At 38.2% G+C, this 70,564-nt stretch overlaps 6 protein-coding genes across 10 annotated transcripts; 3 read left to right on the top strand and 3 right to left on the bottom strand.

Annotated features, from left to right (window-relative positions):
- The first annotated feature begins 17,503 nt into the window (after positions 1-17,503).
- LOC121974611 (protein HEAT INTOLERANT 4-like) lies at positions 17,504-23,917 on the top strand. The gene is made up of 14 exons (XM_042525760.1): positions 17,504-17,837; positions 18,040-18,078; positions 18,189-18,242; positions 18,316-18,379; positions 18,691-18,749; positions 19,207-19,331; positions 19,427-19,486; positions 20,258-20,316; positions 21,602-21,675; positions 22,363-22,401; positions 22,725-22,787; positions 23,067-23,114; positions 23,196-23,324; positions 23,495-23,917. The coding sequence occupies exons 1-14, from the start codon at positions 17,646-17,648 to the stop codon at positions 23,540-23,542; spliced, it is 1,053 nt and encodes a 350-aa protein (XP_042381694.1). The 5' UTR covers positions 17,504-17,645; the 3' UTR covers positions 23,543-23,917.
- A 7,188-nt stretch (positions 23,918-31,105) lies between these two features.
- On the bottom strand, positions 31,106-34,509 carry LOC121974587. Of its 4 annotated transcripts, none has more exons than XM_042525733.1 (4): positions 33,866-34,509; positions 33,377-33,485; positions 33,220-33,263; positions 31,106-31,396 (listed from the first exon to the last, which is right to left on the bottom strand). In XM_042525733.1, the coding sequence occupies exon 1, from the start codon at positions 34,448-34,450 to the stop codon at positions 33,872-33,874; it is 579 nt and encodes a 192-aa protein (XP_042381667.1). In that variant the 5' UTR covers positions 34,451-34,509; the 3' UTR covers positions 31,106-31,396; positions 33,220-33,263; positions 33,377-33,485; positions 33,866-33,871. The 4 variants fall into 4 exon arrangements, with proteins under 4 accessions (XP_042381667.1, XP_042381682.1, XP_042381660.1 ...); XM_042525748.1 differs by having other exon boundaries at positions 33,398-33,485; XM_042525726.1 differs by having other exon boundaries at positions 31,106-33,263.
- Positions 34,510-35,427: 918 nt separating this feature from the next.
- LOC121974583 (protein NUCLEAR FUSION DEFECTIVE 4-like) lies at positions 35,428-38,137 on the top strand. Its single transcript, XM_042525713.1, has 3 exons — positions 35,428-35,828; positions 36,370-37,259; positions 37,407-38,137. The coding sequence occupies exons 1-3, from the start codon at positions 35,505-35,507 to the stop codon at positions 37,897-37,899; spliced, it is 1,707 nt and encodes a 568-aa protein (XP_042381647.1). The 5' UTR covers positions 35,428-35,504; the 3' UTR covers positions 37,900-38,137.
- Positions 38,138-38,348: 211 nt separating this feature from the next.
- LOC121974579 (EIN3-binding F-box protein 1-like) lies at positions 38,349-52,448 on the bottom strand. Of its 2 annotated transcripts, none has more exons than XM_042525699.1 (16): positions 52,297-52,448; positions 51,582-51,902; positions 51,358-51,486; positions 50,722-50,929; positions 49,366-49,512; positions 48,732-48,806; positions 44,554-44,625; positions 44,344-44,415; positions 43,618-43,689; positions 42,823-42,894; positions 42,302-42,373; positions 41,959-42,030; positions 41,135-41,278; positions 40,226-40,297; positions 39,107-39,253; positions 38,349-39,023 (listed from the first exon to the last, which is right to left on the bottom strand). In XM_042525699.1, the coding sequence occupies exons 2-16, from the start codon at positions 51,771-51,773 to the stop codon at positions 38,839-38,841; spliced, it is 1,731 nt and encodes a 576-aa protein (XP_042381633.1). In that variant the 5' UTR covers positions 51,774-51,902; positions 52,297-52,448; the 3' UTR covers positions 38,349-38,838. The 2 variants fall into 2 exon arrangements, with proteins under 2 accessions (XP_042381633.1, XP_042381643.1); XM_042525709.1 differs by having other exon boundaries at positions 51,582-51,938; positions 52,297-52,394.
- Positions 52,449-53,288: 840 nt separating this feature from the next.
- LOC121974571 (arogenate dehydrogenase 2, chloroplastic-like) lies at positions 53,289-54,627 on the top strand. Its single transcript, XM_042525688.1, has one exon. It carries the CDS (start codon positions 53,323-53,325, stop codon positions 54,403-54,405), a length of 1,083 nt encoding a protein of 360 aa, XP_042381622.1. The 5' UTR covers positions 53,289-53,322; the 3' UTR covers positions 54,406-54,627.
- Positions 54,628-54,809: 182 nt separating this feature from the next.
- LOC121974561 (pyrophosphate-energized vacuolar membrane proton pump-like) lies at positions 54,810-59,613 on the bottom strand. Its single transcript, XM_042525677.1, has 8 exons — positions 59,285-59,613; positions 57,624-58,198; positions 57,067-57,446; positions 56,903-56,989; positions 56,297-56,627; positions 55,578-55,988; positions 55,443-55,502; positions 54,810-55,270 (listed from the first exon to the last, which is right to left on the bottom strand). Exons 1-8 carry the CDS (start codon positions 59,520-59,522, stop codon positions 55,061-55,063), a joined length of 2,292 nt encoding a protein of 763 aa, XP_042381611.1. The 5' UTR covers positions 59,523-59,613; the 3' UTR covers positions 54,810-55,060.
- Positions 59,614-70,564: the final 10,951 nt, after the last annotated feature.

Genomic DNA, 70,564 nt, shown 5'->3' with positions numbered 1-70,564 from the left:
TTTTATTTTAACTTAAAAATTATCTTTAAAATTATATCAAAAATTATTTTTTTAAAAAAAATATTTTAAAAATTCTTTTAAAATCATCTTAAAGATTATTTCAAAAATCATTTTAAAAATTAACTTAAAAATTATATTATCAAAACTAAAACTAAAATTTAAAATCAACTTAAATAAAAATTAAATTAAATTAATACTGATTAAATTAAATTTAAAATTTACTAAACTAAATTTAACTAATTAAATTATGTTAAACATAAAACTTAAATTAAGTTAAAAATTAAACTTTAAACTTAAAATCTACACTTAAAATAAAAAGTAAATTTAAAATTAAAATTTAAAATTAAATTTTAATTATGTTAAACTTAAACTAAACTCAAACTTAAAATTAAAATTAATTCTAAGTTTATGTTACTTAAATATAATTTGACAACTTGAAATTAACAACTTATTTAATTTACTTAATTCCTAATCTTATTTTTTTAAAAAATTAACAGATTAATTAATCTATTAATTTATTCAACTTCAAATTAATACTGACTACAAACTTAATTAAGACTTAAATTAAATTTAATACAAAAAATAAAATAAATGTTATAACTAAGATTGTCATTAAATTAACTCAATCAATTAATACAAAATTTAAGCTATTTTAAACAAATAAGTATTAAATTAGTAACAAATTATTTTAATATATCTAAATCTAAAATTAATTATCTTTTTGTTTAATAAATGAACAATTATACCAAGTATATAGAGATAATTATGTTGGAAAATATTACTAATCCTAAATCTCCTAGAACACTTAGGTACCCAAACCCCAGTGTTGACTTCAGGAGGAGTGTTGAATTCAGGGGGAGCGTTGACGTCAAGGGAGATGTTCTTGAGAATTATGTTTGTAAAATCTTTTGAAAAATTATTTTTCTAAAAATATTTGAAAAATCTATAAATACGAAAATATTTTGAATAACCTTCTCACACTTTATTTGAAAAATATTCTGAAAATATTTTCAAAACTTTTTTAATCATTTTTGAAAAATATTTTACAAATTTAGTTTATATAAAAAAGCACTCTATGCTTTTCAAAAATCATTACGACTTAACATATTTTGAAAAATTATTGTGTTACTTAGTAAATATTTTAAAACTTAAGTTGACAAGGTCTTCTTAAAAGGTTTTGGTGCACAATCACTTTCAATTTTTTTTTTTGAAAATGTTTTGAAAACTCACCTTCAAACTTTGTGTTCTTTTAATTTGAATCAACCCCCTAGACACATAGGAAGCTTTACTTGTGGTTAACAAGAAGTCCTAAGAATGTGTCAAGTTAAGGGGGAGCCCTGATTGAAAGACTAAAAGTACTCTTTAAAAATTACTTTTGCAAATCTTTGAAACTAAATTTGAAAAATTATTTTCATAATCTTTTACAAAATCTCTCTTTACTTTACAATTTTTTGTGAAAACACATTGAAAAATATTTTTAAAAATATATATATACTTAAACTTTCAAAAGTTATTAAATATAAATAAACGTTGAAAGGTATTTTTACAAACACTTTGAAAAGTCTTTTTCACACATTGTTGGTGCTAAATCTAATAGAAACTAACCTTAAGTTCATATTCTTTTGATGTGTGTCAAAGGGGGAGAGTGATATCTTAAGTTAGAAAAATCTTAAGTTAGAAAAGTTAAAACATTCATAACCTATCTCAAACTTTTTAAAATTTCTCAAATCTTGAGAATTAACCCTTAAAAGACTCAAGTCTAACTTAAGAAAATTGTCAAACATAAAAAAGGGGGAAATTGTTGGTACAATCGACCTCTAGGGTTTCGATATTTGACAATATGACCAAGGGTTGACCCAAACAGGACCTGATGTTTGGGAGAGAGAAGTCTAGTCAGGACTAGATGACTAGCAAAGGTAAGTCTTAACCAAAGGTTAGGCAAAGTGGAAGTCCTGGTGAGTGAAGTCGGGCCCTAGTGAGTGAAGCTAGGTGGTGGAAGTCCCGGTGAGTGAAGTCGGGCCCTAGTGAGTGAAGCTAGGTGGTGGAAGTCCCAGTGAGTGAAGTCGGACCCTAGTGAGTAAAGCTAGGTGGAGGAAGTCCTGGTGAGTGAAGCTAGGTAGAGGAAGTCCTGGTGATGCAGTTGCCGCTATAAAGGGGGAGATTGCCTCCATAACTTAATCAGGCCCAGACTGTGAGAGGTGACAGTTATGGAGGCGGCGACGGCAACCGCTGGAGGCGGCGACGGCAACCACTGGAGGCGGCGATGACAGCCGCTGGAGGTGGCTCTAAGGATGGCGGTAGTGGCCATGAGATGGTGAGGGCGTCAATGGCTGTGAGGACTGCAGCGGTCAACTGAGGAGGCACTTGGTGCCGACGGCAGCACTTTAGAGGGCCCTAGGTGGCTGACGGAAGCCACTGGAGGTGGCACCGGAGGTGGCGGCAGTGCTCCACAGCGGCGTTGGCATGGAGGTGAAGATGGCGTCGACGTGCGTGGCGGTGGTGGCGACGGACCAACCCAGCCAAAGAGAGCCCCCTTCTAGCAGCGTGGTCACGAGAGAGAAGAGCGACGTATGAGGTTTCCGGTGAGATAGCGGTGTGTGCAGAGACGGATTTATGTACGAGTTGTACTGGGCTATAGCCCAGCCCTATTTGAGAACCATCTATACTTCCAAGCCGCCTCTTCTGAGCTTCAGTTTCCTCTGATTTCGCACCCGCTTCCTTCGTCTTCAAGATGACAGCAGCTTCTGTTTCTTCACCCTTCGCCATTGTTTCAAATACGTCATCCGTAACTATTTTCCTCGATCTTCTAGTGAGACACGGCACCGAGCAAGTTAGAGGTCGCTCCAGCGGTGGAAGACTTATCGACCTTGTTAGCAATGTTGCCGAAGGCGAACTTGGTTGCGTCCTCCGCCACTTTAGCGCAGGAGAAAAGCTCAGTTCAGTCCATCTGTTGGTCCCTGTGGCCCGTGGGAGTCGTTAGAGCTCGGCTTGTCGGAGCTGCCGGAAGATAAGGGTGGAAGCTTACGAAGGCCTTTTTCATAGAATATAATTAATACAACCAGATATGGAGACACTACTTTTCTAAGTGGCATCGCTTCATACGCACTGCAACATTATAACTTTAATGTCTAGAGAGAGGACATCTTTCTAAAGTATTTATTTATTTTTCTCCAATTCCTTATGTCAACGACCTAGGTCTGGTATTTAAAATTTTAAATATGTTTAATAATTAAATAAGATCTTGAAAATTCAAGAAGTCTAAAATTAATTAAATATGAATGACAATACTTTTTTTTTATTTATTATAATTTATTATATTTTTACTAATAAAATTATTACATATTAATTTTTTATAATTTTTTTTATTTATCCCAATCCTTTTATATATATAGCCCAGTCTATCTACTTTTTCTAGATCCGTCCTTGGGTGTGTGTCAAAGCCCTCCATGGCGGCGCTGGCAAAACACAAATCCCCCTCCTCCCCTCTCACTGATGAACAGTATCCTCTAAAAATCAAAACCCTCAAGATATAAAAAGATTAAAATACCCTCCTCTTTCTTCTTAATTACTCCTAAGTCCCCCCAAGAATACCTCCGCATCAGGTACATTCAGTATATTGTAAAACAAGGCGATAACCTTTTACTTGGAGACCTCTCCATTACCATACAATTTAGAAGATAGGTACATCACATGATAGTATCTTCAATAAATAATGCAATGCTTAAACCTTCTAATAAAATGGGCATGGGCCTTCCTATTTAGATGTATCTCCATGAATCTTTTTTGATCTATTTTTATTAGCGGATGGAAAATTTTTATAGGCTAAATCAGTATCTCAAAATTAATTAGTTTGAGCCGACGATCGATGCCAATATTTTACCATCATAGTGAGGTTTATTTTTTTTCCATTTATTCAAAATCTAATGATCAGACGGACCAATAATTTAAAAAATAAATATAAATAAAAAATATTAACTAAAATCTAATTTGTTTACATTTAGTGGACTCAATGTTATCCACTAGATCGGAAAGGTCCAATCAAAGGATTTGATTCGATCATACAACTCATTCTATATAGGTGTTATACTACCGTATTGAAAATTTTAAAAATATAATTATATATCCTATTTAAATTTTAATATATTAAATTTTAATATACTAAATTTTTTGATGTGGTTAAATTTTATATATTTATATTTAAAAAATTTAATATGATTAAATTCTATACCATTATATTTCAATATTTTTAGTTTACTAAAATTATAAAAGAAAAATAATATTTATCCAATTACCTATTGATTGATATTTCATTATTTTAGTGGTTGGGATTCAATAAAACTCTCATATTAAAAAAATTTGATAAATATCATAAGTTTAAAAAAATATAGGATATCTTTATTGATATGAGACCTTTTGAGAAGAATTTAAAAGCAAAGTCACAAGAGCCTAAGCCCAAAGTGGATAATATCATGTCATTATGGAGATATATGAATTTCCTTTCGACTCAACAAATGGTATCAGAGTGTCATATGGGTGGCCTCGAACGAAGTTGAGGGTGGACCCGGGGTAATCAAGTTGTCATTGTAGAGATATGTGAACATTCGTTGGACTGAACAAATGATATTAGAGTTATGGTCCAGACTAGATGTCATGTGGGGTGGCCTTGAATGAAATTGAGGGTGGGCTCGGGGTAGGTCAGGTTGAACGGATGCTTGCGGGAAGGCCCCGAAGCAACTCAGGGTGACTGGATACTTATGGAAAGGCCTGGAGCAGGTCAGGGTAGCTGGATATTCACGGGGATGCTCGAAGCAAGTCAAGGCGACTGAATACTCGCGGGGAGGCCCGAAGTAGGTCAAGGTGACTAGATGTGGATGCTTGCGAGGAGCCATAGAGCAAGTCAAGGTGACTGGATGCTCAGGGGAGACTTGGGCCATGAGAGTAATTATAATTCTTCGTTTGAGGGGAGGATTGTTGGAATTCAATCAAAGTCCACATTGGAAAGATTTGGTAAAGATCATGATTTTAAAAGGATGTAGGATATCTCCATTGACATGAAATCTTTTGAGGAGAGCCCAAGAGTAAAATCATGAGGGTCTAGGCCCAAAGTGGACAATATCATACTATTGTGGAGATATGTAAACATCCTTTGGGCACAACAGTAGTTTTTATGGAGTAGGCACGACACTGAACCACAATAATTCTTCTTTCTCTTCTCCTTCTCCTTCTTCGTGTTTGCTCCTTTTGTGTCTTTACCTAGTTGCTCCGCGCGATCTCTTTCTCTCTTCTTCTTCTTCCGCATTAGAGGTTGAGAGGTGTTGCTTCTCTCTTTGCGTAACAAACGATATCAGAGTCATGGTCCAGACTAGATGTCATGTGGGGTGACCTTGAACGAAGTTGAGGGTGGGCTCAGGGTAGGTCAAGTTGATCGAATGCTTGCGAGAAGGCCCCGAAGCAGGTTAGGATGACTGGATGCTTGCAGGAGGCCTAAAGCAGGTCAGGGTAACCAAATACTTGAGGGAAGGTGAGTAGATCAGGTTGACTGGATGCTCGTGGGGAGACCCGAAGCAGGTCAAGGTGACCGAATACTCGCAGGGAGACCCGGAGCAGGTCAAGATAACCGGATGTGGATGCTTACGGGGAGGCCCAAGCAGGTCAGGATGACCGGATGCTCGCAAGGAGGCCCGGACCATGAGAGTAATTGTGGTCCTTAGTTTGAGGGGAGGATTATTGGGATTCAATCAAAGTCCCACATTGAAAAGATTTGGTAAATATCATGAGTTTAAAAGAATGTAGGATATATCCATTGGCATGAGACCTTTTGGGGATAGCTCAAGAGCAAAGTCATGAGGGTCTAGGCCCAAAGTGGACAATATCATGTCATTATGGAAATATATGAATATCCTTTGGGCTCAACATTAGCATATATGAAAACCTAGAAAATATGAAATTTAATGTCATTACTGGTATTAAAAATTTTAATATAGTATTTGATCCTATCCGAAAATCGTAGAGACAGAAAGATGGGGATGTGACTACTACGTTGATTGGATGTAGACCACGTTCTGATCTGCAAGCACAAGAAACGTCAATACCGAGCTAGGGAAGGGGTCCTCGGCGTTGGCCCTTCAACGCTCAAGTCAGCCCCCGGAAAGAGGAAAAAGGTGGAGCAACAGTAGATACAGGCGTGAATCGTGAATAATACGTACCTCCGCCAGTGTACAGACCCCCTTTATATAATACCCTGGTGGGTAACATGTGCGCTTTCCAAGGCATGAGTATGTTCTCTCATTGGTTGCAGACACATTCACCAATTGGTCTTGGACACATGGTCATAGACGTGTTATCCAATTGGTCGTGGACACGTCCTCCGATTTGTCATCATACGATCTGCCTGTTGATCATGCCCCATGTCGGTGGGGTACTATCTCCCAAAAGGATATCCTGAGATAGGTCAGTGATCCCGCTGATCGGCCGAGCGAGATAGCCGCTCGCTCGGTTTAATACCCCTCCGCTTAGCTAAGTACTTCTTTGCTCGGCTGGACTCGGCTACTCTTCCATGCGACGACGAGTCTCGATAGTATGTTCTCGCCCGACAGGAATAACGCTACGGTCATCTCAATGCTCCTCTGCTCCGTGACAAAGTTCTGATGATCTTGGCTAGGGGTGAGCAAAAATTCGGAAAAACCGAATTAACCGAACCGAACCAACCGAATTTAGAAATTCGGTTCGGCTAATTCGGTTTTCGGTGTTTTCTTGAAAATTCGGTTCGGTTTTATATTAATTCGGTTCGGTTTCGATTTTGAATTTTGTAATTCGGTTAAACCGAATAAACCGAATAAGAATATTATTTTAATTAATTTTTATTTTAAAATATAATTAATTAAATAAAATCTTTATTTTTAAAGGTAAAACCGAATAGGATTTTAAAATTCGGTTAATTCGTTTAATTCGGTCAATTCGGTCGAAAATCGAATTAACCGATATTTTATCGGTTCGGTCGGTTCGATTTCATAGGGAAATTCAGTCGGTTCGGTTGGTTGAAAAGAAATTCGGTTTATTCGATTTTCGATTTATTCGGTTCGGTCGGTTCGGTTTTGACCGAATGCTCACCCCTAATCTTGGCTGCACGGGCGCTTCACTTGACCCATCCCTTTGCCGGTTGGGCAAAACATGCCCGATCGGCCCATGATGTAGAGCTCTGCTCGGATACCCTTTGATGGGCTCGTTGGCCCTCTGGCGCTGACCTCCTTGACTTTGACCTCCAAGTCCTCCTTTGACCTACACTTAGTGGGCCCCCTTTATCACCGCATCACAAGCTTTTCCCTCAAGTCTAGTCGAACGAGATTACAAATCTGACTAACTGGACAAGTAGTGCCTTGGGTAACCTCCACCAATCGAGCACTCTTTGTGCTCTAGATGTTAGTCGACTGATATCTATTAATCGCCATTCGGATGTAATGAGCCACAAAGTTTAGTCGCTGATTCGGTGATTTAACTCGCCGACCGACCATTCCTTTTTTGTCTTGAACTTCTGATCGGATCGCATTACTTCGCCGCACTGCTTCATATGTTGGCCTAGGCGTATAGCTGCCGCTCGGATCATACCTCCTAAGTTTGGTGTTGGATCGGCCGCTCGGTCGTACGATAGTTTAATATCTGTGTCAATCGGGATGGTTAATGCCAACACTTAGCGATTTTTTCCATTTCTCTAGACTTTCGCTTGGCCCATCCCTTTGTCGGTTAGGCAAAACATGCCCGATTTGCCCATGATGTAGAGCTCCGCCGGAGCCTTTTCGATGTCGTAGCTTGCACACAAGGTTAAAGCGTAGTAGAGTAGCAGTAGCACAGATGACGAGAAGAGAGTAGATCAAAAAAGTTGACATGGTTCAGACCGCAAGCTATTCTTTTATAAGCCACATTCGGTCGACTGAAAAGATGTTCGGTCGACTTATCTCCCTATCAGTCGATTGAGCACCTGGATTTTCTTCTTCGTTGAGATCCGATCTTCACTGGATTAAGTGCATTAATTGTTTGATCGACTGATCACCTTGTTTGGTCGGTCGATCCTAAGTTTCGGTCAACCAATCATGTTGTGATATCATGTTTACAATCCTGATCTATTTCTCTATTTTTGCCTGCTCGATCGACCAAACGTTTGTTTGATCGATTGATAAAATACCCTGATTGGTCGAATGTACCTCCTGTTTAGTCAACCAAACTCTTGGTCAAATGAAGATTTCTGAGTGCTAGACGTGTGGTCGCTGACAGAGCCTGATTCTAATTTTTGAGTCAAAAGTTATGACCCTTTGAAGTTCAAGAGGTCATATAATTCTGTAACACAAAGTTAGTTTGATATAACAATAATATTCCTGCAAAACAAAGTTAGCATAGTGATAATACATTAGTAGTAATATGTATGAGTATAACAGTTAGGATTGTCTTGATCTCAACTTATAAATCTCTATTGGTTTCTTTAGTTGGATGAGCGACCTAGGGTTTGTCCCTTCACGAGGCACGACCTTTCCGTCACTCCACTCCAGTTACTTACCTCAACCTATTTGCCAAATATCGGGTTCTCCAGACCTGTTTGGATTTTACTGTCTAGCTGCAACTGGGGGTTTTCTAATTAAGTAAATAGTCTGCACACTTAGTCAAATCATCATATCATAACAAGACTTAACTTGAACCTTTGATAACATTAAAACTCAGGTTTGATTCTTGTGCACCTTGCACCAACACGTATATTTCTAAGTTGTGTCCGACTCGGTGTTCTGGACCTCAGTGACAAAATTAGCTAAGGACTAGGCCTTGATCATCGTGTTGGGTTGATATTATATGTCAAACTCACACAGCTCGATTGTCCATTTGATCAGCCGTACGGATGCTTCTAGATTGAGAAGGACTCTTCCCAAGGCGTTGTTGGTCATCACGGCGATCGGATGTGATAAGAAGTATGGACGAAGTCTCTGAGCGGTGAGTACTAGAACGAAAGCCAATTTTTCGAGACTGGTGTAGCAAGATTCTGCATCTTTTAATATATGACTTAGGAAATATACAAGTTATTGCTCATGGCCATTTTACCTTACCAACGTCGAGCTAACAACATATTCGGTGGATGACAAGTAAATCCATAACGGCTCACCGACGATGGACTTGGTCAATACAGGCAAGGAGGTCAGGTATTCCTTGAGCTCTTCTAGCGCCTTGTCGCATTCTGCGTCCCATTGGAACTTAGTCGCTCGGCACAAGATCTTGAAGAATAGATGACTCTAGTTGGATGATTTAGATATGAATCTGGATAGTACAGTAATTCGTCCGGTCAACCATTGAGCCTCCTTCAAGTGGTGGGACGGGGACATGTCTTGTAACGCCTTCACCTTTCTCGGATTCACTTCGATTCCCCATTTGGTGATGATGTATCCGAGGAAGCGGCCACTCCTTGTTCCGAACAGGCACTTGTTCGAGTTCAGCTTTATCCCATACGCCCTCAAAGTATAGCAAGTTTCTTCGATGTTTGCACAAAGGTCAGCAGCTTAGAGGGATTTTATTAATATGTCATCGACATATACCTCCATGTTGTGGTCGATCTGCAATCAGAACACCTTGTTCATCAATCTCTGGTATGTGGCACTGACATTCTTCAATCCGAACGGGCATGACATTATAGTAATAACTTCCGTCGGCAGTGATGAAGTTGATCTTCTCTTGATCCTCCCAGGCAAGTGGTGCTTGGTGGTAACCTTGATATGCATCGAGTATGCAAATCAACTCACAACCGGCCATGGAGTCTACCATCTGGTCTATCTTAAGCAGGGGATAGAAGTTCCTTGGTAAGTCTTGTTCAAATCATGAAAGTCGATGCAAACTCGTCATTTGTTGTCCGGCTTAGAGAGTAGCATGAATTGGCGAGCCAGCTGAGAAACTGAACCTCGCGGATGTGATCGGCTTCAAGAAATTTTTCTATCTCCACCCGGATGATCTGATTCTGCTCTGTACTGAAGTCCCTCTTCTTTTGTTTCACAGGCTAAGCGTCTGATCGGACGTGAAGCTCATGCTGAGCTATACTTGGCAAGATGCTTGGGAGCTCGTGGGTCGACCAGGCGAACACATCATGGTTTCGCCTAAGGCAGGTGACCAGCTCCACCTTCTTCTCCTTTGTTAGGTTGGCAGCTATGAAAGTGGTGGCCTCCGATCGGCTAGGATGAATCTGGACTTCCTCCTTTTTCCTCGTAGACTAGCGCGGGAGGTTTTTCCCTGATGGTGTTCATTTCCAAGCGCGGGGCCTTCCGTGCGGCTCTTGCTTCAGACTTGACTATCTCAACGTAACATTATCGATCGGCCAGCTGATCACCTTTAACTTCACCCACCTTATTGTCCACCAAAAACTTGATCTTCTGATAGAAATTGGACACCACCGCTCGGAACTCGTTAAGAGTCAGTCGGCCCAATATAACATTGTAGGCAGACGGCGCGTTTACCACAATGAAGTTTGTAGTCTTTGTCCTCTTGAGCGGCTCCTCTCCGAGTGATATGGCCAGTCGAGCTTAGTCGATCGGCAATACTTCATTGCCCGTAAACTCGTAGAGTGAGGTCATCATTGGGTGCAATTCACTTCGATCGATTTGTAGTTGATCGAACACCTTCTTGAATATAATATTCATCGAGCTTCCTGTATCAACAAAGGTTTGGTGAATAGTATAATTAACTATTATCGCTCAGATGATCAGTGCGTCGTCGTGAGGGATCTTCACTCCCTCCAGGTCTCGGGGGTCGAAGTTGATCTTAGGCCCCTCAGTCTTTTCCTTGCTACATCCGATAGCATGTATTTCTAGGCACCGGGCATGCGACTTCCTCGCTCGGTTCGAATCACTGCCAGTCGGCCCTCTAGTGATCATTCTGATCTTTCCCCGAGTGGCGTTGCTTCAGTTCTCCTCCTCCTGAGCCGAGGTTCTAGTCCGCTCAACAGAAGTTCGGGTGAGACTTATGTTATTTCTCCTTTGAGGCTGATACTGATGCTACTTAGATGCCACTCGATCGTCATTTCATCGCCCCTCTGATCGGTGGCTCTTATGCCGATTGGGTGATGGTGGCTGACGTCGACATCCTCGAGGATCCGATCGGCTCACAATTGGCGTTAGATCATAGCAATCGCGCGTATTGTGCATTGCCGACTGATGGAACGAGCAAAACATTGGTATCCATACCTTTCCCTTCGCCGCCTTTGGGTGATTAGAAAGGCGATTACTGGGTATGTAACGAATTATGCAGAGGGATGTGAGTGATGTAGATGAGATCTATCCCTCCTATATGACGGGAGTGACATCATCATTCTTGATAGAGTGAGACCACTGAGTGCATGGTCATGCCCAAATAAGTCAATATGAGATATTGAGCTCATTTATTTAGAGTGGGTCTACTTGGAGTTCAAGATATAGATTGATTAGAGGATGACACGGTCTATGCCTCAATTTAATCAATCTAGATGTCAAGGATAGAAGGACATTATCATATATTGTAAGGGTCACAATTAGTAGTCACAAGGTGATGTTGGATCTCAACATTCTTGTAACTTGGGTGGTAATGATGTGTTGCTAGATACCGCTCATTACTTATGCTTCTAAATGGGTTTAGGAGCATTGTCAACGTTACAAGAACCTATAGGGTCACACACAAAAGGCAATTAGATGGAGATTAGGTTCATATGATGAACCAAGATGATTAGGTTCATGTGGTGAACCAAATTGGATTAAGAGTAATCTAAATTAAACTAATTGAGTTGGACTCAATTTGATTCATGTGTCCAATAAGTCTAATTTAGATTATGACTCATTAAATCAATTTAGTTTAATGAATAGAGATTCATTAAATCAAATTGGCTTGAATCAATGGTTATATTTGATCAACCATGGGAGAATTTTAGTTAACTTTGACTTGACTTGAGAGGGAAGATGAAGAGACAACTTTGACTTGACCTTGACTTGACCAAATGTCATATCATTGTGACTTGGCATAGGGTCGGCCAATGATGATGTGCCGCATCATCAAGGCAACTTCATGGGATGCCACCTTATGAGGGAAACCAAGAGCCTTGACTCTTGAGTTTCCATGGAGGTTACAAACCTCATTGAAGTGGCCAGCTACTTTTAGTGATGGAATGAATTGATTTTCATTCAAGGCATCATCTTCTTCCTTCCTCTCTTCTTCTCTTCTCTCCCTCTCCTCCTTGGCCGAGACTCCTTGGGGTGCTAGCACACTCTAAGGTTTTCTCTCCATCTCTTGTTCGTGTGGATACTTCTAGAGGTGTGTACACTTGAACATACTTGAGATCCGACGGACCTTGGACGAGCGAAATTTGCGAAGGGCTTCGCTTCAAAGGTATACTCACTTTCTTGTAGATCTAGTGTAGATCTAGGATAGGAAACATGTACATAAAAAATTTTATATCTTCGCACGGATCCGTGGTAAGACTTCGGGGTTTCCACAACGCAAAAAGTGATTTTGTACGGCTCGAAAAACCCAATATGTTGTTGATTATAGAAGGAAACTGTGTCCTAGTTATCTAGGTTGATGATGTCCCCTTGAGGAGCTCATAAGAATTATCATGTAAACCCTGCAGGTGGACTTAGTCCGACATGATAATAAAGTTGAGTGGTACTACTCTTGGAGCTAGATATTAATTAAGTGGGTTGTCAGTAACTCATTTAATTAATGGGCATTCGATATCTTAAACATAGGGAGACTAATGCACTAATGATAAGAAGAAGCTCATAATGTAATATGAGATTGGTGTGGTAGTTCAATAATGACTCCTTAGTGGTATGAGTTATTATTGATGAACTTGAGTTGGGTGTTCGAGTCGAACACAGGAAGCTCAAGTCCATCAGGAGGCTAAAATCAATTCCTCCTCTAGGTCCCTATTATAGCCTCTTATTAAAAGTTTTTTTAGCCACTCAAAGCCCAGCTTCTTACCCAAGATAGGGTCCGACCACATCTTTGCTTGGTGCCCAAGCAAGGGGTTGACCAAGCCCATCTTGGTGTCCAAGATGTGGCCGGCCAAGCCTTGCTTGGTGACCAAGCAAGGAGTCGGCCACTAAAGAAATAAAAAAAGAGATTTTAATTTTTTTTTTAAATCTTTCCTTTTATAGCAATCTACAAAGGATTAAAAGAGATATTTTAATTTTAAAATCTTTCCTTTTTTAAAGTCATCCACATTATTTTAAAAAAGAGTTTTAAATTTTAAAATCTTTTCTTCTTTATTGCCATCTATAATGGTTTAAAAAGAGAGATTTTAATTTTGATAAAACTTTCTTTTTTTGTAATCATGATTTAGAAGAAAAGTTTAATTTTAAATTCTTTCCTTTTTGTAGACATCTACAATGTTTAAAAGAAAGATATTTTAATTTTTTAAACTTTCCTTTTATAGCCATCACAATAGAAAATTTAAAAGAGAGAGATTTTAATTATTATTAAAATTTCCTTTTATGCCATGACCAAAGATTATAAAAGAGAGACAGAGGGTGCCTTATGGGAATAACGAATAACACATAACACATCTCCATATTTCTCTTGTTCCCTTAGGGTCGAAACCTAAGCTTTCCCTCTTCTCTTTTCCTTGGAGGTCGGCCCTTCTCTCTTTCTCTTCTCCCTTTGTTTTCTTCTCTTAAGGCCGGCGACACATCAAGCTCCATCTTCTTGTGGTCGGTTTGCTTGGAGGGGAAGAAGAAGAGAAGGAAGTTTCCTATTTTGGCATTTCTTGGGTGACCGAAACTTGTAGGCAAAGAAGAAGGTTCGGGTGGATTTCATCTTGGTAGATCGTCGCCCACACGACGTCCAAGAGGAGGAGAGGAATACAACAGAAGATAAAGAGGTCTTTAGCTGCAAAGAAAGGTATAACTAATTATTTGTTTCCACTGCATAATTAGTTCGTGTTCTTTGTATGGATCCTGGAATACCAACACAAGAGGCTAACGATTTTGTGTTTTGATTTTGTGTTTCAATTTTGTGCTTCGATTGAAGTCTCTTTAGTTAAATCTAGGGTTTACTGTGAGGAGTTTAAATATTTAATTTCTTTGAAAGACTTTGTCTAGGAAGTTGTGGATGATCCTATAACCAAGAACGCCGAGTGCCTTGCCAACGACCTGGAAGTCAATCCTTGAAATAGATATTTAATCAACTTCTTTAATATGGTTTAACTTCTGATGAACACATGGGTTGAATTTGGATTAATAATGTTAAGTTTCGTTTGCAAACCAAGTTTAACTTCTGAAGTTCACATGGGATGAACTTGGATTAATAATGTTAAGTTTCTTTTGCAATCCAAGTTTAACTTATGAAAAGCACATGGGTTGATAGGAAAAGTTCTGTGCTTGTATAAATTTTTGTACAGGGGAAACAGAATGGAATTTCGAGTAGCACCCAACATGCTTGGTCGCCGCTCAGGCACTCTTGCGGGCTCGGTCGACGCCTCCTTTCTTCTTGCTGCTTGGGCTTCTTCTACGTTTATGTACTCCGTGACCCTCCTGAGTAAGTGGTCGAAGTCCTTCGGCGAGCTACAGATGAGTGAACGGAAGAACTCTCCTTTGGTGAGCCCTTGGGCGAAGGTATTCACCAATATTTCTAAGGAGATCGATGGAATATCCATGACCACCTAATTTAAGCGCTTGACGTAGGCCCTCAGTGCCTCCTTGGACCCTTATTTCAAGGAAAATAGGTTAACACTCGTCTTCTGATAGCGTCGGTTGCTGATAAAGTGGTGTAAGAATGTTGCTCGGAAGTCTTTGAAACTATGAATCGAGTTGATCGACATTCGTCTGAACCAGCACTGCGTTGATCCAGAAAGTGTAGTGAGGAAGACCCGACACTTCACCCAGTCGGTATACTGATGAAGTGTGGTCGCATTATCAAACTGGGCCAGGTGGTCGTCCAGATCAGTCGTTTCGTTATACTCACCGATCGTCAATGGGGTGTAGTGCTTTGGCAGAGGGTCATCCAAGATTCCTTGAGAAAACTATTGATTGATCCGCTTGGGTGAATAACCATTCCTTGGTGCTTTCCCTTTACGTGTGTCTCGAACGGGTGCGTTGTCCGAGGAGGATCCTCGTTCCTTATCCGCTCAGCCTAACTCCTTTGTTGGAGTGTGGAAGAGTGCTCGATGGAAGGGGAACAGCGCGTGGGAGGGTCTTCGTATGTGCCCGTCGGCTTCTTACTCTGTCCCCCAATGGATACATGATCCTCTCGGTCTCCATGTCTAGTTGAATGACCCGTTGCTGAGGCCACAGGTTCCTGTACATGGCGATCGTCCAGCGCCTGTTGTTGTTGTTGCTCCACTACTTTTGCCGCTCGGGCTTATATCAGCATATTCAACTCCTCCTTTGTTAAAGTAACTGTGGCGAGTCATCCAGCGTCCTCCATCTTTGCGTTTCGGATTCAGGCTATCTTCCCACAAACGACGCCAATATGATCCTGTCTAGAAATCATGGAGACGGAAAGTTGGGGATGTGGCTGTTGCGTTGACATGATGTAGACCATGCCCTGATTTGCAAGCACAAGAAATTTCAGTGCCAAGTTAGGGAAGGGGTCCCCGGCGTTGGCCCTCCGACGCTCAAGTCAGTCACCGGAAAGAGAAAAAAGGTGGAGCAACAGTAGATATAGGCGTGAATCGTGAATAACACGTACTTTTGTCGGTGTACAGACACCCTTTATATAATGCTTTGGTCAGCGACGTGCACGCTTTTCGAGGCATATACACGTTCTCCCATTGGTCACAGACACGTTCTCCAATTGGTCCTGGACACGTAGTCATAGACACATTATCCAATTGGTCGTGGGCACGTCTTTCGATTTATCATCGTACGATCCGTCTGTTGACTATGCCCCATGTCAGCGGCACTATCTTCCAAAAAGATATCCTGAGATAGGTCAGTGATCCTATTGATCGGCCGAGCGAGATAGTCGCTCGGTCCAGTACCCCTCCGCTTAGCCAAGTAATTCTCCACTCGGCCGGACTTGACTACCCTTCCATGCGGCGACGAGTCTCGATAGTATGTTCTCGCCCGATCGAAATAACGCTACAGTCATCTTAATGCTCCTCTGCTCCATAACGAATTTCTAATGATCTTGGTTGCACAGGCGCTTCATTTGGCCCATCCCTTTGTCGGTTGGGTAAAACATGCTCGATCGGCCCATGATGTAGAGCTCCGCTCGGATACCCTTTAATAGGCCCATTGGTCCTCTGGCGTTGACCTCTTTGACTTTGACCTCTATGTCCTCCTTTGACCCACACTTAGTGGACCCCTTTTATCACCGCATCACAAGCCTTCCCCTTAAGTCTAATCGAAGGAGGCTGTAAATTTAACTGACTGGACAAATATGCCTTGCGTAACCTCCGCCGATCAAACACTCTCTGTGCTCTAGATGCTGGTCGACTGATATCTACTAATCACCATTCGGATGTAATGAGCAGCGAAGTTTGGTCGCTGATTTGGCAATTTAACTCGTCGACCAGCCATTCCTTTTTTGTCTTGAACTTCTGATCATATCACATTACTTCGTCGCACTGCTTCATATGTTGGCCTAGTCATGTAGCTACCACTCGGATCATACCTCCTAAGCTTGGTGTTCGATCGACCGCTCAACTGTACCATAGTCGAATATCTGTGCTGATCGGGATGGTTAACGTCAACACTTAGCAAATATTTCTATTTCTCTAAACTTTCGCTTGGCCCATCCCTTTGCTGGTCAGACAAAACATGCCTAATCGACCCATGGTGTAGAGTTCCGCTCGTATACCCTTTGATAGGCCCGTTGTCCCTATGACGTTGACGTTCTTGACTTTGACCTCTACATCCTTCTGTGACTCATACTTAGTGAGTTCTTTTTATCACCACATCAATATTATATTGTATCAAACTTTTTGAAATATAGTTAATATTGATTTTTTTGGTTATGTTAGTAAGTAAATAAATTAAATTTTAGATATTTTTCTCGCCCTTCCAAAATTTCTATTTTTCAAATCTAAATTAGGAATAGAGTCAATAATTTAAGTTGACCGTAAGGATGATCCTTCTACCAAATAATTTAAATATATTAGATTAAAATGTTATCTATTCACTTAAACCCACCTAGGCTTACGGTGGGCTTGGATGGATTAGCCTGGATTGAGAAAAAAATCTTTAAAATTTTAAATTAAAGTGAAAATGTTAGACTTATGAATTTGACCGTATCTAATTCGTAATTCAAATTTAAATTTTTTTATCTTATCTAAATATTTGTTTTTTTAAAAAAAATTAATGGGCTGTTCTACTCCGCAATATAGAATGGAATTTTTGACGGTCGACCCGCTCCATCTCACTAAATGGGCGGCCCTTTATGTGCCGGTTCGCCCCGCTGTCTGACAGTTCTAATTGGAGATGCCGATCTAACGGCTGTCATTCCATCTCCTCCCCCGCTCCCCTTTGTACCCTACGCTATAAATATTTCGGACGCACTCTCTCTAGTTCCTTCAATTTTATCGTTTCGCCTTCAAATTTGGGATTGAGACCGCGTTCGCTCCACGCTCTCAGATCTCTCTTCTTCTCAACTTCGGATCTGCCCTCAAGCCCAAAGCGACACAGTTCCCCGATCTCTCAACACCCTCGACGTCGCGTATGGGGAAGCGCAAGGCGGCGGCGGCAGCGTCAAGAAAGAGGAAGAAGGCTGCTTCTGATGCAGCAAAGCGGGAGGGAGAGGAGGCCACCACGAGCAAATCTCAGGAGGAGGATCCCCAGAAGGATCCGAAGAAGAGACGGGTAAAGGTGCCGGAGACTGAAACCGAGTACTTCGCCGAGAAGAGGAACTTGGTACGGCTCGCTGTTGTTTTGTTTTATTCTAGTAAAAGAAAAGAAAAAACTATTTCGCTTTTTGTGTTAGATTGTGGCAAATTGATGGTTCCATCAGTTCGTAGATGTACTGAATGTTAAGCAGTGCCTGCATTTCTTCTTCCATCAGCTCATTAATCGACTACTAATACTTACTCGTCCTTAATAATGTATCTACTTGCAGGAAGATCTTTGGCAAGCAGCTTTTCCAGTTGGAACTGAGGTTTTCATCTTTGTTTTCTCTATTGACTTATGCTTTAATATGTAAAAAGGCATGTGATTCATCACTTCTTTATGAGAGTTTTTAAAAATTGTTGCATTTGATTTTGACAGTGGGACAACATGGATAAACTTCGTGAGATTAATTGGTGTTTTTCAAATTTAGAGGTGAGTCTTTTCTCAATTCCTGAATGAATAAAGTGTATTGATGATACTTATCTTTGTTGATTTTGGTGCATAGAGTGCCTTTGAGGAGGGTGAGGAGCTTCATGGGAAGACGGTCTACATGTTCGGCAGCACAGAGGGTAAATGACTTGGATATATATTTTTTCTGCTCGGCTCATCTATTCAAAGTATTTTAGCGGCTAGTTAGTTGATGATTTAGATACCATTTTAGATGATGTCAGTTAGTAGTTAGTTGATGATTTAAATTCACCTTAACACTCCCACCATCAATCTTTCACTTGGTATACACCATTACATAATTTCTTGTTCATCTTTAAGGTTCTTTTTTTTTCTTGTTATTTGTTTGCATACAATCACGCACTTAAAAATATTTGGAGGCTCTGGCCTTGTCTATTTGATTGATATGCTTCTGTTTTCTTTCCTTCTGCAGCTCAAATGTTAAATGTGAATGGTCAAGAGAAAGTTGTGCTTGTTCCCATTGTGGTGGCTGTAAGTTGCTTCAGATAACAATTTTTAATCACCCTTGATATTTTGATAGAGAGCAAGTACTTAGAATATTCTGTACACATGGGCAGTGAAATTTATTTACTACATTATATTTGAAATCCTTACACATAGACTTACTTCAGCATATTTCATTGTTTATTGAGTTATCACAATCCTTCTTCTTTTTTTTATTAAATTAGCATGTCTAATGTTATCATTAATCAAAATCAATTATTAGCTATTCCCTTTGAATTGCCTATCACAAGTATGGTAGCTAACAACATACCATGTCTGTAGTTATTCGCTACTGTTTCCCAACCACTAATGGGAAAGAGATGGCATTTAATTCTTAATGATGCACAGAGTGGAAGAGCTTTGTGTGGTTTCATAATAAGGAGAATTTGTTTTTTTTTTTTTTTTGGGAATTGTTTGTTTATCTTCTATATCATATGTCCTCTAGGTGGATTCTCCAATTCCACCATCTGATAAGATTGGTGTAAAATCTGTTCAAAGGGAGAAAGAGGAAGTAATACCCATGAAGACAATGAAAATGGCGTGGGTTCCATACATTCCACTTGACGATCGGTATGTGCTATTTTTACTCTATTTGATACATTGTTAATTTCCAAGCTGATCTTACTTACCATTTGAAGTCAAATATTTGAGATTTTTTTTTCCAGTCTAAGTCAAGTTGATAGATTGAAGTCTCAAATATTTACTATGGCTTGCACTCAAAGAAGGTACTTCAATGATTTTGCTTTCTTGCATTTTTTTTGTTAACTATGGTATTTATCTAGCTGAGCTACTTTGAATTTTTGCGCCACGATTGTCATTCATTTTGTATTCTGATATCTAGGAATGTATTGTTTTGATTGTTCAGTTGTTTTGTTTTTGTCTTTTTCAAACCTCTAGCTTTATGTGTGTCTTCTACAGCAATTAGACCATATATTCTAGGAACCATTTCCAATTTTCTCCTTCTTTCTTTCATATTTAGGTGTGCCTGTATCCTAACCAAATGTTGGACTTGTCACAACTGTGTTAACCTAGGTTTAAATCAATATATAATACCTTCATGGAAGATGTTAAGTAGATCAACTTACAGTTATAGAAAAATGATTTGTTTAATCAAATCATATCAGTGAATTGTTCCTCATTTTATGTTGCATGTATTTTCTAATTATACTAGTACACCAGGATTATTTTGGTTGTGAACATTTGATCATTAGCTGGTGTCTATTTTTCATGAATTTTCCTCCTCGAGCACATTTTTTTTAGTATTTTATCAGCTATACTTTTCTTTTCTATAGGTGGTGAATATGAGTAGAACTCTGTCACACTGTACAAACATTAGACTTGAGTTATTTTACTTTTTTATTACTTCTTCACATGCAATGCAAGCAAATTGAATAGTGCCTTTGCCAAAATGGAATGCATTCTTTCTGTCATTCTTTTCATGCCTTCATATCTAGGAGTCCATTTACCCTTTTTTTTCCTCTCAATATTTTCTGCAGATCTGCATTAAAACATCTAAGGATTGAACGTGTCAAGCAATATGACTATTGCCTTCCTTGTAAGTCTTATATGCCTTTTTTCAGTCCTTGATCCTTGGTTTGTATTGTCTTGAAACTTGTTTGCTTCTATTCAATTAAATATCTCCATACTATTGGGATCCTTTTCTATTCAATTAAATACCTCTGCTTGCTGCTGGAAGCCTTGCTTCTGTACCGATGTTACTTTTGACATCCTCCTTGTCATGGCCCAGAAGATGTATTGTCTGTTACATTAGTGACAGCATTCAGTGTTTTTGTGGATAACTCCATCAGAGAGCTTGATGACTTTAGAAATTCTTTAGCAACAATATGATATAGAATAAACTAAAAATTTGATTTCTCTATGGTCTTGCATGTGCATAATGTCCTACTTGTAAGTTTCCTGCTTAGGACCATCCTTGTTCGATCCTCATTTTGGTGGCGAATAGGAAGAAAATGCTTGTTACAAATGGCCAGTATCACATCCTTGCTTCTTTGAACTCAAGTTTTGTCACATTAGATTTTGGACTGTCGATTTATCTACCTGATAAATATGTTTATGGATTTACAATGGGCAGTAAGACATACAAAACCCGTTGATTATTTGTTTCATTGACAAATTCAGTTCTGTACATAGGACAACAAGTTCTATTAACTAGGGAATCTAAGACATTGAATCTGTGAATTGCACCACAAGATTGAAATATGCTACTGCTTAGTGAGAAATAGGCTCAAATGTGCTTACATACATCGAACTGTGAGTGGCTTGACATGCAGATCTGATGAATTTGATTTAAACTAATAAGATGTTCATCAACAGTTTGCAATTAATTTTGTCTTGTTCGTCTAGTAACGCATTCGCTATTTGACCCCTTTGTTAATTACATGCTTTCATATTTAACATCTTTGATTAGCTTGCTACTTTTATCGTCAGTGTTTTGATATGTAATAGAGATGGACAAACACTTGACCCCTTGACATTATTTCTTTGTATTCCTTGTTGATAAGCTGAAAGACATAAAATGTTTGACATAAACATCTCTTAATTCTTCCCCAAAAGTAATAGTTTACATTTTTTATTCAGATCTTGAGTCATTCATTAGGTGATTTTGCTTGTCAGTGACATAATGAAATGTTACAGCATACAAATTGATCTCTTTGATTAGTGTACCATTTTTAATCCATGGGTTCTCATATATTGTTGACCTGGACCACCTTTGGCCCTTGACATATTTCTTTGCATTCCTTGTGTTGGTTAGCTGAAGAACATGAAAAGCATATATCTAAATTCTTCCCAACAAGTAAATTTTTTTTATTTTTATTCAGATCTTCAACCATTGAAAGCTGATGAAGATGAGGATGATACAGTTGTTAATATAATGTTTCCTTTAGAACCTCCGGTATGCAAATCTTCTCAATGACTTCTTGCTCATGAATTATCTATTAAAACAACTGCATCTTTCTGAAACTGGACTGGCAGGGCAGCTGCCAGCCCTGCTAATTCCTGATTTTTCTTGTTGAACTGGGCTGCAATCCAATTCTCTATTAATCCAACTATACCAGTTTGGTTTCCAGCCCACAGGTTAACCTGGTGAGTGGTGAATCACTCAGACCAGTCTGGACATTTTTTTGAAACATGGCCCAATCCCCTCATTGACTTGCAATAGACTTTTTCCCCCATGTTTATATTACTTCCTGGAATCCTTTGTCATTTTCTAACAATATACTGCAGCTGTCACACTTAAGCCGAATGAGTGAGAATTTAGTTGGGATGATAGGTTCGAGATGCAGTGCCAAGAGGATAAAAAAGCACAAACAAGATTTTGGAATTGCAAAACAAAAAAGTTTTGCCTATATAATTTTTAGATTTAGTTGGGATGGTCAGTTCGAGATGCAACGGCAAGGGTCTTGTAAACACAATATTCTTTCATTTTCAAAACATGAAATCCTTTTTTTGCTCACACACACACTTAATAAAATGCCTAAAAGAAATTTTCTATTTATTTGATCAATTACCATGTTATTTGTTTTTTCATTATATCTTTGTTCCAATTTGTTGGTGATGATGGATAATTTCTATTTTTCAGATTGTCTGTGATTATGATTGGGAAATGGATGAAATTGAGGTACTGATTCTGGTCTTGTATTCTCTACATTGTTTTGACTGGATATTTTGAAAATTTCAGTTTGGTTAGTGAAAATTTAAATTTTTAAAAAATACGATTTGAAAATTGAGCATTTATTTTTTTAACATCCTTTAATTTAATACAGGCAAACAGTAGATAAATAGTTTTTTCCTTTCAATTTTGTTTTTTGAGATAAAAAAGAGAATTTACACAAACCAAACAGATAACTTTTCAGATTCTCTCTCTCTCTCTCTCTCTCTCTAAATATATATGTAACTGTTTCTGACTATCTTTTTCTCCACTTGGGCAATCAAATTTTCAAGGAGTTCACTGACAATCTTATTGAGGAGGAGACGCTACCAGAGGACAAGAAAGATGAGTTTAAGGTAATTTAGGAAATAATTAGCATTTCTTTGTTATGACTTTGAAGAAAGTAACCGGTATTCTTCGTGGAATGGAATAGCTATTTCTAGTGAATTGAATTGACAGTATAAAAAATCTATATGGTTCATGGGATCAATTTTATTTGTTAGACCCGTCTGATTTACTTGATTTGCCCTTCCTAGGTGTCCTTTACACCCGAGACGCCTACTAACCCAACACATCATTAGATTAGTTTGCTAGATCTTAGTCACCGACTAAAATTGTACTCTTAATATTGCAAGGAATATGTGAAGGAACAGGTCAGAGAAAGAAGAAAAGAACAGCGGCAGGTATTAAAAAAACATTGTTTACTAGTTTTTTGATAAATAGCCGTCTTGTATTTTTATATCTTGATATCTGTGTGCCTGCAGGCAAAGGAAGCTAGAAAAAAGGTGATAGAAGACATGGACCCAAAGACAAGGGAAGCCATGGAAAACATGAAATTTTACAAATTTTATCCTGTTCAGACGTCGGATACACCTGACATCAGCCATGTAAAGGTACTCACCTATTTGTATAATTGACTCTCATTTCTCTTGTGAATTGCAATGTTTATTTGATGTTACTTCATTACCTATATATATCTGAAAAGATTTGGGTTTCAGGTCAGAGTTTAGTAGATTTAACTTATTTGTCATTGATAACTAATTAGCACCCCATTGATATGCAGGTACCATACATAAATAGGTACTATGGTAAAGCTCATTTCTTGAGGTAGCCATTCTTCAGTCACGGGAAACAATAAACTCAAATTTCAGATCTCATGAAGCCCCAGAGGGGAAAACAATGTCAATCTAAGACTTGTTCTCTTGAATTTTTCATCTCACTCATCAGTGGCTGTACAGTTGAGGCAAAGATTATTTTTGCGGCCCTGACGCCTAGCCAAATTATGATTCATTCAGTCCTGAACTTCTAGTTCTACAGCCCTCCAGAGTGATGATGTGTTGTAAGCTTAGGATCTTAGTGGAAGTTCTGTTCTGTTATATTTTGAGTCCCGATGGATTGTTTCACAAAGGTAATTGTATCATTATTTGATTTCTAAAGCGGTAGGTGCTATTTCTCATTCCGTAATGAACTGAGAAATCTTTATATTTGTGTTCCGTTTGTTTTTTGGTTAACATGTGGCTGATGTAGTTTAGCGTCTCTGTGGAAGAAGGTTGAAAGGGAACTCATGGGCACAAGTGCATGATGAGGCGAAGAAGAGAAGGGTAAGTAAAAGATGCAACTTTGAAGTGATGGAAAGGCACTTTATGGTAACTTTGGTTTTAAATCTGGCATCTGTCCTTTTTAGCCATGTTGTTTCACTTTTTTCTAAAGGTTTTGGACCCAGGCTTCATATTTTTCCGGTAAAGTTAATGTGGGCACTAATTTACACCAAGCCTACAAACAATGAAAATTTATCAAGGTAAAATAACACTAGAATTTGTAATATTAGGATATAAAATTTAGTTCAAAGCTAATGTGATGAGATTCTAAAGTTCTTAGTTTATTTAGCTGTTAGTTAACTACGTTTTGACCTGGATATTTTCATATCGGCAACAGGACTGCTGTGGCGGCCTATAAAGCGATAGCTGGCTGATTGGCTATCCAAACCCCGATCCATAATTCCATATGATTCATGGGCCACAACCTGCTGTATTCGTTAGCTAGCCTATTAATTAATTCTCGGATACATCCGCCTCATCAAATGCTTGCCTACGGACTTTGTTTGGGGCCATATAGCTTATGGTGGGCTTGGTCCGGCCCGTCGAGATATTGACAGCGTATAATTTTATTGGCGTTTTAATGCCCATTAATTGGCCCGTATAGCTTATTATGGGCCCTACCTAGCCCATTAAATTGCAGTGTCCTATTTCATGGGCGTTAATGGGCCGTCTGTGAAGTAGCATTTTGACTAACTTAATAGAGCAGAGCAAAATGTGATATTATTTATCCTCATGAGATATATTTAGATAAATTATGAGAAATATTTTATCCACAGTTCGTTGCATGAAGGAGATTATAGCCTATTAAAAATTAATTTCAACGCCTATTGAAGTAAACATCTATGTAAGCACCATTAATTATAGGCCTTATGGTCCTTTCGATTCACTTATTATTTAAATTAGGCAGTCCATCAATTGTCTTATGCCACCACCTGTATCGGCCCATCTCAAACTATTCAGCCCAAATGCTTGTTACTCCGGCACGTTCAGGTGTAGTTTGGGTTCATAGCCTTGGCCAACTAAAGATGGTTTTTTATTTTGTAAAATTTGAAAGTCCTGTTTTCTAAAAGAGTTTTTATACCGAACCACATACGTAACATAGGTAACTTTATGAATTACACAAATCATATACCCAATTTTTAAAATGACTAAATTACATACCCTATATTCAATTTACCCCTCCTCATGTTTCCTAAGCAATGATTAGGAAATTATTTTAAATGGATAGATTTTTTTCAAAAGACTTATTCGTATCACAAAAATTATTGTTATTAGATGAATACGTATAATCTAATTTCATGTTATTCCAAATTTTCTAGATCCATAACCGATCAAAATTGATTGATGAATCTATAAATTTCATAATGATATGAAATCAGATCTGATGTATTTTTATAGTTCTTCTGATTATATTCATACTTTCAAACATCAATTTATGTGGTAAAAGACGATTTGCTCACCTCCAGCGTCTCCACAAAACTCGTCCCTAGGCCAACATGGAAAAAGTAAATAACGGATGACTACTAACCATTAGTATAGGTGGCAAGACATAAGGGAAGATATGTTCGGATACGTCAAGTTTTGATCCGAAGACCTCAAACATTAATTTAAAATAATATATTGAGAGGAATTATTTTTTAAATATGAATTAATAAGAAAACTTACTTTGAATCGATTGCTACACTATCATAATTGATTTGAGGTTGTACTATGTGAGTAGATGAATAATAATCCAAATCAATTGCTACAATATGACAATTGATTAAAATATCCAATTTAAAATTTAAAAAATAACTACACTTGATATAATGTGTCAAATTAATATTTAAGGGCATAAATATAATTAGAAAAAGTAAACAATCATTACATGTCATTTCAAGCTCTCTAGGTTTATCAATGATCAATTTTGAACAAAATCAATAGATGATCCTAAAGACCTCAGAATAATATGGAATCAAATTCTATGTGTTCAACTAATTTTCCTGATTATATCCATACCCTCATATATTAATTTGACATACTATATTTTAAAAACAGTGATGATTTAATATGAATATGTTCAAAAAAAATTAATTCTTATTAAAAAAGTTACAGCAATTTACCAAAAGACGTAGGTAGAAATTTAAATTTACCAAAAAGCGTATGCTGTAGGACCGTTAGATTCGATAGAGGGGGGGATGAATATCGATTCAAAAAACAAGAGTTTAAACGCAGCGGAAAAGTAAAATAGACACAATGGTTTTACTTCGTTCGGAGCTTGTGACGACTCCTACTCGAAGGCCCGTGGTCCTTGACCACTTTCGTTGGGCAATCACTAGCAATTCGGAATAATGATTACAAAAGAACCGTACAGGGAATGCTAATGAAAACTGAAAAACAAATACCGACACAAAGGGAAAAGAGCGGAGCGTAGTGTCGGAGCTTTGTTGGCGTCGCACTGAACGTCGAGCAGCAAGACCAGCAGTAGAAGAGTTCTCAGCTTGATTGATTTTATTGATCTGAAGCTCCTGTCTGGGGCTTCTTTTATATGTTGTTCCGGGCGCCTGGAATGTGACGTAGCTGCACAAACCATGATGCTCCACGTGGCGACGACTCGGCTGGATAGAATTCGCCTTCCGGGCGCCCGGACCTCCGGGCGCTCGGACCACCTTGTTTCAGAAAATTCCCTTTTCCTACAAAACAAAGTTAGTCCGAAGCAAATATGTATCCTGTAAAACAGATTGTTAGCACAGTTAAAGTTCAACAGATGGATAAAAAAGAGTATGACTTAGATTCCGTCTTTCCGAGACCGGAATCTAGTCACGATCTCGACTTAGACATCCGAAATGGATCTAAGCCGGATCGACGCCTAATGTCCCCTTCCCGGGAACGCGTCCTCACAGTCACTCCCCTCCAGTGACTTACCTCACTTACCTGCCAGACGTCCGGTCAGCCCGTCGACCCGTCTGGACTTCTCGCCAAGCGTCCGGTCAGCCCGTCGACCCGCTTGGACTTCTCGCCAGCTATTCGGTCAGCCCGTCGACCTAGCTGGACTTCTCGCCAAGCGTCCGGTCAGCCCGTCGACCCGCTTTGACTTCTCGCCAGCTATCCGGTCAGCCCGTCGACCTAGCTGGACTTCTCCTGCACACTCGATCAAAGTGTCAGACAACAACAAAACTAACTTAACCTATTTGTCATTCATCAAAACCTGGGTTAAACCGTTAGTGCTGTTAGGGTTGCAAGGTTGCAAACATAGTCCCATATTGAAAACACATGGAAAAGATCATGGGTTTATAAGAGAAAGATATCTCCATTGACATGAGGCCTTTTGGGTAGAGCCCAAGAGCAAAACCATGAGGGCTTAGGCCCAAAGTGGACAATATCATGTCATTGTGGAGATATCTAAATTCTTTTCGATCCTACAATTGGTATCAGAGCCCGGACTGCCAGAAGGTTTAACCGCCAACTGTGCACAAGAGCTATGGTCTGATTGAACCATGTGAGTACAATATTGACCTCGAACAAAGAAAGTGAGAGCTCCTATGTTCGGATCAAGAGGACCAGACACCAGGCAGGAAGTCCTAGTTGCGGCTAGGTAAGGAAGTCCTAGTAGGTCGAGTGAACCGAGGGGCAGGAAGTCCTAGTAGGTCGGGTAGACCGAGGGGCAGGAAGTCCTGGTGGGTCAAGGATCGAACGTGGGAAGCCCATGGTCCTTTGTTTGAGGGGGGGATTGTTAGGGTTGCAAGGTTGCAAACATAGTCCCATATTGAAAACACATGGAAAAGATCATGGGTTTATAAGAGAAAGATATCTCCATTGACATGAGGCCTTTTGGGTAGAGCCCAAGAGCAAAACCATGAGGGCTTAGGCCCAAAGTGGACAATATCATGTCATTGTGGAGATATCTAAATTCTTTTCGATCCTACAAGTGCTACCCGCACCAACATATGCTACTTTGGTATTTATCAAAGAACATACTTTTTTAAGTACATTTCCTATTTTACCCTCCTGACAATTTGACTTTTTCTACCGTTTTCTTTTCTTCACTATATTTCTCTCTCTTCTCTTTTTTTATCAGCAGCACATATGGACAACATTAGTTAATTTTTTCATAACATTTTAATACATTTGAAGAAGCAAAAATAAACAACGAATAGCATATTTGAACTCCTTGTAATTTCAGAAACCCACTGGAACTAAAATGAGTGCAATCGGAGCTCTCTAGGTCGATCAGTGAGTTTCGGTCAAAACTCACTGATGGACCTAGAGAACTCCTATTGTACCCATTTAAGTTTCTATAGATTTCTAAAATTACAAAGAGTTCAAATATGGTGTCCATTATTTATTTTGACTTTTCATAGATGCTAACATGCAAAATCAAAGAATCGGCAAAAAAGCCCACGTTGGGCCTGATATCAGGCCCAACGTGAGCTTTTTTATCGATTCTTTGATTTTATATATTAATATCTATTAAAAGCCGAAATAAATAATGGACATCATATTTGAACTCCTTGCAACATCAGAAATCCATAGGAACTGAAATGGGTTCAATCGGAGCTCTCTAGGTCCATCAGTGGGTTTTGGTCAAAACTCACTAATGGACTTAGAGAGCTCCGATTGAACCCATTTCAGTTCCTATGGATTTCTGATGTTGCAAGGAATTCAAATTTGGTGTCTCTTATTTATTTCAACTTTTCATAGCTGTTAACATGCAAAATCAAAGATTCGACAAAAAACTACACGTTGGGTCTGATATAGACTCATATCAGGCCCAACGTGGGCCTAATATAGAATCATATCAGGCCCAACGTGGACCTGATATGATTCTATATCAGGCCCAACTTCCATGTTGCAAAAATTCAACAGCCTTTTCTGATAGTCATGGTTTACATGTGACCCGGTAATACTCAATATACCTTTTACAGATTGAGTTTAGAGATTATACATGCTTTGTGTATATGAAAAACAATAAAAAGATTGATTATGAGAAAAGGTTGTCGTTGTGGTAATTTCTCTGACTGTGACAACTGCAAAACAGATAACTAACTTTTGTTATGACTAGATGATTAATCGTTCAGGTGCAATTTAATCATTCGAGATTTTAACTGTGCTTAATCCAACAAAACAAGAGGATAGTAAATTAGTTTAAACTTACATGTTAGTCAGATCCTTACATCATTCAAGCAACCGCCTTTCACAAATTTTCAAAGCTCTGCTTTATTTTCCCTCTCTTTTTTTGTTACCAAAATTGAAGGTATTTAGAATGGCCAATAAAGCGCATTTTTAAAGTTTAGGATGTAACCAATTTAGTTAATCTTTAACAAGAACTTACTAATTCATTCAGAATGAAACATATGAATCTTACATACCAATATGTTCCTGTGCGGAAGGAAACATACTAGAAACTGAAATCTACAACAATAAAAAGATTAAATTTTTGCAACATGGAAGTTGGGCCTGATATGAGTCCATATCAGGCCCAACGTGTAGTTTTTTGTCGATTCTTTGATTTTGCATGTTAATAGCTATGAAAAGTCAAAATAAATAAGAGACACCAAATTTGAACTCCTTGCAACATCAGAAATCCATAGGAACTGAAATGGGTTCAATCGGAGCTCTCTAGGTCCATCAGTGGGTTTTGACCAAAACCCACTTATGGACTAGAGAGCTCCGATTGAACCCATTTCAGTTCCTATGGATTTCTGATGTTGCAAGGAGTTCAAATATGGTGTCCATTATTTATTTCGGCTTGTTATAGATATTAATATATAAAATCAAATAATCGATAAAAAAATACACGTTGGGCCTGATATAGACTCATATCAGACCCAACGTGGGCCTGATATATTCCATATCAGGCCCAACGTGAGCTTTTTTGCCGATTCTTTGATTTTGCATATTAACATCTATGAAAAGACAAAATAAATAATGGACACCATATTTGAACTCCTTATAATTTTAGAAATCCATAGAAACTGAAATGGGTGCAATAGGAGTTCTCTATGTCCATCAGTAGGTTTTGACCGAAACCCACTGATCGACCTAGAAAGCTCCGATTGTACTTATTTTAGTTCCAGTGGATTTCTGAAATTGCAAGGAGTTCAAATATGTTATTCGTTGTTTATTTTTACTTCTTCAAATATATTAAAATATTATGGAAAAATTAACTAATGTTGTCCATATGTTATGCTGATAAAAAAAAAGAAGAAAAGAGTAGAGAGAGAAATATAATGAATAAAAGAAAATGATAGAAAAAGTCAAATTATCAGGAGGATAAAATAGAAAATGCACTTAAAAAAAAATATGTTCTTTGATAAATACCAAAGTAGCATATACCTTTTGATAAATTTAAATCTCTACCTACGCTTTTTGATAAATTGTTGAAAAAATTATTATTCTTAATATATATATTATTTCAAATTAATATTTAAGTACGTGTACATAATTAGAATAGATGATTCCATAATACCTGATTTTATATTATTCTGAATTAATTTGAATAATATAAAACTAGATTCTATGGGCTCATATGATTTTTCTAATTATATTTATATCCTTAAACATCATTTAACACAATATATTTTAACACACTATATTAAAAATCATTTTTAATGATTTTTTAAATGTGAATAGTTTTTTTTTTTAATATCTGTTATGTAAATTTTTTTTATATCCTAGTTGATTGCTACACAATCAATAAGGGTAAATGAAGAGGGTAAAATAGATATGTGATTAGATTATTTTTAAAAATTAAAAACATGATTTGGTTAATTAACAAAATTATATACTAAAACTTTAGGGGTTAGCCTGTGATATCTTCCTCTTCTAAAAAAAAAAATTGTTTGATTTCTGAATTCAAGAGGGTAAAAATTCAAATCTACAACACTAAAAATTTCATATCAATTTTTACATTTTTTTTGAAAAAATGAATCTTATAAAAAAGCACAATTCTTTCATTTGAATTCCAATTCATTTTTAAAAAAAAAATTACAAAGCGTGTAGAGGCGAAATTAGCGTAGAAGTTAATAAAGGATCCCCTTTATTATTCATTTTAAAAAAAATGCAGAAACCCTTTCAGTACTATTAAAAACTAGAACTTGCCTAAAATCCTTCTTATCATCTTCGATTGTTTATCATCTATTTCGAAATACCACTTTATAAATAGGAAAAATGTTCTTTTTTCTTTTTCTGCAAACGGTCATAACTATCCCATACGATCGACCCTACGCCTAACTATCTGTACGGGAAATCAAACAGGCGCCGGTGAAAAATATCCTTTTTCTTCTAGAATGAGAAGATGGATTCTTACAAAGTCCTGTGCCATAATTGACTTCTATCATCTTCCATGTCAGTGCCGTCGCCTTTGCTTCCACGCCCAACATCTTTCTCTAAAAACAATGTCTTAAACTTGATGCTCGGATTAATGACCACTTTAAAAGGACTTCTTAGAAGTAAATTTGACAATTGCAGCCTCTTTTGTTCCGGTCAAAATTTTCCTTTCAACCTCGCTTGATTCTTATCTGTCACTCTTCTAGAGAGTGGCTCGTTCATCAGTTACATTGGTCAACATTTCTTCTTTTTTCTAAAATTCATCCATCAAAAACCAGGAAAAAAAACGACCACTAACCATTGCTATAGTTGCCCACAGCTACTACTTGATATGATTGTAATCAGTGGATCGGGAAACAAATAGTCTGGAAGAAACTTTTACAGTACGATCTTTTGAATAACTCTTTTATATGAGCAGAATAGATCTTGGATATTAATTAATTAGTAATTAAGTTTTTTTTTCTTTAACTATACTTTGATCCAATAACTATCTATAAATGAGACTTTCACAGAAATATATAATATAAACCTCCTTTGTAGCAAATTTTCCAACTGCAATGCCCATGGGATGGAAAAATGAGTTGACAAAGAGAACAAAAGCAAGAATTATCATTATTTTCGCTTTCTTTTAAAATTGTTTTACTTCTCATCTTCCCTTTCTCTCTTTCTTTTCTCTACGATCTCCCCATAATCTGAATACCCATAGCAAGCGGGACAATTCCCACTACACACTTACCCAACTAAAATACTATTTCAAATCGCACTTTTGTATTAATTTTGTCTTTGATAAACAAGGAACAGATGAATACACATAATGTTGTGTTAATTAATTTGGCCGGTATACATTTTCTAATTGTTTTAATAATTTATAAATTCATCATTGTAATTAATTATATCTCCCTCTAATACTTCTTTTGTAAAATTTTACAAAAAAAAGAAAAAATCTTTAGGTTTCCCAAATTTTAATAATAAACTGTGGCCAACTGTTCCAGTCAAAGCCCATGGGATACACAAGATCCTGCTAGCCACTAACCAATATTTCAAGATGATAACCTTGGTTCCGTGACTCTTTAATAAGAACAATATCTATAATTAATTAATTTGAAAGGGAATGCTTATATTATGTTGATAGACATTATCCAAACTGTCCTTTTTGTCATCACAAAATCTGGTGGAGCTTCTTCCTCACCATCTAGATCCAATCTCCACCATCACAAGTTCTCCTTATGATTTCAACTATTGTGATTATTCCCACTTGTCACTAAGGGATGACCCTTTGAAAACAATAAAATGATATATTTATTAATATAACATCCAATATGTTACTTTTAGGTACATTATTCTTAATTAAAAGGATAAAAAAATAACATGTTAAATTTTGTTGCGTCACCTTTATAGACTAAAATTTAAAATGATAAATAAAATAATGTAATGGTAAAATATGCGTGCTATATTAAATGGTGATGCTTAGCTAATCCAACTAACCCACCCAACGTTTCTTTATTTGTTTCACTTTTGTAGTTTTTAAATATGCGTTTGATGTTGAAATAATTTGAAGGTGAATTAGGTTCTTGGTGGTTCAGTTCCACTAACAATTTTCCCACCACAATTATGGCTTCCACATGGACTTGTCCATTGTCCTCACCTAATGTTTTCCTCTACCAAACTTTCACTTTATCTTCTGAACTTTGAAGTTATTCTATTTTCTAAAATTCGTTGATAGAATTTCAAAATCATTACATGATTATTGTGTTAAGTGAATGGTTCTAATACTAAAGTGATTTAATATTATAGTTTTAATTGAGACCTAGTCATCATATTTTATGTCCTTTATCTATTTATCGAAATGATTTAAATAAATAATTCTTACGATTCATCTCACCAGTGGCCGAGTCACTGAATCAAGTAGCTTCCTGAGGCAATTCCCTGAAAAGTAAAAAAAAAAAATAACATAGGATAAATCGCGTAGGCACACGCATAAAAAATAAATAAATATGTTATAAATGACGGAAATTTTTTAAAAATAAACAACAATTTACCTCGCAGATGACGGAACGTACCGGCGAACGATGAGAACTTGACGGCGACGCAATCCAAACTTGAAGCCCAACGGGAACGTAACGGAGCGAGGGAACGTTACTCCCATTACTGCAGTCAACAAACCACAAGCACAACCTCACATTCAGTCCATTACCAATCAATGAATGAGTTAGTGAAGATTAGTTGATATGGTAGATGTAAGTTAGTTTAGAACAAATTGGATGATTTTTAATGTCTCTCGAAAGTGTTCTTGTCGGTTCAATTCTGGTATTTGTTCCATCGGCGTTGTAACAACGCCGGCCAAATAAGTGTATGTACAAATCAGATGGCCGAGATCAGTTGGCCGCCGAACTCCAGCCCTGATACAATGATTTCCGAAAACAGCAAAATAATTGCTCCGATCGGGATCCGATGACCCGGCGAATCTGGCGGTGTTGATGAGGAAAGAGAGGCGAGATTTTGTTTTTTTTGGGTGTGTTTATACAAACCTGATTCTAGATCGGTGGATCGGACGACGGAGATTTAGGATCGGCAGCGTTGGACATCCGAGAGAGGCGGCTAGGGCGGGGTTGGAAGGCTCCCCGCCGACGCTGTTGGTGGGAGGAGGGACGGATGAGCGCCGAGAGCGCGCGCTTCACCCACTCGCCCTCCACGGCCCCGATCCGGACCAGCGAGTTCGCCATCGCGGACCTCCGCGCATTGAGCCTGTTCGACGGCGAGGAAGCGGCCGCGGATCCGCCGCCGTTGAGGCCCTTGTGGAGGTGGCAGCGGAAGGATCCAGGGTGAGTGGAAGGAGAGCAGAGGCAGGTGCGCCGGGCCGGGGCGGGAGATGATCGGCTGTCGGACGCAGCGATGGAGCGTCCGGGGGAGGCAGATCGGTTGAGGGAGAAGCGAACGGAGGAAGATCCGGAAGACCCAGCACCGGCCAGGTGGACGCGGGTAGGGGAGGCCGATCGGTGATGCAAGAAGGGAGCAGAGAGGCTGGCTGACGAGGAGGCGAAGCCGCCAGCCGGAGAGACAGATCTCCGAAAAGGGAGCACCGGTCTGCCAGATCTCTTGGAAGACGACGCCATTTCCTTTAAATTCAAAACAAAAGAGGCCTCAACTCTCTAATTCGTCAAACGTTGATCAACTCCGGCGTGGTATTTATAGCAAACTCCAAAAAGGGGCACGATCGTAATAATACCGGAACTCTCTGGGCATGGTCGACCATCTATCGGATAGGAATCAACCGACTAGTTGAAAAAAGTTGCCCAAAACGAAACCACATGCCTAAGTCAATAAAAGAACCTCTCTCTTCTAGAAAATGACGAAAATGCCACCTACTTGTTCAACACGAAAAACGCTCTCGAAGCATCTACGCCAAACCACGAGATCCGACGACGGAGACTACGCCAACGAAGCGCGAGTTGCCATTTAAAACAAGAGTTTCGAAGATGATTAGCTTAATTTTGTCTTAATCATGCTCCAGATTCGTAATTGTATGTGTCCTAATTTTGATATTACATCGTGTGAAATGAAGTCCGAATACGTGAGCTGTTACAGTTGGTCGAATGCGGTATCGGTCGGAGTCGGCGGCACATTATGCAGAAGATTATAACACGTGTTAGTTGCTAATTGGCTCGCCGACAAATAAACGCTACCTATGTCTTTCAATATCGGGAAGTCCGTCGAAGTGGTACGCAGAGTTGAAGTGGAACTATAATTTTCACCGATCTTCGGCTAAAAAAATTAATTTTAACAAAAATATCTTAGCGAAAAATTAGCTTCAGTCAATTAAATTGTTTTAAAATTTCAAATTTCGTCATCTAATTTAAAACTATTTGACATTAAACTTCAAAATGCAATTTCTGTACAGTTTGAGCAAGCTGTGATTGACATTTTCCACATTTTTCTACAAATTAAAGTTGAAAATAAATGCCTTTTAATATTGTCTCGGCATCCATCTCCGGCATAAATAATTTCGCAAAAATGATTAAAAAAAGGCATTTCTACATTTATTTTAATCGTAAAAGTATTATTATCTCCGCTTAAAGTCTGAAATGATGGATCTCCACTCTCCAGTTCTCCACCGTATAAGTCTCCTTCTTTGTTACCCGAGATTAGGTTAATCGGAGTAGAATTGGGATGCAGGAGGTGAAAGCCGGAAGCCGGCCGCCGTGGGTGGGCCTGGCGGCGGCGGTGTGGGTGCAGGTGGCAGCGGGGGCGGCGTACACCTTCCCGCTCTACTCGCCGTCGCTGAAGGCGGTGCTGGGCCTCGGCCAGCAGCAGCTCGCGCTGCTCGGCGTCGCCAACGATGTCGGCGAGAACTTCGGCCTCGTCGCCGGCCTCGTCAGCGCACGGTTCAGGACATGGGTCGTGCTGCTCGCCGGCGCCGCCTGCTGCTTCGTCGGGTTCGGCGTACTCTGGCTCGCCCTCTCCCGAACCATCATCGGACTGCCCTTTTGGCTCGTGAGCACAATCTTATTTCCCCTTTCATTTTCTCCTATTAATCGCTTCTACTCTTGATCTTATTCTTACCTTACATTTTACTTCACTAAACTCTTAACCAGCTACTTTCCAATAAAAATGGGGGACAAAAAGGGAAAAAGAATCTCTTGAGTTAATATTGACTTGAACCAACAAAATGAAAGGATGATTTTAATGGTTAATTATTAATTTATCAAATTTACTCTTATTGATAGTTGTTTGACTTTGATGTAAGCAAGTTAGATTTGTAGGACTTTCAGGCAAAGATTAAAGATTTGAATATGTATAATGAAACTATTGATATGCCTAAACTATTGATCTGAATTGAAAACACCTGGTGGTCATCAAAGATAAAAAAAGTACTTTGAATCTCAATAGAGACGAATATTTTGGCTTCTGAGTGTGTATAAGTTGTGCTCCTGATTATTTTCACATGGTATGATAATGTGTCATGTACCGAAGCCTTATTGAATTCTTTAGAGATTGAATATGCCATGTGTTAGGATTCACCTTGTTCTTTCAGTTATGGATTGCTCTATGCATTGGCACCAACAGCAGCGCATGGCTGATCACCGGGGTGCTAGTGACCAACATGAGGAACTTTCCGGTGAGTCGTGGTACCGTATCTGGCATCCTCAAAGGCTACGTTGGCCTTAGCGGTTCGATCTTCACTGGACTCTATGCCAGTGTGCTTGGTAGCTCACCCAACAATCTCATACTCTTCCTCTCCATTGGTCTGCCGGCCATTTGCCTTGCAATGATGAGCCTTGTTCGTCCTTGCACACCGTCGACTGTAGAAAACTCAACTGAGAGTTGCCATTTTGTGGTCATTCAAGTCCTGAGCATAATTCTCGGCCTCTACCTTCTTGTTTTCACATTCCTCAACAGCTATTATTCCCTAAATGATGTCGGTGCTGGTGCTTTCTTTGGTGGGATCGTGCTCCTGCTCCTCGCGCCGCTTGCCATCCCGATCAAGATGACTATTTTCAAGCCTAAGCGTGAACACGCTAGTGTCACTGTGTCAATGGTACCTTCCATTGATGACTTGGAAGACGATACGGCTACAAAGCCATTACTAGATGCAGCAGACTTACTGAACTTGCAAGAGTTCTCTGATGATGTATCATATGCGGATATGCTGTTGGCAGTGGGGGAAGGAGCTGTGAAGGAGAAGAAGAGGCCGAGAAGAGGGGATGACTTCGAGGTGCATGAAGCTTTTGTTAAAGCTGATTTCTGGCTTCTGTTTCTGGCCTTCTTCATTGGGGCTGGAACAGGAGTAACTGTGTTGAACAATTTGGCACAGATAGGATCTGCTGCCGGAGTTGATGATCCAACCATCTTGTTGTGTCTCTTCAGCTTTGGTAATTTCCTCGGTCGTCTTGGTGGTGGTGCTGTTTCTGAACATTTCGTAAGGTGATGATGTTTTCTTCCTTTCTCATTGAAAATCTCATTCTCAATTTTGAATTGGATAAAAGAGCGGGAAGGAATCTTATACTTATAAGACTCGATCATCAAATTATATGTTCTACAAAAGGAATGAATTCAACATTTTTATTGCAGGACAAGGATGCTTCCGAGGCCATTTTGGATGATGTGCACGCAGATCACCATGGTGATCGCCTACCTTTTCTATGCTTGGGGTCTCAGGCTCACTCTCAACGTTTCAACTGCTCTGCTTGGCGTCTGCTATGGAGCGCAAACTGCTGTGATGATTCCAACCACATCAGAGCTGTTCGGACTAAACAACTTCGGGACCTTCTTCAACTTCATGCTGCTAGGGAACCCCCTCGGTGCAACCTTATTCTCGAGCTTGCTTGCGGGGTACTTGTATGATCAAGAAGCTGCAAGGCAGCATTCCGTGTTTTTGCACGAAGACAGCTCTTCGTGTCATGGACCGCATTGTTTTCGGCTAACGTTCTTCATCCTGGCGGCAGTGTGCAGTTTAGGGACTCTGCTGTGCATCATTCTGACTGAGAGAATAAGGCCAGTGTATCAGATGTTGTATGCAAGTGGGTCATTTAGGCATCCCAAAGCTTCATCTTCTCTGCACTGATGATACTGTGTGAATGCTTCTAGAGCATTTTTGTTTTAACACGTATTCTTACTTGTCGGTTTGGAGAATTTGAGAGGTTGCTTTTGTTGTATGCAGTAATTTGATGTGATATGTGCATTGACAGATTCCTGGAGGGAAATAGTGAGGGATGGTTTACAAGGATTGAAGGTGGATTGTGGTAAGGAAGAATGTACTTGAAATATCAATTTCCATCTAGTTATTTCTTGAATCATTTCAATTAGCTATTTTTTAATAGCATTTTGAGAAAATTATTCCATAAAATAACGATTACACTCTCATATCTGTATCAATTCCAGTCCAAGAACCACACGTAACATAATGACCATCCCCCTGCAACATGTGCCTCTGTATGGGTAATCCAAGCAAATCCAATTAAGAGCAAATCAGCTACAGCTCATTCTAACTCCCAAAAAGAACTCACTTCAGTATACTTCAAAACATTTGCATAATTATTTATATACATTACAGACAGCAAAACAGCTAAGCAAATTGTTTTGATTTTTGTTTTTCCTGTACATAGTCGATTTCTGGCCAGCAATGGAAAGCAGCAAGACCAGTAGTCTCGGGAATCAATTTCGAATGTGCAGATTGATGCTAATTGATGCTGAAACAAACCAGACACTTGTTTTCCCCAATTTATGTACATATATTTACAAATAATCATTGTTCAGGTGAAGAAGAACGCTTGCATCAATTCTGAAATGGAGGAAACACCATTTTCATCTTTCTTGTGCTTCCATTTGCTGCTCCAACATCACCCTTAGATTAAACTAAATCAGACCAGTTCTAGACACCCATATATACAGTTCCATAGAAATCCAGTCTCCGTTGCTAGGCCAAATATTCAACGATCACATGCTGCTGTCTGTACAGTGGAGGATTATTTACATGCAGGGGTGGCTTCCAAACAAACTTGGCTTACTCAGGTCGAACGCTGAGCAGGTTTGGAAGAGAAGACAACTGTAGTTTCTTCATTTCATTGGCAGACACTTTGCATGACTCGAGTGTGAGTGATTGCAGGTTCTTCAATGGCTTCAGGTGCTGGAGTCCAGCATTTGTTATGCGAGAGTTTGATACGTTAAGAGAGGTTAATCCAGTTAATCCTGTAATCAGGAGAAAGTTGTAAAGATAAAAAATCTCAATGTAGATGCTCAAGAAGAGTTTGTTTTTCAAGATTGGGAAGTACCTGAAATCAGTTCCAGGGTTTTGTCGGTGAGGTGACTATTTTGAGACAGATTCAATTGTGTAAGAGATTTGAGGTCCTTGATGTTCTTCACTCCAGCATCAGTTATTGAGCCTCCGCAGAGCTCAAGGGACTGAAGGTTCTTGAAATCTGACCAAATTTTAAGATAGTGTCACTGCCCTTGGACCAATCGGAAGATCACTTTCAGGAATATGCTCTTTCGTCTATTAGAAACATCAGATGAATCCAAAGACCAAACCCTTTTGTCTATTGGAAACATCAGATAAAGGGGAAGACTAAGCTGAAAATAATAATGCAAAAGATTTTACTTGGAAAAGAGCCCAATGGCCATGCCACACTATATGGAAACCTAATTACTAGGCATAAGGGTTGACAACATATCAAGAAGTAATGAGTCAACTTGTGCATTGAAATTCAAGCTTGAAGAATGGATATAATTTATTCCAGAGTTCTTTCCATTTCATCTACTTTTTTTTCTGATTCAAATCTAGATGACTGCCTACTTCAATGCTAATGACCTTTGAAATCACCAACCTTTCTTTTATGCCAAAGCACAAATATGCCAGTAGGAGAGGTACCCCACAGCTATCAATCATTTTGTTCCAGGCTAAAGAAGTTTTAGATGATAATCCTCTAAAAGATTAGAGTTTCTGATTTGAATAATAGTTAAATATTTATGAGCCTAATGAGGGCCCATAAGACAACATATTACGATAGACAACTATAGTTCTACAATCATATACCTAGAATTAAATGAAGTAAATGAAACATACACCTCGCAAGTACATTCTTCTACAAATTTTATCGCATACATATGCATTATAAATTCCTTCCAAAGAAAAAGAGAATCATATCTAGAGTAAGCCCGAAGAAATCTCAGTTACAAAAGCAAGCAAGATTCCAACAACTATTTATCTATTATTGTCCTTTTTTCCATCAATAAACTATTTCATTAATTAATTTCAGTTGCTTGAAGTTTCTTTTATGAAGGGTAAGTAGGAGCCATGAATTTGAACTGAGTGAAAACAAAGTACCAAAACGGGCGATAATCAAACAAGGAAAGAAAAAAGAGACATCTCAGATGTTTGTTAATTCACGTACATTTTAAGCAGTTCGTGCCAAAGTCAGAGATACGAGCACCAAAAAGATCCAAGTGGGTCAATCCAGTAAGACCTGCATGATATGAAACAACAAAATTTATATTACTGAGAATATATGATTATTAGAATGGACTTCATTGATAGTGCACCTAGGGAAAACTTACATATAAATCAATAACAAACATATAAAGAGCACTTAGTTGAAATTAATTGCACTCACAAACATGACTGATGTGCTTTCATGGTCATGCAACAAACAGTTTTGATTTATCGATTCTAAAAATTTATTTTTCTTTTGCTCAGATTAAGGCATCAAGCATCAACCATCAACCAAATTCATGACTGTTCTATTTCTCCTGCACAAGTATTCTTCCAAATTCTTTCACAACATACTAAAACTAACAGGGATTATACTTCCACACTCAAGCTTCTACAATATTCTCCTACAGTTTAATTTCATCAAAATAAAAACTAAAATGTTGCTTTTGAATTTTGGCCAGGAGGTAATTTATACAAGCTAGGAAATAACAGATAAAGATAATTATTGCATACATATGCACAAGTTTTGACCACCTCAGCTGCGAAGCAAGTAACAGAAAAGGGAACAAAGTGACAATGTTTCAAATTTAAAAGAATATTTTTGTTGGAGAAAGCTACCTACATTTCAGGTGACAGTGCACAAATAAGCATTGTTTATTTGCTTATCACTCGTTCGAGTAATTACATTGTTTATAAAAGTCAACATAATCAAGCAAATCACTCCTTTTTATAGAGAAACAAGCTATAAAGCATAAGTTGAGATCCTCAATAACATACATAATCATAATTCATAACTTCCAAAATATTAATGTACACAATGAATAAAAAAGTATCATATTAGGAAATAATGCAAGCCTGTTAAAAGTCTTACTTGTTATTGCGGCTAACCCTGAATCTGTTATCTGGCGAGAATCCAAATTAAGTGATTTGATAGAAGTTAATCCAGACAATTTCCTCAAGCCACCATCAGTTACTGATGTGAATGACAGATTTAAACTTTCCAGATTGGACAATCCTGAAAGTGAATAGATAATAACTTTACTGAGTTCTATATTGATGGGGTGTGGCCTTTGATAATAACTTTACTGAGTTCTATAATGTTGACAGTTACTCCAGCAACTCTTAGTGTGATTTTCCACTATGAGTTCTGCTCTCATACAACTTGAAGTCTATTTCCTTTTCTCTAATGAATGAATTTGTTAATAGAATGGACTATATAAAAAAGGCATTTCTCTTCAACTAGCAATCTTAGCCCCAAACAGTTCTGATTTTCCACATACACACACAAAATGAACAAAAGCACTATAAAATACTAAAACTAAACTAATTTAGGAAATCATAGGAGCAGCACAAGAGAACAGGGTTAATACCTAAAAGCTAAATTAATATTAATATCTTTCAAGATTCATGCATAACTATGGATTAAATTGAAATCATCCCAAAAAACATAGTTTTCCATACACAGTTTACTAAACGAGGAATCCACTGTGATTTATCAAAACTACCAAAGACTAAGCATATGCCTTTCTAGTGTTAGCTGGAAGATTTAGCAAGCAAACGTTACTGAGAACTCATGTTTGCATACAAATAAGCAATGATATTAATTTAACTCAAGATAAAGTCCACATGCAATTGTTTCTACAACATTATCCTATATAACCCAACAGCAATACCATGCTTAAGTTACAATCATACCAGAGAGGTGGTTCAGTCCATTGTTACCAACTCCAGTGTCAGACAGCTCCAAACTTTTTAATTGCAGCAGGCCTAAAAATACAAAAGGGAGTTGATAGAAATCTCAGGTACAAGAAGGTTTCATGCCTTGAATTTAGATGAGAAAATTTGACATAGATTTTACATTCTACACTCGTAGTGGAATGATCGATCATAGTTAAAATAAATCTTTTCACAATATTAAAGAAGATGAAGATTCATAGAGAAGAAACATAATGAAAAATAGCATAAGAAAGTTGCATATGTTTCATGATGTTGGTGAATGCATGTAACAACTTGAATTAATTAGAAAACTAAGACATACCTTTCAGGTTTAGTAATCCTTCATCGCTGATCCTACAAGAATCAAAGTTCAAGCTCTCCAAATTGAACAAATCTACAATTCACCAACAACTATGCAAAGCTCAGTAGAATGATATATCTCTTAGGTCACACTCACAGAAATGATGTCCAGAAGTCGGTGACTAAAAAATTGCTAAGTGCTGATAAAATTCTTCTAACATATTAAGAAAGGAAAAAAGCAATAACAAATCAAGGAATTCAAAATAAGTAAAACCATGAGAATAAGAGACAATGATGGTTAAAATACATAAAGCAAAATACTTCTTAATTTGGCCCACAATCCAACATTAAAGAGATAACAGGCAAAGAGAGTTCTATACCAAAACTGGAGCATGAAAAATATACAAGGACAGACAAATTTTTTAATTCCATTAACCACGAAAACCATATTATGTTTCCTTGCTAAAAGATCTGAGACAATGCAATGTAGATAGGAGTCCAAAAGACATGTAAAAGGTCAGGTGGCAATGCCAAAGCTTTTACCTTTAAGATGCACCAAACATACATCACTGATGTTGTTGAATCCCAAGTTCAGAACTTTCAACTTCTGAAGTGCTGCATTACAATAATTGTCAAAAAGAGTGAACATAGAGGGAAAAAATAGACCAGAACAATATTAAATCTTCTCCAAAACTAATACAGGATGGACAAGGCAAGAAGTAGCATTGTCAGGTGAAACATTCAGAGTGACTACTAAGGCTACAAATTCTTAATATATACCAGTTGAATGATTTGCACATTGCATGCATAACTTATCTAACACGAATGAAGACTGATCCATTACATCAATTGTAGAAAGACTGATTCATTACATCAAGCACCATATTACTCATGCAACCTAATGTATATAATATCACAAAAGCTTCACAGAATATCTACTGTACAGAAAGAAATAGGTAGATGACTTGAACTTGAAAACCTTCGGCAATTGATCAATCATAGCGAATAAAGCCATTCAGAAGAAAAATGCTGCAAATTTATATACTTAGTAGACTAACACACCCTTTCTAGTGGGTTTAATTTCCAAGAAATATAGAAATGCTTGAAAGTAAATAGTAACAACTAGAAAAATGCATCATAATAACTAGAAAATGAAAAAAAAAAACATTTAGGACATAGTTATAACATAATTGGTACCGATTTCACATTGTTGCTAAATCTGTAATATTCACTTTCAGTATCATGGAACCTTAATAACATTGAAAAGATTTTTAAAAAAGGCCATTTTTTACATGCTTAAAAGCTATCTACATTTTCAATCACGTATTAAAAACTCACCAGAAAAGCTCTTGCATCCATCATCAGACACACCACAACGGCTAAGATTCAGAAACACCAACAACGCAAAACCTATGAAAGAACATCAAGAAAACTATAATTTTCACACTTACTCAAGTCAGGATGAAAGTCAATAGAACAAAAGAGAAGCATTTGAAAACATAGAACACTGCATTTAAATACTTTTAAATATGGATTTCATGAATCAGTATTCTCTCAGATCATTGTTAAAATAACAGGATTTTAGTTACAAGTGGAACAGATCTTACATAGTTCACAAGCTAGATAGTAATCAAAATTATTAGAAGCAAATACATCAACAACATCAACCAAGCCTTGTCCCACTAGATGGGGTCGGCTATATGAATCCTTTTGTCATTGGATTCTATACCCAACTATATGATCATCTATATTTGAATAAATTTTATTTTATTTTATCGTTGCTAACCAATCTTTTTTTATCTTTCTCTTCCTCATTTGATGTACATATTTGTCATAATTTTACATCGCCCGACTTTGGTCGCAAAATTATTAGAAGCAAATGTTAAAAAAAAAAAGATTATTTAAGCAGTGGACTAACTAAATCTCTGCTCTCAAGAATTCAACAAGCTGTGTGATTTGAACATAGAAAATAGGAAGGTCCCCATAGAAGATACTACTACTTTATTCATAAAGAATTATTTGATTATTTATATCCCTATCAGGTTGGAAGAAAAAGAGACAAACCTGATATAACTTTCAAGCAAGCAGAAGTAAGTGGACAACCCTCCAAATCCAGGTGAGCTATTTTGGATAAACCTGTACAAAATGCAAAAGTACAGTGAAATAGGTTACCATTGAAAAGCAGTGCCAAAAGTGGATGATAGAAGTCATTAAACCGAGAGCATAGGAAAAAATCAAGTCCGTAAGTACTGAAAGGTATCCAATCCGCAATACCTTTCAAATGTGTGATGCCTGCATCTGTAACTTTACAACATGAAACTTGCAGCTCTTTTAAGTTCGTAAGACCTAGTACAATGAACAGGCATGATCATTCATAGTACTTTTTCCTGATAAGACTTGATAAAGTAACAATATTATAGTAAGTCAAATAGCAATAAGAAAAAAGGATGAAGGGAGGGGAAATGATAGTGGCCTCCTCTTTATGAAATAACACAGTGCGCTAATTAGGATGTATCATCCAACCACAGAAGAAAAAACATAGTACATGATAGGAAGTAATCTCTATAACATACTTTTGTCCTTTGCTACTTTTATATAGCATTTCAATAGCCAAGTCTAAATGCCTAAGAGTAGTTATTGATGGAATGAAGGAACGAATATGCCAAGCTGAATTGCAAATGTGCCAAATAAAAAGCTGCATAACACTTGAATGAGGGTTACACACATGCATAAACATGTATAAAGACATATCCATCCGAAGAAGATGCATATCTATACAGACATCACATTTCTAAATTCTAGTACTGAACACAGATGGCAGCATGTAAATGCCTATACTGTTGGTACCTCAAGATAGTTTTGATGTGATCAAATAAGTTAAGTTAGATCTTATTGTGTTTAACCCTATGTCTAAGTGTGCATGAACTTAGGAGCACAGGGAATCGAGCAAAAGACGCAGCTAGCAAGAAGGAAGGCACGAGAGAGAGCCGACGGGCTCGGTGCGTCTGAGGGACGAGGTGCTGCGGAAGAGTACGCAGGCGGACGAGAAGGAGGCGGGCAGCGTTTTCGAGGGACGAGAAGTCGGAGCAGAAGGTTGCTCGAGGAGAAGGCCGGAAGTTGAGTTCGGGTGGGCCCTATTCCGAATGGCCGAAATCACCCAAGCGAGCGGAGTCGCAGCGGAAGGCCCGGAATGGAAAAGTCAACATGTTGACTTTTCCTAGTCCGGGTGCTCGGAATTGAATTCTATCTGGATCGCGTTTAACCGCGATCCGTTGCGAAGGGGATAAAGTTTTATCCCCCTCCAGGTGCCTGGAACCCTTCCAGGCGCCCCGACCAAGGCTATAAATACAGCATTGGTCCAAGAAGCTAAAAACAACAAGCATTTTGAGAAACAACACTTGTACGCTTCCAATTTTCCATTTAGCTTTTTGTTTTTGTGCGATCATTGCTGTAAAGAGGCTTCTCCGCCTGAAGGAGATATTAGTACGCTCTACTTCCTTGGATTAACAACCTCCCCGGTTGTAACCAAGTAAAAACTTCTGTACCTCTATCTTTTTGATTTCCTTATCATTTCTTATGCAAATATTCTTTAATTAAGTTAGTTGTTCGAGAAAGGTTGTTCTTATTCACCCCCTCTAGCTAGCCGCCAATGGTCCTACAATTGGTATCAAAGCTAGGACGCCTCAGAAGAACTAACCGTCGACTGAAGCAACGAGATGGCAGGAGCTAACATCTACCCACCAACGTTCGAGTGGGAGTTCGCGTTTTGAAAGCGACGAATGGAGGTATTTCTTAAAACTGATTTTAATATTTTATTAATAATGAAATATAGTTATGAAGCTCCAAAGAACAAAAACGGAGAAGGAATTGAAAAACACCTCGGGACCAAAAAGCAGCGCGACGACTTTACGTCTAACAGTAAGGCTGAATATCATTTAATAAGCGTACTACTGGTGAAGGATCTCGACAGAATCGGCAACTACCAAAGTACGAAAGAACTTTGGGAAAAGTTCTTGAAGCTCCACGAAGAATCAATTGAATCCAAATCCAACTCCTCGATGGACACCGAGTCGTCGTCAAAAGAATCCAATACCGAAGAAATTGTCAGGACAACCCTTATAGCCGAATTCCTTCCTGAGGACACAGAAAGCTCATCCCAAATGAGCATCGATAAGGGGGAGAGTCTTCAGAGAAAAGTAGCTCTCCAGGAGGAGTATCAAAAGTCGACAAGGTAAATCAAGTACAGTCTCTACCTCCTAACCAAATGTTTAAACTTATAAAAATATTGTCAAAAGATGCTTGCAAATTAGAAATTGAAAATAAAAAATTATTAACAGAGAATACTGAGTTAAAAGGAACTCTAACAGCTTGTCGATTAGAGGATTTCAACAAACTAAAAATAGAAAATGAAATGTTAAAAGAACAAATATAAATTTTAAAAGTTTCTGCATGTTCAAAATTCTCTGCTTCAAATTTTAGAAATTATAATAGACTACATTGGAAATTTAAATTTCACAATGGGCAGATTAAAAATTTGTCAAGAAAGCATGTACCTAAAAAAAATTTCTTGTCAATCCGGTAGGAAGAAATTTATTTTGGATTCCAAAGTCATCCATGTGTTAAAATTTTTTTTGCAATTGGATTTTTTTCTTTTTGTTTTAACTTGTGTTCAAAATAAATTGGATCCCAATTTTTTAGAAAAAAGAATTCAATATTCATCTTAAGGAAAAATCTCAAATTTTTTTTGTATCATTTGAATTCTTTAAATATTTAATTATTCTGCAAGAGTTATCCCTGCTAACTTTTCTTCATCTAAGAAATTTTTTTTGATGAATTTTCTTTGAGTTATTTAAATACAAATATTCAAATATTAAGAATATTCAAAATTATAAATTTTGAAAATATATATATATGTTTTTTTTCTAAATGAATGCTTAGTGCAACTGCGTTAAATATTTGTCAAAAATTTAATTAGATTTTTTTTTCACTTAGATAAATATAATTACTTTATATAATTGCTTTAAATGTTTATCTAAATGTAATTTTTTATAAATCTTGAAAATGTATTTTATTCTATCAAAATGCATGCTCTATTTTTTTCAAAAAATATTCCAAGGCTTCCAAATTCGTTTTTTTTTAAATTATTCACTTAGACTTGTATTTAAGATTCACAAATTTTTCAAGTCATTTTTTGATAAATTCAAAATTTCTTTTAAAACTTTAAACTTTCTTACTTTTTGAAAAGTTACCCTTAGATTTTTTTGGTACTCCATTTTTTATGTAATCAAAAGGGGAGAAGGGAAAATTAAGTCTAGGGGGAGATAGCTTAACTTTTTCAATTTTCAATTTTCAATTTTTGCACTTTATTGCAAAATTTATTACTTTTAATTTATGTTGGTTTACCCTAACTTAACTTGGGTTGCTCACATCAAAAAATGAGAGATTGTTAGTACCCCAATCTAGTTTGATGTGATCAAACAAGTTAAGTTAGGTCCTGTTGTATTTAACCCTGTGTCTAAGTGTGCAATAACTTAGGAGCACAGGGAGTCAAGCAAAAGACGCACCTAGCGAGAAGGACGACACAGGAGAGAGTCGACGGGCTCGGTGTGTCTGAGGGACGAGGTGCTGTGGAAGAGTACGCGGGCGGACGAGAAGAAGGCGCGCGATATTTTCGAGGGGTGAGAAGCCAGAGCGGAAGGTTGCTCGAGGAGAAGGTCAGAAGTTGAGTTCAGGTTAGCCCTATTCCGGAAGGCTGAAATCACTCAAGCGAGCGAAGCCGCAGCGGAAGGCCCAGATTGGAAAAAATCAACATGATTGACTTTCCTAGTCTGAGCGCCCGGAATTGAATTCTATTCGGATCGCGTTTGACAGCGATCCGTTGCGAAGGGGATAAAGTTTTATCCCCCTCCAGGCGCCTGGAACCCTTCCAGGCGCCCCGACCAAGGCTATAAATATAGTATTGGTCCAGGAAGCTAAAAACAACAAGTATTTTGAGAAACAACACTTGTACGCTTCCAATTTTCCATTTAGCTTTATGTTTTTGTGCGATCATTGCTATAAAGAGGTTTCTCCGCCTGAAGGAGATATTAGTGCGCTCTACTTCCTTGGATTAACAACCTCCCCGGTTGTAACCAAGTAAAAACTTCTGTGCCTCTATCTTTTTGATTTCCTTATCATTTCTTATGCAAGTGTTCTTTAATTAAGTTAGCTGTCCGAGAAAGGTTGTTCTTTTGTTTTATTTGTGCAGGAACTATTCCCCCCCCCCCCCCCCCCCCTAGTCGGCTGTCAGTGGTACTACATATACTACACCTACTAAATTGTAGAGCACTGGAATGCCTTTGAACAAATGATACATGGAAATCCTTTTCCTCGAATATAATTTGTCTATGGATATCCTTACTGAGAAAACTGTACTGAAACTAAAACATTTGAATGGAGAAAAAATAAGGTACCTGAAATAGACTCAATATCTGCATCCGTTATACAATTGCAGTATCTGATGTTAAGAGATTCGAGCTTCTTTAAATCTGCATAAAAGATCATAGTAAAGATAGGGTTCCGCTCTTATCCAATAGATACATGCAGTTTGTAAAAGAAGAAATAGCAGCAACGAGATCTTGAGTCACAAACATGCAAAATCATAGAGAAATTTTTTACAATTCTAAATTATTTATAATGTTAATATCTTCATTGGACAGAAGTAGGAGACTGAAACATTGCATGCTGGTCAAATTTGCTTAGATGACTTTGTTGCATGATGTCAGAGAATTGTATCCTTAATTTTTTAATATTTTTTTTTTATATTATATAAAGAGACTATTTAACCTTCACAGTATAAGAGAAGAGAATCTTAAAATGTTCAATCTTTTTTTATCAAAATGCAACAGCTATTAAACTACAAGAAAAAAAATCCACTTGACTTGAAATAGTCATTGAATTGTATTGTTAATTTGTTTAACACCAATCAATCAAATTCTCTTTTAATCCATACCTAGTTTTTATTGTAAAAAAAACTTGTTTATTGAGATAACAACATATAACATAAAATCAATATGAGAACAAAGGTCATCATAAGGAAACTCTAACCTTTTATATGAACAAGACCACCATTGATCTTTAAGCATCTCTCGAGGTCCAAATTTACCAAGTTAACTAAATTGGTGAAAGCTCTCATTCCGTCAGCAGTGATACAATTGCTCTTCTTGAAACTCAAGGAAGTCAAGTTTGAAAGTCCTGAAAAAGAAGCATATTATGATGGGAAAATGCAACATAAACACAAACCATTAAGACAATTAATTTATTAAAACAAAACAATAAGTGAAAATTTTTCTTAATCATTGAAGCAAGATGAATATTCACATTTCAATGAATGAGATAAGCAAGAGATGCTGATTAATTATATACAGGTGATGTTCAATGAATGTCATGCCACAAAAATTGAAGATGATAGAAAAAAAAAACTGGCTTTCAAGATTGTAGTAGAACACACAGCAACTGAGGACATATGCAGTGAAAGGGTATACTCTTGAACTATAGCATTTCTTCTTTTAACAAATCTAGAGAGTGCCTTCGTATTCTTATTCGTACGACAGTATGGCGAAGAGATCCTGACTTTCCCTTATAGAGATCAATGTCTCATCTTCAGGTATCTAGCAGTATCCTCATCTGAGAATCATTCATTAGTGCCTGCTTCTGCCCACTTCAGACTCCTCCTTAGAGGAAGGGAGGACAAATACATCAAGTTGGCAATCACTCCCTTGATGCTTCAAAAAATTCAACACCAACCCAAGCTTGTTCGGGCAATTTGTTACTATTATAATCATTATCTAGAAAGCACAAAGCACGAGCCTGAAAAGGGAAACTCTAACCAACGCAGGCAGTTGTCACTGGTACAAACTAAAGAGGTCTTAGTGCATAAGTTAATGTGTCATAAATTGTTACTCGTGACATAGTTATTTTAAGTTTGCAATCCACAGTACAAAATGACAGAGTCCACATTGACTCTTTTTTCAAACAGTGAGCAAATGAAACCGTTAAACATTGATGTTCAAAGATGACTTAATGAAACTAAAACAACTGACTATTGTTCTTTCGAGTGTCATTGTCTCCCTCTTTACAAATAAACAAATTTAGTTAGAGATAATATTACAGCTTTAGCACTTAATCATCAAGTTAGGAATGAAAACAATGTGAGTGAGACATTCTTATCTAAAACCTATGTGCATCAATAGATGTTTACGTACATACACGACCTCAACCATAGGCACAGCTATGTTAATCGCAACCGTTCTATTGATTGAAACTAAAGCATGCATACTTCACAATCTACATTTTAATGAAAATACAGAAATATGTCTTCCTTGTAAGCAGTATAAACAAATTCCAAAAGACGCACAAAAACAGAAAAATATAGCAAGAAATGGACAAGAAGTTTGAAGATACCAGATAAGTGCCCTAGGCCATTGTCTGAGATTTGGTCACAATAGTTACATTTCAAGCTCTGGATACTGGGGCACTTCTTAAGGAGAGACAAGCCAGTATCTGTAACATCAGAGCAAGAAATATCAAGCGATAGAAGTGATTCCCCTTGAGAAGAAACTATGTCCATCCAGCCATCTTTGACTGCTGGATATTCTCCAACACGCATATCCTGATGAAAGAGCAACCAATGGGGATTATCAATGATACGAAACATAATCTGCAATTCGTAAGAGCAGCACTACCTAAAACACAAATTCATAGGTTGATCTAGGAGGAAACTAGCCAAAGTTGTTGAAGAAAGTGGATCTAGTGTAACATAAAATTATATACTTGGTGTATTTAACAGCATAGGAACTCTAAATAATCTTGCTGAATTTGAAAGGAAGTAAACACCTGACATGGAACAAATCACAAATTAAGATACAAGTAAAAGGAGTTTCCATATAGTAGAGAATTCTAAATAGAGGAATAAGGCTTCCCTCCAAAAAACAGGACCACAATCTTGCCAATGTATAATGATAAAGCTATTTTTTTTTGGATATTATGTTACTCAAACCTGTAAACACTGACAATTTGGAAAAAAAAAAAAATGTCAACCTGAAGAGCACAATCCCGAAAGGCTTCAAGAGACCCATCATTGAGGGAATGAGATGCCACCAACTCGTTGAAGATCAGCTGGCTTATGTCTCTTGGAAGCATGGAAAAACTGCTATGTTTTTTGATGTCCTGTTTTAGCAACATACTTCAATGCGTTAACTGAAGTTCAACAAAAACAAAAGTACAAATCCTATAAATATTATTTCAACAATTATGATGGCTACCTCACGAACTTTAGCCACGCACAAGTCCATGAGGGATGGACACTTCCCTTGCTCGCAAACTGAGACATTCGTATTGCAACGGGGGAGTGTAAGCAGCAACCACTTTGAGCTGCCACTCTTAGAGTATCTTCCCGACCTGTGCAAATCATCTCCGTCTAGAAGTTCTCTCTTCCTGGAACAAGCTCCTCCCATTGGAGAATTAGTAAATAATAAACGCTGATTTCTTTATCTCTCTTTTTTCTTGTGGTTCTTCTGCTGTTCCTTGAGCGGTAAAATTTTTCTTCATTCTAGAATAACCTCCTTTGATCGTACTACTCCATTCTAGAATAAGATTTTCAGCCAGCACAAGCCATACCTCTTCAAAATAAGCTCCATAAAAATGAAATGGAATTCCAATTCCAAATAAAACTTTCAAAAGCACTCCTTGTGAGTAAAAAACATCAGAAATATATATTTTTTTACATCGAACTCTAGATTCTACTCCATGAGTTCAACTTCATGAGTCGAAAGTTGTCGAGACTGCAGGGATTCAGCAGGCGAACGATGATCGAATAAATATTTCACACCATAAGCGCAATCATCAATCCATAAATTGCAAGTTCAGAAACAAAGAGCCGAAACTCGAAAAAAGGACGAAAGCGACGTCGACGATCAAAAACTCCAAGAAAAGGCACCAAAAACCTATCGATCGAATCTCCGAAGGCCGTATTCTTACCTTAACGGGATAAAAAACCGGGTGAGGGACGATCAAAGCTAGGGTTTAGTGGATAACGGGGACGGTGAGAGAGGGATAGAGAAGGGAGGGAGGCCGAAGCGGCACGAAAGGGAGGGAGCAGAAAAAGAAAGAGCTGAGCGTGCGGGCCCCCCGTGGGAGCCAACGGACGCCTGACGCGTGTCGGATCGGCATGCCGAACTCGGCTCTTCACGGGAGCGGGAGGGGCCGATCCGCTATCGGGGTGCGACACGAAACCTAGTTGACAACACTAGTGCCGTGTCAGCTTGGTGATAAGAAGGAAAAAAAAAAGAAATTAGTTTTTTTTGTTTAAAAAAACTGAATATAGTTTTGTTATTAGGAATACTAACTTCGATTAGTAATGTTAGTTACTGGCAAATATTTAACTTTTCTTTTTAAATTTCGAATTTTCAAAAAAAAAATAACTACGTAACAATTTCACAGCCTTACCTTCCTATAAAATATTGGTCTCAAGTCTCAACTCCCAACTGACCACTGAACAGGGATTTGCCTTTCTAAATGGTGGCTCGTGCCCGGGACAGCACAGCGGAGCGACCTTAAGTGGGTCCACGTGTCTTGAATGCTTGCGCGACACGCTTTGCATCGCTTTGCTGAACAAACCAGACAAAAAAAAAATACGAGTAGTTACTTAAAAAATGGTGCTGGCCCACCATTATTAAAGTTTTCCACATTGATTGTGGTTTAATCACCAAAACAAGGGGGAAAATTTTCATTTTATTTCCAAAATTTATTTCCTTTGCAGAGTAAATACGTATTCTGTCAATTAAAGAGTGATTAGTTCCATGAAAATTTCTTACCATAAATCGGCTGACAGCTCATTATATTCATCGAGATTGGAAATTTAAGAAAACTTACCAAACGAAGAGCACATACGCATACAAGCTTCAACATGGGCCGGTGGGGGCGGCCCGGCCCAAATACACTGGCCGCCTATAAAGTTCTCGCTATTTCTTTTCCTTTCGCCACCTCCTCAAAACCCTTGCAGCGATGAACTCCACGCCGCTGCGGTTCGCCTCTCTCTCCCTTCCGCCTTCCCCGCCGCGGCGGTTCCACCACAAACTGCCGTCCTACGGCCCAAAGTCCGCTCTTTTCTTCCCCGCTCTCTTTCTCCCCCCTCGGTCGTGTCCTGGCCGGGGAAGCCGTCGGGGTCGTGGCGGCCCCGCGCGAGCGCTCGACGCCGCTCAGTCGTTCGACTACGAGTCCCGAGCGTTGGAAGATCTGGAGAACAGATCGCGCCTCAAAATCGCGATCGTCGGCTTCGGCAACTTCGGGCAGTTCCTGGCACGCACATTCGCAAAGCAGGGCCACGCGCTCCTTGCTCATTCTCGCTCCGACCACTCCGTCGCCGCCCGTTCCATCGGGGTGGATTTCTACGGCGATCCGCATGACCTGTGCGAGCAGCATCCCGACGTGGTGATCCTCTGTTCCTCCATCCTTTCCTCGGATGCCGTCCTCCGCTCCCTCCCCTTCCAGCGCCTCCGTCGCAGCACCCTCTTCGTCGACGTTCTCTCCGTGAAGGAGTTCCCCAAGAACCTTTTCCTCCGCACCCTCCCTCCGCACTTCGACATCCTATGCACGCACCCCATGTTCGGCCCGGAGAGCGGCAAGCACGGCTGGGCGGACCTCCCTTTCGTCTACGAAAAGGTCCGCATCATCGACACGGAGGAGCGCGTCGACCGATGCCGCCGCTTCCTTGACATCTTCGCCCGAGAGGGCTGCCGTATGGTCGAGATGTCTTGTGCCGAGCACGACGAGAACTCCGCCGAGAGCCAGTTCCTCACCCACACAATCGGCCGCATCCTGTCCAAGCTCCAACTCAAGCCCACCACCATCGCCACCAAGGGCTACGAGACCCTGCTTCAGCTTGAGGAGAACACCTGCAGCGACAGCTTTGACCTCTACAATGGTCTCTTCATGTACAATTACAACTCGACCGAACTGTTAGAACGCCTAGACATGGCCTTCGACTCTGTGAAGAAGGAGCTCTTAGGTAGATTGCATGATATAGTGCGTAAGCAGCTCTTTGAGAGTCCTGACGACGACGACGAGCGCATGGCCAAGGACAGTTGAAGAAATCCCTTCCTTCTCCCAAGTGAGAGTGCAAATTGGTTCCTTTTTCTATAAAAATGTTTTCTTTGAAAGCTAGCCTGTCTTTGGATAATAATACTATTAAGTAGGAACGCAATGTAGTTCTGCAATTTCTTTGTTGCTTTTGGAGTTTGATCGTAAGGTCCTTGTTGAACTTTATGGGCAAGATAAATGTCTAGCCAACTTAAGTTGAGTTGTTGATCACACGGTGCTGAAGAAGCTGCCAAAACTGTGGAACACCTTACAAATTCACTTCAGAAATGAGGTCATTGATCCAAAAATGTTGTAGCGTGCTCTAGTTAACTTGTGGACCTGACAATCAGTTTCCGCCCGCCCTATTCCATCCAAATAGCTATAATAATAATCACTTTAAGAAACTCAGTATATGATCTAGGAAGGTACACTCATGAAAACACGAGACACATCACTTCTCATTCGCTAAAATTAGCGTCTACCGGCAGTGGATACAATCGTCATCATCCAACAAAGGCAGTCATGTCATCGTAGCAGAATTTTGACAAAACAAGAGGGGCCTAAAAGACAAAATAACAAAGTCGCAATTACTGATAAATAGTGAGGTTTGATGGAAGATTTCAGCACTCTAAAGAACTAGCTTCCTCAAGTGTCTTCTCTTCCATTAGTTGAAGATCTTGAACAAGAGGCCTCCGTGTGTTGCAAAGAATGGTGCGAATACAAGAGATTCAACGGCCATCAGCTTTATGAGGATGTTGAGTGAAGGCCCTGATGTGTCCTTGAGTGGGTCGCCAATTGTGTCCCCGATGACAGCAGCCTTGTGAGGGTCAGATCCTTTGGGGCCGAGGGTTCGAGCGTGCTCTGATGCACCAGCCTGAGAAAACCATGTACGACCGTCAGCAAATCACAGTGTTACAAAGAAAGACTAGCATAACTCGTGTTGATTCACACGCCACTTCCGATGGTGCAAGAACTTACCTTCATCATGCATCACAGGTTATTTCACTCAACATGAAGAGAATCTGAGACTAGGAAGATAGCTATACCTCAATGTACTTCTTTGCATTGTCCCATGCACCACCAGTATTCGATGCGGAGATGGCAATCTGTGGCACCAGAAACCATTTTGCTGAGTAACATAACTTTACTATTAACCTTTAGCGAGCAGATTTTTGTCGTACCTGAACCCCAGAAACCAGAGAACCAGCTAGAACTCCAGATAGAGTTTCAACACCAAAGAAGGTTCCGACGATGAGTGGAGTAAGCATCACTAGTGCACCAGGAGGAATCATCTCCTTGATGGAGGCATCTGTGGAGATCTTAACACAGGTGGCATAATCAGGCCTTGCAGTACCTTCCATAATACCTGGGATATTGTTGAACTGCCGGCGGACCTCCTCCACCATCTTCAGAGCTGCACTACCTACGCTCTTCATGGTCATGGCAGAGAACCAGTACGGAAGCATTGCACCAACAATTAGCCCAATGAACACCTTTGGTGTCAGAACATCGACTGTGGAGATAGCTGCCCGGCTCACAAATGCACCAAAAAGTGCAAGGGAGACCAAGGCAGCAGAACCAATGGCGAAGCCCTGGAGAAAAGAACCATATAAATCACATTTGCATTCGGATCCAACGTACGCAAACACTGCAAGTAATTGTTCTGGAGGACTGAAACACTCAATAACTAAGGACACTTAGAAGTAAAATATTAATAAGGATCAATGAACAAGTTATAGTAGTGTAGATGAGTAGAAAAACAATTTAGCCAAGAAACAAAAACATTACTAGTGGTACTTTCCAACTGGCTAAAATGCAATGACTAAACTATGAATGCCAAGCTAATAACAAATTAATCAAAGTCGATATGCAGAAGAAACTACTCAAGCAACAAGTATACCTTTCCAATAGCTGCAGTGGTGTTGCCAGCAGCATCAAGTGCATCAGTCCTCTCCCGAATTCTGTGACTCATTCCAGCCATCTCAGCAATACCTCCAGCATTGTCACTGATGGGTCCATAAGCATCAATTGCTAGGCCAGTAGCAATAGTGCTCAACATGCCTAATGCAGCAACAGCTATACCATACATGGCAGCAAGACTGAAGCTAACAAATATGCTGATAGCGATTGCAAAAATGGGAATGATGACAGATTTGTATCCGAGAGCAAGCCCGAAGATAACATTGGTGGCAGCTCCAGTTCGACATGAATCAGCAACATCTTGAACCGGACTGTAAAATGAGAATAAGTACAAGGCATTATGTGCGAACTCTAAACAATGCCGAGCATTTAACCAACAAAAGCACCCTTGGTATTGGTGTTTACCAGAAAGTGCAGGAAAGAGTATTATGGAGATTAAAAAATAGACGTGCATCACCATATGGTAAAAAAAAGAAACTTATAAAGCATGTTTTGATAAGTATCAATTTTGAAGGATGTCTTTTTGGTAGAATGTCCAATAATGTCGACACATGAATAGAGGAATGGGAACATTTTTTTTTTTTACCTATAGGCGTTGCTTGTGTAGTATTCAGTGACAAATCCAATAACCAGGCCAGCCCATAACCCAATTGCCACACAGAAAAACAGCTGCCTGTTCATCTCCAATAATTAGTATATTGAGAAACATAAAACGTATCATCTGATTGACAAATGGAATAGAAAGCTTACCAGTTCTTAACCTGTTTCTGCTCACCAAAGTTGAAAATAGTGAAAGATGATGGGAGGGCCACCCAAGTAACAATGGCAATGCCAATAGTCATGAGTGCAGTGGAGATGATGAGCTGTTTCTTCAAAGCAGGCTCAATCTCTTCTACAGCCTTTATCTCAAAGAAGTCAGTTGCGAAGAGAGTAGTTATCAGGCAAACTATGATACCCATAGAGCTAATGAGCAAAGGATAGCACATTGCAGTGAAATCAAGGTTGACCCCAAATGAAGAAATAGAGGCAACCACTAGTGCAGCACATGATGATTCGGCATATGAACCAAAAAGGTCAGATCCCATACCGGCAATGTCACCAACATTGTCTCCAACATTGTCTGCTATCACCTGTAAGATGTACAAAGTAAGGAGAAAGGATTAGAATGGGCATTTAGTAGCAAAACTGCTCTTACAGGACAATGTGTTGCGCAAACTCATGTGAAACATTTTGTGCATCAAACACAAGGGTTAGCATGAGAAGCAAGAAAAAATGGAAAATCTTACAAGCAAAGATTTAAAACTTACAGCTGGATTTCTAGGGTCATCTTCAGGGATGTTCCTTTCGACCTTACCGACAAGATCAGCACCAACATCGGCAGCTTTTGTGTAAATACCACCACCCACTCTACCAAAAAGAGCCATGGAAGAGCCACCCAGACCATAACCAGTAATGGACTCAAAAAGCCCTTCCCAGTCATCACCATAGTACAATTTAAACAAGTTGATTGCGATGTAGAGAACCACCAGTCCATTGGCTGCAAGCAAAAATCCCATGACTGCACCTGATCGGAAAGCAGTTATGAAAGCTTTCCCAACACCCTTTCGAGCTTCTAGAGTTGTTCTGGCATTGGCATAAGTTGCAATTTTCATCCCAAGAAAACCAGATACCAGTGAGGTTATTGCTCCAAGCAAGAAGGCTACAGTACTAAAGACTGCATTAGCAAGTGCTGGTTTGCAATACTTATCCTTGCCATAAGTGCAAGGTTGGGATTTTGTGCTGAAGCCTTCGACTGAGCCAAGAAAGAGGAAGATCAAGACTGCAAAAGCAACCATGAATATTCCAACATACTGGTATTCAGTGAAAAGGAAAGAAGTTGCTCCTGTTTACAAGCAAGAAGTTTCATATTAGATCAAAGATCAGGAATAATCATGATAAAGTTTTAACAGTGAACAATATTGAAAGTTGAAACAGGAAAGGCACGAGGTCAACGTACAGCATCCAAATTTCCATTGAGAACAATAAAAAAAATTCAGATATTGTCATGGAAGGCTAATAGTTAAGTATCTGAATCCTTTACAATTTAGAATTTTGATATTATAAAAATAAATTCAATATGCTGGCTCTGCTACTCTTCTATTAATATTATGAATGTATTATTTTCGAACAGAGCAAATTAATTAAAAATGAGTAGTAACAAAACAATAAACTAAAGACAACATCGAGAACACCAAATGGAACCAGTTCAAATTGAGTATCAACAAAACAAAACAAATAAGATAAAGACAACTTCACGAGAACACCAAAAGGAACCAGTTAAAAATTAGTATTGACAAAACAAAATAAAACAAATAAACTAAAGGCGACATCACGAGAACACTAAAAAGGAGCCAGTTCAAAGCAAAAATTCTTGCCGAATAATAAAGCAAAAATTGTCGAAGACAAGAAAGCTACGCAACTAAAAGAACATGAACATATTCCTACAGTATAGAGCACATCTTATAAAGAAAAAGGCCGCATAATCTCTTCATCCACTCAGAGACAACAAATGGAAATCAACAAATCTTTCGACAGTAGTTTGAATACAAATTAAAAACAGTTTAACACCGAAATTTGGCAACCCTTTTATCAAAATAAATAAATTCAAAAGAGGCAGGATTTTTTTTTAAAAAAAATGAAGAATAAGTACTTGTTTTTCTAAAAAAATAAAAAGTAGATCCGAAAATATATATTTTTGCCCGAACAAATAAATATGAGCACAAAAATCAGCTAAAAAACCACAGATCTTTAAAAATTTTGAAGGAAAAAAACATCTAGTTGAATAATCACACCTTAGTGTCAAATTTCACAGTTCTAGAATAAAAGCTAAACATCAAACCTAAACTAGTCTACAGAAAAAACTTAAGCAAGGTCGAAGCGAAGATCATAATCCTACGAAAACCAGACGCCCAAATCAAAAGATTCTTGCCTTCGGAGATGGCGTTCTGGATCTCGGCGCACTTCACGACGACGTTGTGGTCGTTGAGCCCTTCTTCCTCCTCGATCAGGAAGTCGGAGACGCCGTCCTTGCTGCTCCCCGTCTTTCCCGGGGTGAGCTTGACCTTGGAGACCAGCAGCCACTGCGCGAGCGCGAAGACAATCCCGACGACGGCCGCCACCGGGATCAGGATCTCGGTGGCGAGGAAGGGGAGTATGGTGGCCTCCATTTAGTGTAGTCCTCACCGGACGACGGCGGCGGCGGCGAACGGCGGCGGCGGCGAACGGCGGAGCGAGGGTTGCAAGGGTTTCGTGGGCCACTTCGCTTGGGTATTTATAGTGCGATAGGACGCCGTCTCCGTTTGCTCAACTTCGACTTACAGTGACACATGTGGAGATAGAGAGAGAAGGAGAGATAATGAATTATTAAAAAAGTAAAGGAATTTTGACACTTTTGTAATTATAATCCATCTTAATTACACATTGTTTCAAGTAATGTGATTTAAAAAATAAAATAAAATTATGTTTAGAGTGGTAAAATGAAATTTTGTTGTTAAAGAACAATAAATAATTATCATAAAATATCTCCTTTTTTTAGTTTTAATTAGGATAAACTTTCTAATATTTTGATATACTAACAGTTAATTTTGTTGTGGGAAACATTTTACTTTATTCCAATTCCAATCTTAAAAGGTTTGGTGGAATTAGGATAAAATTTCCATCCTCGATAAGATCGAATTAGATTCCAATTCGCCGAATTTCAAATTTCCATTTTTTGTTTTTGCATTTTTTTTTTACTTTACCAAAAACGCTTTATTTTTGGCCCTTTTTGACTTTTTTAATTTGACCCCTAAATTTCGAATAATAATAATTTAACCCCGGGCAACATTTATACCCGAACCAAAAGGCGCGGAATTGAAAATTGGGCAGGCAAGTTCTAGCTATATAACTTCGATATTCTTAATATCAATTTTCAGCCCGTATAAAATATTTACTGATGTTTCTTAATATCAATTTTTCATATAAAAAATCTTTGTACTAGGATAAAATGCCTCACTCTCAGGAGTGATATCTATCATCTTTTGTTTAATATTATGCATTTATGCAAATTTACATAAACTAGAGTAGTTTTCTGCAAAAAATTGAATGAAAATATATTTTGTACAATTTTTTTAATGCTATTCCCATCTTTGTACACGAGCTTAGGATACACATGTAGTGGTTCAACAAATTCTAAACTTTTTTTTAAAAAATAAAAAATAAATATATTTTTTAGATTTAATACTCTACCCTAATTCCTAAAATCAAAATCTTACCTAATTAAACCCTAAACTTATGTAATGTATTGATAGGGGCTCAAGCAATCCCTTTTGGTTGGATAGACCTTTTTGTTTGTTCCTATCCATGTCTTATTTATTTCTATTTTATTTAATATTATCTTATCTATACCAAACAACTAGAAATTGAGCGAGTGAAGGGAAGAGGAGGAGGATATTTGGTGATACATTTCTCACCTCTCAACCCTCATCTTTTAGTGCATGGACAAAAATATTTTAAAAGCAATCAAAAAATTGTTAGCGAAAATATTAATAAACCTTTTTTTTCTCTTATTCCTTTTTAATTTTAAAAAAAACAATAATAAGACGGGTGCTAACTTCCATTATGTATTATCTACAAATTTAATGTTAGTTTACCAACTTATTTATAAAACATCCTTAAGAATTCTCTTGACAACTATTTCTAACCTACTTTCCATTATATGTATATATATATATTATTCTCTTTCAACTTTTTATGTATTAAGAATAGGGAAGATTTTGGATTATTGTGAGGAGTTGGAGATGAGAGATTGGCTAAGATTGAGGCACGACAACCTGAGAGGCATAGAGAGGGTGACTAAGAAGCCTCACCAACAACTCTGTGTGGTGTCTTGCAGGAATGGGAATGGATGCCACAAGATATCCAAATATTTGATCCTTCAAATCGAATTTAGATATTTGATTATATTTAATAACGGAATTCAGAATTTGTTTGTTTTTAATTTGAGTTTATTAAGTGAATTTATTATTTAATTGGACGTAAGTTTGAGAAGTAGTGAAAATATATATATATAAAAGTTTTAATTAACTTTATTGACTAGTCCTGAGATAATCGATTTGATCCTACGAAATTTTTACACTGACTATCAGGATAAATCGAAAAATATTTGTGATGAACAATCTAGAAGTTTAGTATCTTTTGATTAAATGAGAAGTAGTGAAAATATAGATACCTAATATGCTACTAATTACCACCGGATCCATTAATCTCACGAAGTTATTACTTCAAGGCCTAATATATATATGATAAAGTTTATTGGGTTAGAAAAATAAAAAAAGCCCAAACCCAAATTAAAAAGAAAATAAAAAACAAAATAAAAATGACACAGCATATATACCATACAGACTAAACTCACGTAGATTTAAATCGTATCTCATATTTAGGGGTTTACGTTTTCTTAATTTCTTCTATTTAACCATAAGCGAGGGTGAGATTGGGAGAGATGGCGATAGAAATAGTAATGTCTGATGACAAAAACAAAAGTAAAAGGTCATCAATAATTTCAATTCTAAGTTTTGGTACTAATTTCAAAACTCTTTAATTTATCTAGTTAAATTGATATTATGAATCAATATCTTCTTTCTATAGTTTTTCTTATTTTCATGTTTCAATCAAATCTTATCTGAGTTAAAAATTTTAAAAATATGAATAAATCTTAAAAGAATATTTTAATATTTCTTTTAAGAACTTGATTTTTTAAGATTTATTATTGATCCGTCCGGAAACTGAGTCGGATGAAGGGAGGTCTTGGTGTGTTGGAAGTTGACGGAAAGTCGTCGAAGCCTCGGATCCACCTGGCACCCCTTGGAAAGGTTCTCACGGGCGGCTAACGAAGAAAGATGACCAGGACGATGACGCTGTTGCTCTGCGCACACTCAGACGAGTCCACGGGTCGTTAGAAACCATAAACCAGGGAAAAAGTCCCCGGGTCAGGCCCTCCGACGCTCAAGTCAGGTACTTTTTCCCAGAAATCACAGAGAAAGGACGAAAAGTAAAGACTAGTGAGAAATGACGAGTGAGCATACCTACATAAGGGACAAGGCATCCCTTTTTATACTGCGACGGGATATTTCTGGGACCTAGCAGGTGTAAGGGAATGTCGGTTGTCAGGCTTTGTCTGGCGGTGAATGACACGTGGTTTCTCCTGATAGGTTGGCGATAAAACCAAAGGCGTAGCGAGCCCCGACTGTTAGCATATTCCCTGACACACTGATTGTTCTCTGACATTTTCTGACAAGTGGTTACGATTCCTTTGCTTGCTTGTCATGTAGTGCCTGGACGCAAGGTCTGCATCCTGACTTGCCCTTGGTCCATTGCTATCCATGGCTTGCCCATTCAGACCTGCCCGACTGATTCGCTTCCTGACCTGGTTTCATCTATCGTTATCCGTGGCTTGCACGTTCCGTCCTGCTCGACCTGCTTCTGCCTACTTATCCATGCTTGTACGTACCGACCTGTGCACGTCCTGACCTGTACGCAAGGTCGGTTTCCCGGCCTGCTTCTGCCCATTTATCCATGGCTTGTACGTTCCGACCTGCTCGACCTGCTTTTGCCTACTTATCCATGGCTTGTACGTTCTGACTTGCTCGACCTGCTTCTACCTACTTATCCATGGCTTGTACGTCCCGACCTGTGCACGTCCCGACCTGTACGCCCGGTCGGTTTCCCGGCCTACTTCTGCCCATTTATCCATGGCTTGTACGATCCGACCTGCTCAACCTGCTTCTGCCTATTTATCCATGGCTTGTACGTTCCGACATGCTCGACTTGCTTCTACTTACTTATCCATGGCTTGTACGTCCTGACCTGTGCACGTCCCGACCTGTACGCCCGGTTGGTTTCCCGGCTTGCTTCTGCCTATCCATGGCTTGTACGTTCCGACCTGCTCGATCAGTCTGTTTCGCGCCAAGGGCCTTCTTTCTTTTACTTTCACTAGGTTTGTGGGCTTAGTCCTCAGCTGCACCGGGCCTGTGGGCCCTGTCCTTGACCGCTATCAGGGTCGGCTCTTGTCCGACTTATACTCCTATTTTGTGACCGCCCCCTCAATTGAAGCTTGGACCCTGGCCATGTAAGCTCTACTATTGACCAGCTACGGAGGCTAAACTTTTGACCTTCACGTACGTCTAACTTCTGACATCCACATAAGCTTGACTTCTGACCATCCACGTAAGCTTGACTCATGACCTAAACGTAAGCTTGACTTCTGACCATCCCGTGGTCTCGATATATATATATATATCCTTATCCTGAACATTGATAGATGACTGAGTACAAATTTAAACATTCCAATTTATTTGTAAGGGACACTCAGATAGACTTTTAGATACCTTATACTCAGTCATCATAAATGTACAGAGTATATATATAGGAAATAGGAAATTTTAGGCAATTATAAATTTATAATCACACTAATATTTTAAATGTTCTAATTTATTTTAGGTATTGGATACAAATAATGACTCCTAAACATATTTATCTGACTATTAAAAATAGAAAAAAAAAAACAAATAGGGGAGTATTAATTCAAAGTCAAACGAAAAATATTAATAAATATTTTTCTACCAACAAGACAATGCAGAAAAAACAATTGATAAGGAATCTTTCATGATTAATTATTATTTTTAATTGACCATGCTTATGCTTCACTACAAACCTGATTTATGCAATTTTGTTTGAGGCACAATATATATAGACATGATTTATTTATAGAGTTGATCTTAAAGCATTCCTTAACTATTGAAGCAAAAAGAACAATTGATGTGTTAAATTATTTAATAAAATTGATGGTTGTTATCCTAATGCATCTCTGTATTAGTATTCTAAATTAATTTTGATGTGATCAATTAAGTTAGATTAGATCATGTTAGATTTTAATCCTTGTATTTAAGTGTGTAGGTGTTAGAGTGTATACTAAAAACCTAGCTTTTGTAAATATTTATTTGTTGAAATAAAAGAATCACATTGGTCAATATCTACATTTATTTATTAAATGTAATTGTTCAATTAATTTACATAGTAGACAACATGGAGTGTGGTGTCACATCAGAAGGTTATGTTGTCGGTTCTGTATAAATTATAAACAGTTGCTCACGACTAAGATGGAAAAGAACAAACCATCAGAATAGTCGTAGTGTAATTAAGTATTAGTTTATCTTGACTAATAAATTACACTGATACACTTTAAGTGTATTGAGTAAGATCATTTAGGTAAGTTCTTTTTGTACTGACTTAATAAAGGAACTAAACCTTAGTTATTATGAAAGTGTGTGCTCTTAATCCTAATATAATAACAAGCACATATATTTAATATTTATTTCTTTGACTTATCAAAGGGTGAGGTTTAGCTCGATAAATCAATATGCCCGATAAGTTGGGAAATGATATTACTTATAGTGTGTGTTGTTGATTATAGAAGGAATCTGTGTCCTAGTTATCTAGGTTGAGAATGTCCCCAAGAGGAGCTCATAAGGATTGTCATGTTAAACCCTGCAGGTGGATCTAGTCCGACATGACAATAAAGTTGAGTGACACTACTCTTGGAGCTAGATATTAATTAAGTGAGTTGTCAGTAACTTATTTAATTAGTGGACATTTGTAATCTTAAACACAGGGAAACTAACGCACTCATGATAAGAAGGAGCCCATAATGTAATTTGAGATTGGTGCGGTAGTACGGTAATAACTCTCTAGTGGAATGAGTTATTATCGATGAACTTGAGTTGTGTGTTCGGGGCGAACACGAGATACTCAAGCTCATCGGAAGGCCAAAACCAATTTCTCCTCTACGTCCCTGTCGTAGCCTCATTATAGCCTCAAGTTTATCCAAATGTAAGGCTTTTCTTGGTGTCCAAGAAGTGGGCCGGTCCAATGCTTGGTGACCAAGCAAGGGTCGGCCACATCCTCTCCTATAGGGGTCGGCCCTTTGCTTCGTGACCAAGCATGAAGGGGCCGGCCACAATATTCAAACAAGGAGGGTTGTTTTTGAATTTTTTAAAATCTTCTCTTTGTAGAAAACTATAAGTTTTAAAAGAGAGATTTTAATTTTAAAAACTTTCCTTATTTGAATTTAGCCACATGTTTTAATAGAGAGTTTTAAAAGTTTTAAAACTTTCCTTTTTTAACCATCCTCATGGTTTAAGAAAAAAGGGAGATAAGTTTTAAAATTAAAATTTTCTATCATCATGTTAAAAAAGGAAATTTTATAAGAGAGTTTTTTAAATTTAAAACATGATTTTAATTTTTAGAAACTTTCCTTTTTTAACTCCTACTTTAGGAAAGAGAGCTTGTGAAATTTTATAAGAGTTTTTTCTCTTGTAAAATTTTATAAAAAAAATTATTATTCCTTTCCTAAATATGGTGGTCGGCCACCTTGCTTGGTGCCCAAGCAAGGGGCCGGCCAAACTTAATCCTAAACCATATAGGATTGATCACAACCATTGATTGATGATTGATTCAATCAAGAGTAAAGAAAAGGAAAAATAAAAAGGAAAAAGGAAAAACTCTTGGATGATTTTATTTTTTGTAAAAGGTTTTTCCTTATTTGCCTTGGGCAAGTAATATAAAAGAAGGGGTGAGGGGGCTTCATGAGACACAATTCTTATTCTATTGCTTAGAGGTTTTTTGGTGGTCGGCCCTCTCCCTTCTCCCTTTCCCTTTGCTCTCTTCTCCTTGGTGGTGGTGGTGGCCGAATCTTAGAGGAAGAGGAAGGACTCTTTTGGGTGGTGTTCATCTTGGAGGATCGTCGCCCACACGACGTCCAAGGCGATGCGAGGAATACGGCAGAAGATATCGAGGTCATTAGCTTACAAAGGGAAGGTATAACTAGTAATTTTCTTCCGCATCATACTAGTTATTTTCTTTGTAAGAATTCTAAATACAAGAGGCAATTAGATCTAGTTTATCAAATTTATTTTTCGATTTTATGTTTTCTTCTTTTTTGAATTTGTGATTCGATTATTTTTTTTTGTTAACCTAGAGTTATTTAAGGAAATAAATATTAGCTTTCCTTAAAAGGCTTTGCCTAGGCGGTGGTGGTTGCTCCCATATCCAAGAAGGTCATGTGTCTCACCATACAGTCCTGGAAGCCAATTTTGAAAATTAATATTTATGAAATTAATAACTTAGGTAGATTTGAATCAATAGTGTTAAGTTCTGCTTGCGATTCAAATCTAAACCATTAAAAACAGATAAGTTAAATTTGGAATCAATGATGTTAAGTTTCGTCTGCGATTCCTAATTTAACTTCTAAAGAACACAATAGGTTATTTAAGGAAAGGTTCGACACTTGTACAAAAAAATTTTGTACAGTGGAACTGGTACATTTTCCTAAGATTAACCAACAATTGGTATCAGAGCTAGGGTTTGCCTCTGTGTATTTTTAGAATTCAAATAGGTTATGCACATGTCATACATATTTTAGGTAGGAAAATAGTAGGATGTGCTAACTCTTTGGTTGCAGGCTCCAACTATTATGACTTATTGATATTATGTGTGATTGGACCCTTAGACATGTCAAGGGCATTTTTTGTGTGCATGATTGTATGTATAAAATACATCAGGAGCTGTATTATTTTTAGAATTTTATTTTTCGATCTAGATTACATGTACATTCCCTCAAGGAATATATGATCGATATATGTAAAATTCTATTCTTGTCACGAATCGTATTCTTGCGAGGCATGGTACTTTTGGAGCACAAGAGGCGCAGCGGAATAAGAAGCAAGATGGATACGACGACTCGACCCGATGGCGGTGGCTAAAGATGGCAGCAGCTAGGGTTGGAGCATACTGAAGACAATGATGGAAAAAGCCATAATAGTTGGAAAATTAATTTCCAAATTTATTACTTTTATTTACTGTGATGTTTATATGCATGTGATGTATACTAGGATAGTCTAAAATTCCTCATTTTAAACAACTAAGTGGGAGAGAGATTTATTTTTAATAAATTTCACGGTCTCCATTACTAGTTTGTAAGTGATGCAAGCAAACTTGCGCATTGGCTCTGAGTGCCTTCCTCCATATCGGATGAGTTTGTTTGCAGATCACTAGATCAAACTTCGATTTCGGATGACTATAGGAAATTAATTAAGAGCGTGTGATCTTTCCCATCGGAAGGGGCACAATCTTATTAATGGACTTAGTGTCAAGTAATAGTATACACTTAGACACGTCTAATAGTATCCTCCCTATCGGAGTCACTGCTATTATTTGTGTGACCGAAGGAAACCAACTATTAATTTTATTTGTCAAAAAGTTAGGTTGATAAAATAATAAAATTAATGGGTTACACCCTCCTTTTACAAATATTGAATTTGTATACGTCCACACTATCGTGACATACAAAATTCACGGTGTTTTAAGGTGTTGGTTAATTTAAAATAGTATTGTTTTGAGGAATCAATATTATTCTAAATTTAGAGTCCTGACCAAAGTTATTTTTGTGATTCTTAGGATGACTTTCAACCCATTGGTCATTATACTGAAAGAGAACAAACTTACTGGACCCAACTACATAGATTGGAAAAGAAACCTGGACATTGTCCTTACAGCTGAAAGCTATAAGTTTGTTCTGACTGAGGCTTGCCCTGATACACCTGACGGTGACTCTACCCCAGAGGAGATTGAGTATCATAAGAAATGGGTAAAAGCTGATGAGATGGCGCGGTGTTACATTTTGGCATCAATGTCAAATGTATTGCAACATCAGCATCAAGATTTACCAACAGCTTATGATATAATCAACAATCTCAAAGAACTCCTTGGGCACCAGAGTCGGACTGCTAGGCAAGAGGCAATGAGAAAACTAATGACAGCCACCATGCCTGAGGGCATACCCGTAATGGATCATATCCTCAAAATGATGGCCTATCTGAACGAAATACAAGTTCTTGGAGGAGAAATCGATGGGGAAACCCAGGTCGATATAATTCTCCAAACGCTACCCAGAAGTTTTGAGCAGTTCCGCCTGAACTATAACATGAACAAAAGAGAATATACGTTGGCGGAACTTCTGACAGAACTACAGGCAGCAGAAAGTATATTTCGTCAAAGTTCTCAGGTTCACTATGCTGAAAATGGTTCTACTTCTAAACCGAAAGGCAAGAAGAAGAAGAAACATGTCTTTTCAACGAAGATAGTGAATAAACCTCAGGGACAAAAAGCCGGAATGAAGAAGCCGAAAGGCAAGTTCTTCATTTGCAAGCAGACAGGGCATTGGAAGGCGGACTGTCCTCGTAGGAATCAGAACAATAAAGGTATATCTCATACTCTAGTTGTTGAAACATGTTTAGCGGTGTTATCTACCAGCACATGGTGTGTAGATACGGGAGCCACTGATCATGTCTGTAATTCCTTGCAGGGGTTCCAGGAAATCCGACAACTAACTGAAAGAGAGATTATCATCTACATGGGCAATGCTACTAAGGTGGCGGTTGTTGCAGTGGGAGACGCCTACTTATCTTTTAATAAGAGTAGAAATTTGGTTTTAAGAAATTATCTTTATGTACCCAGTTTTAGAAAGAATTTAATTTCAGTTTCTAAACTGTATTTGGATGGATATTCAGTTCCTTTTAGTAACAATGTGGTTATAAAGAGAAATAAGGTGATTATCTGTTCTGGTGCATTGGTTGGCAATTTATATACTTTAAATCCAATTTCTCCCACAAAGTAAAATATGGAAATTAATAACACATCTTCTAACTCTAATAAGAGAAAAGAACCTTCGGAAATGAATCAAACACATCTTTGGCATCTAAGGCTTGGACATGTTAACTTAAGTAGGATTCAAAGGCTTGTAGCCGATGGACTCTTAGGTCCATTAGAGTTAGAAAACTTTCTAACATGTGAATCCTGCTTGGAAGGTAAAATGACCAAGAGACCTTTTAAGACCAAGGGGTATAGAGCCAAAGAAGCGTTAGAATTGGTTCATTCTGATTTGTGTGGTCCTATGTCTATCCAGGCTAGAGGTGAGTTTGAATATTTTGTCTCTTTTATAGACGATTATTCAAGATATGGATACATTTACCTAATGCGCCGCAAGTCTGAGTGCTTTGATAAGTTCAAAGAATACAAGGATGATGTGGAGAAATGTCTAGGTAAAAGTATCAAGACACTACGGTCTGATCGTGGTGGCGAATACCTCTTAGGAGAGTTTAGGAATTACTTATCAGAGGTCGGGATTCAATCCCAATTGTCCGCACCTGGTACACCCCAACAGAATGGTGTGACAGAACGAAGGAATAGGACTCTTATGGAGATGGTTAGATCGATGATGAGTTATTCAGAATTACCAAATTCGTTTTGGGGATACGCTCTGGAAACGGCAGCGCACATTCTGAACTTAGTACCTTCTAAATCAGTATCTTCTACTCCCACAGAATTGTGGAATGGGTGAAAGCCTAGTCTAAGACATATTCAGTTTTGGGATAGTCCAGTACATGTGCTGAAACCAGATGATGATAAATTATAATCTCGTACAGAAGTTCGTGTGTTTGTAGGTTATCCCAAAGGAACGAAGGGTGGTTTATTTTATAGTCCTAAAGACCAGAAGGTCATTGTTAGCACTAATGCCCAGTTTTTAGAAGAAGACTATATAATGGACCGCAAGCCCAGTAGCAAAATTGTTCTAGAAGAACTTAGAGAGGACACGTCTACTTCAGTACCAACAGTACAAGATGAAGTACCACAAGAGACTGTAACACGTGTCACACATGATACACAACCACAGACGGTGCCTCGTCGTAGTGGGAGGGTTGTAAGGCAGCCTGAGAGATTCATGTTTTTGGGAGAGTCTTCGGACTTGATCCCGGGTAAACATGAACCTGATCCCCGGACATATGACGAAGCACTCCAAGATATAGATGCAGTATCTTGGCAAAAGACAATGAATTCCGAAATAGAATCTATGTATTCTAATAAGGTCTGGGAGCTTGTAGAACCACCTGATGGCGTAAAAGCTATTGGATGCAAGTGGATCTACAAAAGGAAAATAGGGATAGATGGGAAGGTAGAAACCTTCAAAGCAAGGCTTGTTGCGAAAGGATATACTCAGAAAGAGAGAATCGATTATAAGGAGACTTTTTCACCGGTAGCCATGCTTAAGTCTATCCGGATACTCTTATCCATTGTCACTCATATGGATTATGAGATTTGGCAAATGGATGTCAAGACA

Source organism: Zingiber officinale, chromosome 1B (genome assembly GCF_018446385.1).
Source record: "Zingiber officinale cultivar Zhangliang chromosome 1B, Zo_v1.1, whole genome shotgun sequence".
In the NCBI taxonomy this organism is placed as follows: domain Eukaryota; kingdom Viridiplantae; phylum Streptophyta; class Magnoliopsida; order Zingiberales; family Zingiberaceae; genus Zingiber; species Zingiber officinale.
The sequence above is the reverse complement of the archived record's forward strand: the minus strand, read 5'-3'. Positions and strand labels throughout refer to the sequence as shown.

Bases quoted from the DNA above. Each gene is read 5' to 3' on its own strand.
- LOC121974587 (XM_042525726.1), bottom strand. From the start codon at position 34,450: ATGGCGTCGTCTTCCAAGAGATCTGGCAGACCGGTGCTCCCTTTTCGG.
- LOC121974571 (XM_042525688.1), top strand. From the start codon at position 53,323: ATGAACTCCACGCCGCTGCGGTTCGCCTCTCTCTCCCTTCCGCCTTCC.
- LOC121974611 (XM_042525760.1), top strand. From the start codon at position 17,646: ATGGGGAAGCGCAAGGCGGCGGCGGCAGCGTCAAGAAAGAGGAAGAAG. The intron at 22,402-22,724 runs GTACTGATTCTG...CAAATTTTCAAG, and splicing joins GGGAAATGGATGAAATTGAG to GAGTTCACTGACAATCTTAT. The intron at 23,115-23,195 runs GTATTAAAAAAA...GTGTGCCTGCAG, and splicing joins GAAGAAAAGAACAGCGGCAG to GCAAAGGAAGCTAGAAAAAA.
- LOC121974579 (XM_042525699.1), bottom strand. From the start codon at position 51,773: ATGGGAGGAGCTTGTTCCAGGAAGAGAGAACTTCTAGACGGAGATGAT. The intron at 42,031-42,301 runs GTATGTCTTAGT...TTGTATTTTTAG, and splicing joins AGGATTACTAAACCTGAAAG to GCCTGCTGCAATTAAAAAGT. The intron at 41,279-41,958 runs GTATGATTGTAA...ATTCACTTTCAG, and splicing joins TGGACTGAACCACCTCTCTG to GATTGTCCAATCTGGAAAGT.
- LOC121974561 (XM_042525677.1), bottom strand. From the start codon at position 59,522: ATGGAGGCCACCATACTCCCCTTCCTCGCCACCGAGATCCTGATCCCG. The intron at 58,199-59,284 runs GCAAGAATCTTT...GCTTGTAAACAG, and splicing joins CCAGAACGCCATCTCCGAAG to GAGCAACTTCTTTCCTTTTC. The intron at 55,503-55,577 runs GTACGACAAAAA...CTGGTGCCACAG, and splicing joins CTCTGGTTTCTGGGGTTCAG to ATTGCCATCTCCGCATCGAA.
- LOC121974583 (XM_042525713.1), top strand. From the start codon at position 35,505: ATGCAGGAGGTGAAAGCCGGAAGCCGGCCGCCGTGGGTGGGCCTGGCG. The intron at 35,829-36,369 runs GTGAGCACAATC...TTGTTCTTTCAG, and splicing joins TCGGACTGCCCTTTTGGCTC to TTATGGATTGCTCTATGCAT. The intron at 37,260-37,406 runs GTGATGATGTTT...TTTTTATTGCAG, and splicing joins GTTTCTGAACATTTCGTAAG to GACAAGGATGCTTCCGAGGC.